The sequence below is a fragment of the Lottia gigantea genome (assembly GCF_000327385.1).
Source record: "Lottia gigantea unplaced genomic scaffold LOTGIsca_9, whole genome shotgun sequence".
Classification (NCBI taxonomy): domain Eukaryota; kingdom Metazoa; phylum Mollusca; class Gastropoda; family Lottiidae; genus Lottia; species Lottia gigantea.
The window spans coordinates 2,806,765-2,878,853 of NW_008710950.1; the positions used below are offsets into that span (position 1 = coordinate 2,806,765).

The following is a 72,089-nucleotide window of genomic DNA, read 5'->3' on the forward strand; positions in this document are numbered from 1 at the left end:
AACAATAGCCAAGATAATGTAATGTATGGTGGTTACAATGAAAATGTAGACAAGTTAATTTGATGTATGGTGGTTACAATCAAAGAATAGACAAGATAATGTAATGTATGATGGTTACATTGAAAGAATAGACAAGATAATATAATGTATGGTGGTTACAATGAAAGAATAGACAAGATAATATAATGTATGGTGGTTACAATCAAAGAATAGACAAGAAAATGTAATGTATGGTCGTTACAATCAAAGAATAGACAATATAATGTAATGTATGGTCGTTACAATGAAAAAGTAAACAAGATAATGTAATGCATGGTGGTTACGATCAAAGAATAGACAAGATAATATAATGTGTGGTGGTTACAATCAGAGAATAGACAAGATAATGCAATTTATGATGGTTACGATCAAAGAATGGACAAGAAAATGTATTGTATGGTCGTTACAATGAAAAAGTAAACAAGATAATGTAATGTGTGGTGGTTACAATCAAAGAATAGACAAGATAATGTAATGTGTGGTGGTTACAATCAGAGAATAGACAAGATAATGTAATGTATGGTGGTTACAATCAGAGAATAGACAAGATAATGCAATTTATGATGGTTACGATCAAAGAATGGACAAGAAAATGTATTGTATTGTATTTAAGATACACTGCCTTATATAGAAAATACATAATTATATAGAAATAGTGAGTACAATTCCTAGTTTGAAGTATTTGTAAAGGAATTATGCGATTTTCGCACATTTCTAGTACTTCTGAAGACTATTTACATATATATATACAGATATAAGATTTCATTTTTGGAGATTCTTTTTGTTTTTTGTCATTTGTCAATCAACGAAGCATTTCTTACTCTTACTTTGGTATATGATGGTTACAATCAGAGAAAAGTCAAGATGCTTATTGTCCTGAATGCGGTTATACCACGATAATGTGACATAGCCATTGACTTGATGCTGACTTTGAAAAGACCAAATTAATCAGATCAGAAATACGTCAGTCTTAACTACTAAATGAAAAAAAAAAAACAATCGATATACACTTACAAAAAGATTAAATATAACAGTAGTTTAGTCCAGTATAGTAATAGTTGTGTGAGCTATTTGAAGCGATAACTGTATAGTCTACAATATGTTGTATAATGAATCTATTGATCAATGACTATGATAAATGTTTTATGTTGATGATTAATTGTTAAGAATTGTTAACACGAGATTGGGAAATTATTTTTCTTAATACTAACTTGATCAATAGGTGAAGTGAATAATTGGAAAATCCCAATCGGGAATGTTTTGCTTGTAATTATTTTAATCTCACTGAAAATATTAATATTTTTCCCATTACTTAAAAGCAGGTTTTTAATACCAAACTTATATAAAATGGTGGACAGACTGACTCGATGGGAGACAAACTATCAAGGCTGAATTCAAAATGCGGATGTGTCATAGTAGCAAGCCTCTAATGGAGCGTCAGGGAGGGTTCTCCCAAGATAATTTTCGAAAACTCAAATTGATTTTGTGCATTCTGACACATAATTTGGTTCAAAACGTATTTGAATCATATTTTTAAATATGTTAAAAATAAAGTGGGGGTACAATTGGGGTCACAAACCATTTTGCTAGAAGGGTAAATGCACCCCAATCCTGTACCCCCACTGGCGCCTCCACCGTTTCTTCCTTATTGTCAGATTTCCCAACCTCGACTGTGCAACCTAAGACCCAATCTTTAACACTAGTGCTGTGTTCCTGTCAGAAGGAGTCTGGTTTAACATTAAATTGATTAAGTTGGGATCTAAAATTGCAATCATTGAATGATAGTTGATCAATATTACAGACGAGTGAGAAATGTGCTTCTATTCAGATTTTATTATTAACAATATTGGAATTCACATTAATATAACGTGCCAATTATGTCTGTTCAATTATATAGAGTACAATGTAATCACGTCTCATCCTATCAGCTTCTAAACAGATTATCATCAACCAATCTTCTTTCAGTTCATTAAAAAGGATTGCCCCTCCACTGTACTATAGCTATTACGAACTTCGTACTTATACCTTGATTGTAATAGCCAATATTCGTAAATCACGGAATGCAACGATTCAATTGTAAGCCAGCGAATACAGCAAATCCGAGCACTCGACAGAAAGGCCGTCAACATTATGGCTTCATGTTCACATACTTTGTGTTGAGATCTCTGATTAGCTGTATTCGATAGAGTACAATCAAATCAAATCGCTTCATATACAAACTTTCATGATGCAAAATAGGTGACTAATGCAGTCAAGGTAAACGTACGAAATTCGTAATAGCCCGATATACGTCGATTTTTTATTCATAAATATTGCAAATTTTAGTTATGAACATATACATAGTTTAGTAATTTTTAATAAAAGCCTTGTCAAGTATGTAGATTTAATCTTATCAATTATTTAATCACAATATTATAATATATAACCATTTATTTTCCTTTGTTATCAAACCTTTGATTTGGTCAGCTTTTGGCTACAATACATTCAAATAAGAGACAAAAATATTAAAAGAAAACCGTTTTTAGAGGGAACAATCCATATTTGGGCCTACTTTCCTGACTAGAACGGGGAAGTATAATTGGCTAATTCCGCCAAATTCTAAAAGAATATTATAATAACGACACTTCATTATAAACAGCAGGAAATTAAAAATTGAATACCACCGGTTTGATATATTGTAGAATATATTCAACTGTAAATGTCAAATATTGAAAATTAAATTCTTTGACATTTCAATATATTATATTCATTTACTAACATCATACACACATACACATACACTTATATATATATATAGGAAGGGGGGGGGGGGTATCATATTTTATCATGTATCGGCTGACAAACATACTTCAAAATACCCCACTATCTCTGTCGATATTGATGTCATAGAAAAGTACCTGGGTGACATATCAATAGATAAAGATAAATATACAGTCTAACTTGGTTAAAACAAGACTAATTACTGTTTAACATATTTAATTAAGTTGCTCTAATAATTTTGCTAGAATGAGTTTTTAAAATTCCGATTACAGTGTTTCCTTAATATGGTACTTTATAGACCTCATCAAACTTCCTTATACATTTTAATGTTTTGAGGTTATATATCCTATATTGATGAAATGCAGTCTACTTACATGTTTGAAGGCATCAAAGTATTCAACAAAATTAATACCCATTTTATAATTCCTTTTAGAATTTTAAAACACGTCTGCGTAGTAACTAGCACATTTATCTACTGTTAGAATTTTCCTCTACTATGACAATACATTCAATATTGTCCATTGATTACCATATACAATCGATATAGTTTAGAGCCAGTATGTTACGTTACTCACATAGAAGTATTGTCGACAAATATAAATCAGTATCATATTGTAGAACTTATACTTCCGCGTTGAAAATAGTTTCGGTGATAATTTACCAATTTCACCCCTCTTCCATAATAATAATTGCACAAAATCCATTCGTGTTTTTAATAATATTAGATACATTAAAATGGTGCTTAAAAACTGAGGTCTGTTAAAGGATGTTTTACTACACCTAGGAAATAACCACACCACGTGAAACGTATGGCTATGGAGTAATGGAGGTGACTCATAATCGATTAATGCAGAGGTTGATGCAGACGTTGACTGTCCTGTGGTGTTTTATCTATAATCAATGAATTGATAAACATTATAAAGTAACAGATAATATGTTTCGAATATTATAAACGATTATGACTAAGCCTGAATCAGTTTTCATTATGAATAATGAAATATGACACCAGCATGGAATTTCAGGAAAAGATACATAAGAGTCATTCAGTGACTACGCCCATGATATTGTGAATAGATAAATAATATTTTATAAGGAAATTTTTCGTCGTCATATGATTACTTCCTTAAAATACACCACTTAAAGTTCTTTTTCTTGTACTGATTAAAGGATACTGTCCTTTTTACTTTACAAGCAGAAGCTCTATTTCAGACATTAGATATTTTATACATAACATTATTAATCACGCCTTTTGAATAATAAAGGAACAGATGCAATATTTATGGGTGTTGCTTTGAGTCTTGAATGTATGTAAATAGTCTTCAGAAGTACTAGAACTGTACGAAAATCGCATAATTCCTTCAAAAATATCTCAGACAAGAAATTTCTTTCCCTGTTTCTAAAGAAATCTTTTCGATATATGGCAACGTTTCAAGAAAAGACAACCCTTCTTTTTACCTTTTAAACTCGGATAATTCTGGACACACATGGATTGAAGACTCAAATTTAGTCGGCAAGCTGTGAACACTATTACAGACTTTCCCACAATATAATAGCTTACAATAATAACGCTATAATGGTTTTGATCGGACATACAATTTTAGGCTATAAATGATTATTCTAACATTCTAGTGAGATTTTTCCCTTAAAGAAAAACTGACTTGAAACCTTTGGCTTGTAGGCTAAAGGTGCGAGTACGGTGTCCGGTGCGGGATATTTTCATTACAATAGAAAATAGTAGAAGCGAATCATGTTCGCACCGTGTCCGTACCTCGTGTGTTCACTTGTTCCATTTTCTACTGTATCGATCATCCCGCACCGTCCAACGAACATCGTCTATTCCCACCTATAGACTTTCAAAATTATTGTCATTAATCAATGAATGAATTCAAATTATTGATTCTATATGTAACCAAAACATAATATATTACAAGCCTTTGTTCGTCTCAAATTATTCAGAAAATGTCGAAAAAGGAGAAAAAAATTGGAACACTTACCGAAAAAAAGAACCATCAAACTTCTATATCTGAAACTGAATGGTGTGATTTTAGGCCTACACATGGTAATTTTAATTGGCTCATGTTGTCCGACAATACTTCACGGTTTTATGAGGTGTTTCTATTCAGGACATTCTCGTATTCGTTGAAAAGCCTTTGTGAGCTTTATCAAACAAAACAATATTCAAACTGACACCACATTGGATCCCTTAATCATCGTCTGCTACTCTTCCAGTCATGTGATCAACTTTTCTTTGTTCATTTCTTTCAACCCTTCAAGACATTTAAGACTCAATTTAGATCTTGATCAGTTACTGCCAATTCATTCCTGCCATATCTGATTTATTTTTCAAATGAGATGGAAAATCGCATTTGTATATCTGCATACTTTACAAATTATAATTATCTTATCGTACGATTAGATAACAATTTTTGGTCATATTTGTTTTATGGTGACAAGTCAGACTTGTTCTAGGTGTGTTTCTTGGTGTTCGTAACATGCTGGCAGAGGTTTCGCCGAGAAAAAAATAAATAAAAAATCAACAAATGATTGCAGACAGTTCCCTTTAATGGTGCATGGCTGGTTGTCATTAATAATGTTGTCGAGTTATAATTTCGATGTTTGATAAGCGCGATATAAGGGACACAACTAAAGTTACAAGGTAGTGGACAGACCAAAGTAAATGTTTCTTTTTTCCTTATAAATAATCGGAAACTAGCTGACCCTGACCCTGTCTTAGAAATGCAACTATCCTGGTTTTTATTATCCTGATTTTGACCATCATGATTGTGAATGACCTTATTTTGATAATCAAGATTGTAAATGACACAGTGTGCAACAAAAAGAATTATGCAATTAAACTATTCTCTTCCCATAAGCCTTACACTTTCTGACAATGTTCAATAGGTCTATGTGACAGGTCTGATATTCAACAGACATTGATTTTATTTGCTGCCACATTGTGATTTTTCTTTTAATACAATAGCCATTGGTATGGGGTAGGCATGAAATGGTATTCAGATTTTAAACATATTTCTTAATATTACATTTTGGCCAAACATAATTATATTAGCTTACCATCCTCATTAGACCGAAACACCTGTTTCTATTCCAGCCTCTGGGAGCTCTGGGGCTCACTGAGTTAGACGCATGCTCGCTAAAGCTGAAGACACATAAATGCGGGTGCGATGCCTGCGTTGTGGTAAACCGGTGCGATTATGCGGTACCGTTGCGGCAGGCATGACACATACGCGCGGTTCTTTTTTGCGTTAAATTTGGAGTTATTGCTGCTGTACGTGGCATGTTGACGGCTTCCACTCTGTAATAATGGGGGTTTTCCCACAATGACGTCTGAAAATAATGGAAATCACCTGGGGCACAGCTGCTTTTCACCGGACAGAATGTCCCGAGACTTTTTGTCAGGTGAAACGCAGCGTGGAAATATAGCAACGCACCGCAACAGCATGTATGTGTCATTTCAAATACATACCCTTGTTTTTTTCGATCCGGTGAAACGCTGTGGTGAAATGAACGCATCGCAACGCCGCACCGGACCACGAACCGCGTGAATGTGTCTTTAGCTTAACCTGAATTAAGGTCAAGGGTTTGATCCCGACATAGGTCGAGATTATACCTTCGGATTTTTCAACACGGTTTCCCCCTGCCAATGATGAAGGTATGTAAGAGAGACTGACATGGAAAAAGCGTCTAGTCGTTCGTATAGGACAATAAACCGAGGCCCCGTGTGCTACAGGCTGTGCGAAAAAGAGCAGGTTAATGCCGCTGTCCTGGTAAACTTTTCCTCGTGGCATTGCCCGTCTTCATTAGCCCACATGGTACAGACCCATTCATTTCATTTCTATTCCAGTGGAATGTTTCTGACATAATTGTGAGTAATCGCATCTCTATTGTCATTCTCATAAAAGTGATAACTGGATTCGGTTATATAGTGAATTAAACACCTGAATTAATAGAAGCTTGCTGTTGTTTTACTGTGCAATTTAACTCATTGGTGCCGTGTACCCTGTAAGCATAGAACAGCATACTGATTATCATTAAAGGGAGTCAAATTCATTTCAACGTGAATACTACAGACAACATCCAATATAGTATCTCGGCTACTCCTCCTGTGTTGTTAAATTCGACTGACGCGTCATGCATATTCATATTTGAAATAAATTGAATTGTCACAAAATAGACAAGCATGTTAGAGAACAGTATGAGTTCAGTTTGGAAATAAAACATATTTTGTAAGCAAGAAAGAAGTTGATTTCGTCAGAAAACAGCTGTAATCAGTACCATGTGATGCATCACGTGATACACACGACACGCCCCCATTGGGCCGACGGTCCAGAAAAATATTTGTCCACCTTTGTACTATGAAGTTTGACCCGAGGAAATACCCAGGAATTCCCTTCGTCTGCTAGCTTATTAAAGACAGTTATCAAAGATGAGTGAAAGTTCAACTGGCGAAGGTAGGTTTGGACTTTGATCCGATATCATAGCTTTAATTCTATAAAGAAAACACTTATGTTATAATCAACTGGGCCAGATTGCTTCTTTCATTCACAGTGCGCAGTCGTATCAGTTTTTGGAGAGAGTTTCTTTATTTAAAGTAAGATGAATTCGCTACTGACAGTGTATTATTTTTGAAGAATTAAATAGTTTAATTTTCATTTGATAAATGGTAGATCAAAACGTTTATCATGACAACAATTTTCTCCTTATTTTCTCACTTTTTTTGGAGAAGGTAAAATTATGGAATGTTTATTTCATGTAAATAAAACGAAACGATGATATAGCATTTTTTTACGTAACATTTATACTTGTCTTGATAAGATTTACATGCTTGACCCAAATTGTATTATTTCCCAATACTTTATATCATAGAATCTAGTTTGTAAACCAATATAATGAAATGAGCTTATACATAATAAATTTGTCTTTTTTTTCACTTCAAAACCATTGAGGTGAGGGACATGCAAATATTGTATTTCTATCTCAGATTGAGTAGTCTGTGGAAAGAGCCCTGTGGAATGAACAATGAAATGTTGTCTCTACCTAACCACTGCCTCTTCTGATTAAAATCTTAATCAACTTAATCAGAAAAAAGGATTGTCATCTGGTTTGTGAATTATTATCCACCTCTGTAAAAATGTTACATTCCTATGGTCCTAAAGATATTCTTTGATGAAAATTTCATTTCCGGTACTTTACAAGTGTCAAAAGCTGCTGGTACTTTTTTTTGTCAAAAATCTTTATCTACCCTAATTCAACTTCCTCACCAATAATATCCAATGCATCGAAGGTTGAGTGATAATAATGAGCAGGCTTTCAATAATACTATAAAACCCCAATATCGGTATCAAATTTGTCTGTTGGCATCCCTTTTTTGGGCAGTGTGTAAATGATCTCCTTTGTAAATATTAAAAAATTTGTAAAAATTAAATTTTGAAGACATCCAGAATGTGTCAGGAAAGCCTCTGAGAACAAGTTTAACCTCATTTCCACCATAGTTTTAATAGGTATAGCCAGAAATTATTTATTATTTTAAAATATTCATATCATGAAAATTAAACTTGTATGAGTTGAATTAGCAAATATATCCAATTTGATATCCAAAATGTAAATTTCAAAACCATCATTTTGAGTAACAAAGGAAAAGCATTGCCAATAACAAAAATATGAAACATAAAATTATACAATCTAAAAATGCTTACAAAATTGATATGTTTATGTGGAGAAACAAAACTGAAGTAAAACTGAAGGTATGATAACATCTGAGAAATTTCATGAGGTTGCATTAGAAACCTAAATAAAATGATATGATAAAGATCATGGTGCTAATCCTATCTTGATGAGTGTGTCAGTATGTCCTATCTTATAAGTATTATTTCCTATATAACAGTCATTATCAGCTGGAGGAAGGTGATTGGGTATACATTGTATGTCCCATGATATTATTTTATATAACCTACTCTCTCATAACCTATAACTTACTTTTTATCTAAAAACTAACCCAAATTTAATTTGAAATAAATGGTTCAGACCTGACTATTTATAAACTAAAGTAATTAGTGTGCTAGAAATGATATACTTGCTTTTCTGCTTCTGATAGATGAAGTCAGTCATTGCAGTGTCTAATAAGGAGCAGTTTGCCATGAGAGCAGATAGAATAAAATGAAGATTGTAATGAAGAGACGCAGGTCATTTCAGTTTGAATAAAGATTTAATGAAATTGTGTCAAGATTGAACAAAGCTCATTTCTTCAAGAATTAGGTTAATGTAAGAATGTCATTTAAAGGATGTAGGATGGGGTCTTTATGTTATCTTAAATACTGTCATCTCATTAATTATCTTAATTGTTGAGTTTTTACAATTTTCTATTTTTATCAGAATATATTCTTTGCAAGCATTTAAATTTCGAAACATATGAAGCCCTATAGTATATTATAGTACTGATTAAGATGTAATTTGTAGGTGCACCTTTTGGGAAAAGAATAAATGCATGAAGATGATACTTTGGTAATACTTGTTGGATTTATTTCCCAGTAATGATGTTAGTTTTGGTGATTATGTTAAGCTTCCCAGACTGCATGTTCTTGAAATGATCTTAATGCTTAGATGTCCTAGGAAATGAAATGAATGGAGTTTTACGTCCTACTCTTCTGCACCTTGTGGGCTAATGAAGACGGGCAACGCCATGCAGGGTGCCATGAGGGAAATTTTGCCAGGACAGCGGCATTAGCCTGCTCTTTTTCGATTTCCAACTGTCGAGGGATCTTTAACGTGCACAGCTTGTAGCACACGAGGCCTCGGTTTATTGTCCCATCCAAACGACTAGACGCTTTTTCCATGTCAGCCCCTCTTACCTGCATCACTGACAGGGGGAAACCGGGTTGAAAAATCCGAAGGTATTATCTCGACCTATGCCGGGATTGAACCCTGGACCTTCAGGTTAGCGAGCAAGCGTCTAACTCACTGAGCCACCGCGGCTCCCTAGATGTCCTAGGAGGGTCTAAACTTCTTTCTCTACTTCTAGGATAAGATCGTTTTGAGATTATGTAGCCAGGTCTATATTTACAGAATCAAAAAAATGCCATTGCTTGTAATAAAATCAGGAAGAGGAAAGGGTCCAGAAATCAGCTTAGTGGTGTAAGATTCTTATTTGTACCTGCTATTGGGTACAGAGGATAAGAATTTTTGAAGGCCAGAATGGAAAGGGAAGTTCAATGATGAATCAAAATCCTAATATTACATAAATGAAGGTTAATGCGTATATAGTAGTCTAGTTGATTTCAATTGACATTATTTCTAAAAGAAGTAGGTTTGAATAATAAGTGCAATGCTTTGTGAGTCACATTTAGTCTGTCATCAGTTTATCACATGTAGTGTTCTTTCCTGTTAAACTCATTCAGTACTTAACTCTACAAATCATCACTAATACAGATTTACATTTTAAAGACAAACACCAATTGATCATTTTAATTTTTGATATATAGTTGATTGAAATGGGAGTTGATTTTCGTTATTTTGATACAAGTAAGTTAAATATTTATATTAACTATACGTTAAAATTGTACATTTCAATTTCAAATTAAGCCTTATCAAACCCTTTACAGTTTTGTTTTCTGGTAAATGATCAATCTGATATCTCTATATGTATTTAGCAAGATAACGCTACGTCTATCAATGCTATGGTTTATTATGATCATTTGATCCATAGTAGGTATGGTGAAACTTGATTTCAACTTATCTTAATAACTATATTGATATATAATATATATACTAAAATAGAGCATGATACTCTTCAATATAAAGTGAATAAAAGTTAATCAGTGACTACTTGAATTGATTAGGTTTATGTCACCAACTCTTCCATCCCCTGATGTTTATTTAAACATCATATGAGGACATTTGATCCCTATCTCCAATATTTTCAGTTTGTTTTTACGATTAGTTTCTTGAATATTAAAATAACCACTTGTAATGTAGCAATAAATGGATCCCTATTGCTTCCTAATGTCATATGATCTAAAGATGAATAGTAACTAATGGTGTTATACCTTAAAAAGTTGATGTGAGGCATGTGGTTCTGAATTTACTGTTTCTTTCTGAAGGAATCTGACGGATTTAAATATATTGCTGTGTTGGATTTCATTTTATGTTGATAGAAAAAACTGAGAAAGCTTATCAATAAGAAGTGTAATGTGTTAATTTGGGGTCATTAATGTATTAGTCACCATCAATATATAGTTTCTGCTGTCCATCATCAATTGTTTCCTTCCTGTCAACTATACAGCAATATCCAGAAATAATTAACCCCATCTCCTGTCTTACCAGTCTTCACCAATCTTAATGATGCATGATAAGATCAACTATCATTGCTCAACACCATCGGCTGTTACACACAATCCTAGAGTCAGACGCAGTTTCCACTCAGAAATGATGAATGATGGGAATAATTGGAATTCACATGGACACAGTAATTCCAGAGGCTGGTACCATCAACCTAGAGAGGTGCCACACTCAGTTCTTCATGCTACTTCTCAAGATCAGTACCAGCTTGGTTTTACAGAGCAGATACCAATGCCTCCACCATCATATTATAAAGGAGTTGTTGGAGCTGCTCAAGGTCATCAACAGTTCCGACCTGCACCAGTCAAACGACAACAGTTTTCATCTTGTAGATTTTATAAATCCAATATTCATGATGCTCAAACTTACCATGATTTTAAAGTTATTCAAAATTTATTGATTAAACAAGGTAATATATATTTCTTATTTCAACTATCTCTTTTCACATTCCCATCTATAAAATAAAAGTGCAGGTTTTCAGGCATTTCTGATTAGTTAAAGACATTGATTTATTAAGCAAATAGTAATGAACTTACTTAGTGATAGCCTATTTAGTTGAAATGAAGTGTTTTTCACTTGAAGTATTCTTTATGTCACTTGGTAAGAAAATCTTATTTTTCACTGAAAAAGAAATGGTCATTAACCTGTGTTTACTGAGTTAAATCAAGCTAACCATTAAGTACATGTACAGGTATATTTGTTTTGGATACTGATACTAATTCTCTTTTCATTTGACTAGAGATATGAAATATGAATTGAGAAAGCTGGTTTGAAATAGGGGTTGAATTTCAAAATGTTTGGACCAGGACATAGGGTATCTGAATTGAACTGGAGCTAAAGAATATTCTACAATTCAAAGACGTGACTTGTATCCATTAGACCAGAACTCATTATGTGCTGTTAGATGTATGTTGTTGGCGCCCATTCATATTACTTTATAAACGCTCTGAAATCGTAGTTTATAACCAGTTTTATTAAAAATGTGAATCTGACTCTTCATCTATGATATAATAAAAAAAAACCCTTTTCATATTGACAAAAGAGCAACAGGTTGCTGAAATCAGGTGATAAAACACATATTGAGATGCCATATACTCTATTCAATTGATTAATTGTTATAGAATGGGAGCCAGGTGTATTTTGATTATTAAATTTATATTTTTTGATTAAAGATGGATGAATGAATAAATTAAGTTTATCATGAATAATAATTTAGTTCCTAAAATTGAAAATATTAACCGCTTATGCTTATGGTTTTTAATTTATATTTGTAGATTTTTTCATTTGTTTGTTCTTTATATGCTTCATTAAATGTGTTATATCCTGTATTTAGACTTCCAGAATTAGTTAATTGGGGTATTTGAGTCAAACTGACACTAATGCCTTCAGCCAACAGCAGTTAAGGGTTAGGATATTGTTTGGTATTTTTAGAAACAACAGTAACATTTTGTAAATACATTATACATATTGATCATTTTTTAATAATGACAGAATAAATTTGAATTGAAAGAAGATTGTTACAGCTTCTGTTGTGAACCCAGAAATACTGACTGTCCGAATTTGGACATGATTTTTACCTTTACCTTTTACATTACAAAAATCATCTGTTCTCAAAAAGGTATGTGTAATGCAAACAAGCAAGCTTTCTGAGAACGGTTCTAATATTGGTCCACTTTGGGAAGGTGGTCTTTGAACAGACTTAATAAATTAGGATGATGTACATGGTAACAGTTTATTGTGCATGTCTTCTAAGAATTTGTCAATTTCAACTCTTTAAGAAGAGTTTGAGAGATAAGTTTCCAAGAACAGTTTTCATTTATACTACAATTGAAGAATCTTTTAGTTTATAGGGCCTGGTGTAAAAGTCTATTGTCCCTTGTAAAACTTGTATGACTGTATGTCAAACAAACACAGTCTTGATTTGGTAAGAACAGGGTGCAGTAAGCCAGTATCTAATTTAAGATTAAGAGCAACTCCTACTTAATATGGAATTTTATATTTATGTTTTCTCGTGACGAGTTTAAACTTTTGTCTTAGTGATTTTGAAATGACAAATAAAAGGTACAATAAACTACAATCTTACCAATGTCATATCAGGTCAAGAATATCATTTAGATTCATTATATATAAACTGTATATTTACATATCATAAAACATTGGCAATATTAGTCTCAATCACCAGCAACTTTTTGGTGAAAAATATATAGGGTGAGATTTAGCACAAGTTGAGCTCTTACTTCAAACTACTTGAGAAAGAGGCTTATTTGCTGGCATTTCTGTTTGGAAGAAAGAAATTGAAATGGCAAAGATTTTTATGAAAAAGAAGTCTTTAAGAAGATCAATTGTTGGAATTGTTCTATATTAAGATCAATGATAACAGGATAATCAGGATCATACAAAACAATATTGTAATAATGAGATGGATTAGTGGGGATTAGCCATGTTCAGAAATAGATGGTATATATATATATATATATATATATATCATTTGGTAACATCCAATGGTCAAAATGAGTGTTATACTGAAATATGCAGTGTGATGAAGATGTAGAATTTAGAAACCAGAACAAGCTTCCATGATGTAAACATTTAACTCAACACCTTTAACCAACACAAGTGAGGCTGCAGAGATACAGGGACACTGAAAAACAGTTCCTGTTTATCAAGAATGTTGATGAAAAACCAATATAGTATTTAAGTCATACTAGTTTATGTGAGATGGTTTTATTAGCTGCTTTATTCATGGCATCATTGAAAGCGCAATATACAGAGAGTTGATCAATTGCATTGAAATATTATATACTACATGTACTCTTAATTTGTTTTGAATAAGTTTTATTCCCTAATTTGGTGTATTGTTTTCGAAAAGCCAAAGATTTAAACTGAAACTTACTAGATTTGTGCTATTTAATCCATAGCAAGGAAGAATAACTTTTTGGAGGACTAACTTGATCTATTGTGTAAGGCCCAACCAGTTTTGCTTGAATAGACCTCTTTAGGAGAAAGATATTACTCTGGAGCAAAATTTGGGGGCTGATTGTTTCATTAAGCATGATCTACCTTACAGTATTTGGTTTTTGGTAGAGAAAATACAGATCAGTTTATGAATGATTAGGACGTGGTAAAAGAAAAATTGGTGATTGAAACTGAAAAAGTAAATCGTTGTTATCACTCTAACCCCACTTTAAGACAAATAGAAAGTAGAACATTTAGAGAGTAGTGACCCATATTTTGACCTAACATGACTGGGTAAAACTATGTATAAATTAAGATTAAGCAATTTCGGGATCTAAGGTTTGGGTCATTTTTTTAGAGAATGATAATTTAAGATGCCTACATAAGGATCGGTGATTCTATATTTAGTTATTGCATTCCTTATGGGAAATCAAAAGGTTTTAATTGATATTTAAAAAGGAATAGTGTATTTGGCAATAAGTTTTCAGGGAGACAGATATATTAATGCAGTAATTGTAATTGATAAGAATTATTCTATATATGGTGACAAGAAGTAGAATAATAGGTATCTAAAATATTCGTCTGATAATTTCTTAGTGATAAACATTTTGATTATATTTGACACTGGTTTGAACTTGTTAAAAAATGTGTGATACATCTATTATGATGTTGGAAGGTCTATTAAAAGATGAAAAAAAGATGGAATATTGTTTGGATTGGGAGGATATTGAAATAGAGAGTACACTAAAAGGTAGGAATGAATGGATGGCATTTTGTACCCCATGTATTTAATCTTGTGTACCATGAAAAATAGTTTGATAGTTTAATATTTTCTAAGTATATTTATGATTGTACGTTTATCATTTTGGATTTAACCACAATACAATGATAATGATATTTTAATAGAGATATTTGTAAATTAATTTTTAAACTGAAGTACAGTTTAGATTGATTTTTTGTTAGAAGACCTGATTATAATGACTCATAAGATAATGCATGCTTTTTAGAAATACATCGCAAAGCAAAATTTTTGTCCTTCTGAATATTCATTCTTCATTGAAATCTTTGCTTTATCTTTGACATAAACCACCAAGATCATTTCACCATCTGAACCCAACAACTACCATTGCTGTTGAACCATCAACTTTGTCTTAATCTACAATGAACATTGTTTTGAACCATCAACATCATCTTAATTTACCATCAAATTCATCTTAATTTACCATCAACATCATCTTAATTTACCATCAAATTCATCTTAATTTACCATCAACATCATCTTAATTTACCATCAAATTCATCTTAATTTATCATCAGCGTCATTGTCATTTACAATCATCATTGTCCTCATCTACCATCATCATTGTCTTCATCTACCATCATCATTGTCTACAACATCATTTCTGCATGCAATCAATAATAAACACTATTTGACATAACCTTAATTAAACATGTTCTGTGAAATAGAGTATTTACAGGCAGATCTAGGTCACTTTTCAAGGACACCTATTAGTAATTCAAAAAATAAATAACATTTTAGTTGAAAATTTCTTCACTTGTTGAAAGAAGTTTGTATTTATATCGTTCAATCTAAGTCTATTAATAAATAATGTTATTCAATCATAGCACATGAATAAGTTCTTTGCCTGTGCCTTGTACAAGTTGTCATGCTAATATGTATTTGTATAAGAGACCATTTTTACTCTCAATGTGGTAATCTAAATATATTTTTTTCTCTCACATATAAAGTCAATATTACAATGATGACACAGCTAAAATACTTTATATTTCAAATATTATGTTTGAAGTTGTGTGCAGTAGATTTTATTATGAATAGATGATATAAATGTTGTGTAAAAAGCACATGTTATATTAATTATGATCTCATTAAAATGATATGAGGTAACCTTGAAGTTGTTGATAAATAAAGAATTAAAATAGACTTTCTATGTTATAGAAACCTTGGTGTTAGTTTAATGCATCAAACTAATACACTACTCAACTTGTTGCTTATATTTCTAAAAGTTATTGTGCAAGTTCATTTTTATCTTTTTTTCCCTTTTAGTAAACATTTAACCAACCACCAGGTTATTTAGCCAATAACGGCCTATAAGCAGCTTATGAAAAAAGAAGCTGCATACTTTTGGAAAACTCCTAGTGGTGTCATTGTAGTAAAACATCCCTTTTACTATAGAGAAATTATATTGTATTATTGTATTCAGTTTAAACTTTTAAACTTAAAGTATTATGTTAGGATTTTTATGTTAATCATATTAAAGTTGGTTTACAATCCACCCAACACAATACAATAACAAATTACTTTTTCTTTATATTTCTAGTAAATATTTAAATTATTTCTATTTATAGACTCAGATGGAGGTGGCGGTGGTGAAAATGGCAGCCCTAATTTTACAGGTGAGAGGTTAACTTTTTCAATGTGCTTTCAGAATAGTAACAATTACAATATATGTGGAACCAAAAGTTAAGGAATACTATTCTTGGTTATTAAAGGAATACTATGTCTTAGAATGAACATAAAATTTAATAATTTTAAACTTGGCCAATACATATATTCATCAGTAGATATATCTGGTGTCATAAATAACATAACAGGATCCTTATATAATCCGATAAATCCAAAAAACTTAGTAATTATCCATAAATTTGCAATTATCTAATTTGAAGACGCTTAATATTAAGATTGAGCGTTTTTCAATTATTACTTAGTTTTATGAGTTTTCCAATTTTCCAAATTTTACAGGGATTCTGTTGTAACTTTATGACACTAGGTAAGTTCACTTGAAATTTTATGTTCATTCTAAGATGTAGTATCACTTAACGAAAAAAATGTCTTATAATGATGATAAATACATTTCCTATAGGTTCTTCTGTCTTTTGTTAATCCCTTTGAAAAAAACTTAAAAAACCTGAACACATTCTTTCACTTGTACTTTTGCTTTAGTTAAATGATTGATTGAGCTCATATCTATCATTGAGGTAAATATACAGCTTTGTGTAGTCAAAGTGCTGATGTAGGCAACAGTGAGAGAGTCTTACGTCTTTATATTAAGTTTGTATTGTTGGAATGATTCCATTGATTTTGTATTTTGGTCAGGTGTATATATTTGTATATATATAACTGTGATAGCAAGGCACCTGTTCATCTCAAACCTTTCTCAGATTTTTTTCTGATAAAATGAGTTAGCTATAAAATAAATGTATCAATCAATCAAATAGGCTGGGATTTTAGGTTTTCAATCCTATCCAATAGCAAATTGATGGCATGGACATACGTCTCTCATATTACACAATCCTGGTTTATAAATGCTATTTACAATCATATATATCTTCTATCTAATGGAAGAAGTTTAGTTTCACCTGTTTATCTTTCAATTATTATTCTGACATCTATTATCCTACCTTTTAATCTAATCTTAAACTCTTGATAAGTTAGGTACATTGTGGTAGTGTTAATATCAGTTTTAACTTTAGTATGACTTGCAATAAAAACTATCAAAATAATATTTAGAATATAGACCCGGCTTCAACAAATCCGCAGGCACATTTTGTAAAAAAAGATTTTGTATAGCCCTGATATAGACCATCATTCTGATGACTGTGGATGCATCATGAACATGTCACATAACTTTCTCTACTTAATGGTGTCTCCCTCTGAATCTGATACTTACAATCAACCTCAATCAACAGATCATGCTAGTATTCTAGATTTTTCAAATCCCATATCAAGTTCGTTCACATGGTAACCTCTCTACATGCTATTGCTAGTTCACCTCATCAGTATGTTTATTATACAATTTACTTTCTGTAATGTATAACTTTCAATATGTGAGCGGTTGAAAAGTGGGTAGTAAGTTGCCAAAATTCTTGTCTTTCAAGAGTTAAGTGCTTGCTTGCAAAACTTTGCTATAAAAGGATCAATCTTAGCACAGGTAGAATTTTTCTCTTAGTATTTGATACTTAAATAAAAAAACTGCCAAATATTGGCAAGGATCAGTGTGTTTTTTTTAACCAACCATGATATTTCAAGAAGTGCAAGACAATGAGCAAAAAATTTATGAATGGATGGAGTCTTACTGAACTTCTTCCGCTTTTTATGCTTCTAGTTTGCAAACAAAATACAGTACTGGTAAGTGCAATATCAACGGTGGAGCTTCTTCCTATGATACTCTTACAATTGGCAACAAGAAATACAGTTTGAAAAAAAAGGTCAAATAATTTGATGTTAATACTTTTGATTAAAAAGCTTGCGTGTTTATTGGCTGCTTTAAATTTGAAACACAAAACTTATTTATTTGTATGACCTGTGAATAACAAGATTGTCATATGTCCTTGAAATAGATAGATATAAGACCTTACAACTTAAAAATTTAGAGATCAGAATTCAACTTTTATATACGTCCTCATGAAAATGTATATTCCCTGTCCATGCATCAACATTTCTTGACACAATAGAGGCTCCAGATTTTATCTGATGAAATTTGCAATGGATGTATACTTCTGGGTCAAGTTGGATATAATGGTAGTAATTAGAACAAAGGTTTCAGACTTATAGTCCTTGACTTAGTAATACAGCGTCGATTTTGGCTTGTAGACATGGTAGGGGCTATAGTTTTTTATCTGATCTTGATGAAACTTGGAATGCATGTATGTATTGATGAGATCTCGGTCAAGCTTGAATTTGAGTAATAATCTTATAAATGGTTTCTCATTTATACCCCTTGACATGGAAATCTGTCAAATTTGGCTTGTAGACATGATAAAGGCTACAGTTTTTACCCAATCTTGATGAAAGTTCAAATTTGGTAGTAAAATTGATTTTGAGTTATTGACCCTTGAATTATTTTAGTTTACATCTGAATTGGATTAAACCTGGTGTGTAAGTATATATTGATGAGATCTCGATCAATTTTGATTTTAGTAGTTTAGTTATTGCCCTTGACATTTCTGACAGTTGCCAGTGGGCATACATTACTTTGCCTGGCAAGCTATCTTTCAATATAAGTATTTTACATCATTGCACCAATTCATTGAATAAGAAGGTTATCTCTCTATATTGTAGATATTTTTTATAGTCTGATAATTTGAGGCCACTTAATCATAGCTGTTTTATAAATTCTTAAATAGAATTGTATTCCATTTATAAACTGACTAACATACCTTGATCACTATCTGTCAGACATCAAATACCTTACTCTGCAATGTTTTTTTTTTTATAAAAATGTTTGAAATTATATTGATTTGAAATCTGATGAGTGAAAATTGTAATCAATGATATAAATAATAATAATCAGTGATATTAATACTAGTTGTACTATAACCTACATGTTTAATACTGATTACTCTGTCCAATGTTCAGGGGACAGTGTCCAAATAGAAACCTTTAAACTTCCAATACAATATATATATCATTGTCTTAATTAATATCTTATTACCAACGTTTTAATTGATACATTCATTGGTCACTTTCATTGTAGCTTAGTTAACATTAGAGTCTTGTCTTGGAATTTATAACTCTATGCCAAGTGTTCTCTCTGGAATATTTAACTCTGTTTCAATAAATATGGAGTAAGTGATATTTATTTTTTTTAGTCGTACAATATTTTGGGTTTAATTCAATTGGACTAGATTCAACACGGTGAAATCATAGAGCCAAATCTGAAATTTGAGTAGAAAAATATTGTTTGTTATCAATTAATGAATTAGAAATACATGATATAAACATGAATATCTAAGACAATTAGAAATTCATTCTAGTTGTTCTATATTTTTCTTTTAAACATAGATATAGACATGTATAGAATTAATTATATCTCTTTAAAATACACATGATTGTGAATATTTTACTGACAAGGCTGTTTTGTGTAGGTTGTTGGTGGCATAATGGTAATAATAATTTTATAGAGTTTACTGTTGGTTGAAAGTCAACTGTTGAATATCTGTCCTCACAGTATACTAAATGCTACACTCCCTCAAGGTACAAACAAATTTTTGGTCAGTATTGCATTGGAATTGTTATAAATATATAAGAGTAGTCTCCCATGTATTACAAATTTACTAAGCAGAAACAACAGTGATAGATAATTCAGTATTATCATTCTCCTTCAGATCTATTGATAATAATCCTCTGCTCTTTGTTTGGTTTTTGTATTCTTAAAGATTGTTTAATATTTAACAACTAAATGAATTTTCTGATCACTTGAACCTAAACTCAAGGTTTACAGATGGTCACAGATTTTCAAGGCAGTTGTTTTTACATGGTAAGGTTTTTGTTTTTAGCAGATTTTGAATCTGAATTTGAATCATTTGGAAATAGAAAGACTTATTATTGTTGATAAATGTCGCTTTTCCAATCAATACAAATTGCACCTATTTCTGCTAATTTTGAAATAAATTTGAATTATGTAACATTATATTCTCATGTGATGTTATTGATACTTGTAAGCCAATGGAAAACAATGAGATAGATAAGTATGTTGAAACTTGTTATTTTTCTGACTGTAGATAAAGAATCCTCCCCTCGTTTGATGTTTGATATGATTAGATGATATTGATGTAAATATAAAGTGATTTGAACTCTTATCACATTCTTAACTTATAACAAGTTAAACCATGTTCTAGTAGATATATATTATCTTATCTCTTGAGTATTTAAAATTATTGATATTGATAGTTTGATTCCTGGAAGATCCAGTTTTTTGATTGTATCAGACATTTTAAAATGATCTGTTGAAATTGATAAAATAACCCTTGACTTTTCCCCATTATTATTTAAACCACAACTAGTTCTAGGATGAAAAATTGTGCTGCGATATGTGTATTATTATATTACATGTATCAATACTTTATTAAACCGAGCACACCAAACATTTGGAAATATTTTTATGAAACTTTGGGCAAAAAAAGTTTGAAAATTAGAACAAGTACAATTTACTTGTTTTTTGACCAAGGAAATTCATTATGTGCTCGTAAACAGTCTAGAAGGCACAATTCTTGATGGATTTTGACGAAACTAGACACGAGTGTTTGTTTTCGACCAAGGATAAACCCTATTGAAAATCAGAAGAATCGAAAAATATTTAGTATGAGTTATTGCCCTTGTTCTTGAAAACACTTTCAAATTTATCTCTTAAACACTAAAAGGCATGATTCTTGCTGAATTTTGACAAAACTTGTTTTATTATTCAGTCCCGCGCTGAGGATGGAATATTTGCCTTCTAGAGGTTTCACGTGCTAGAAATTGAACACGTTTTCAAGAACAAGGGCAATAACTCATACTCAATATTATTCAGTATTGCCCTAAAGAGTTCAAAAGAAGTGTATGACTGAAGGTTGAATATTTCATACTGGTGATTGTTACTGTACTACTAAATATTTGTATTCAAAATCAAAGCTGCCAATGGGCGTATATTACCTTGCCTGGCAAGCTATCTTATGTTATTCATATAACTGTATATACTACTAGAATTATTCTATTTCTGATGCCCTTCACCCATTGAGAAAAGGTTTTGTGACGGACAAAAATAAATTGGACCACATGATTGTAGAGAGAATGGTTGGTCGGTTGATAGATGTCATTATAACATCCTATTCTAGTGATTTGTGTAGAACCTTCGTCAGTATGGAGGAACCTAGCTTTTAAAAGAGAAATATTATCTTATCAGAGAATGGGTACAGAGATCAAATCAACATCAATTCTAATCAGATTATATACCTGAAGTCTATATAAATATACACTGAGTTTATCTTGAACTAGAGTTCATTATATAGCATTATATCAATAATACATGTAGTAGCCACAGTATTTCTGGACCAAAAAATCAGCTCTTGTGTCCTTCTGAAAAAAGTGACATCGCAGATTTCTCATGCACACTGCAGGGTAATTACCTTCATTTGAAGAGATTTAGACAGTCCACTTTATTTAGTTGTGCTGAATGAAAATTTTAAAGTAATCTCTAGACTTTTTTTTCTAATGCATATAAGCATTATGAAGATAAAATTTTATTTGAATATTTTTGGTTGATCATTAGCAGAGCAGAGAAAATTTCCCTGTGTTAATCATAAGAACAAATTTCTTGTTTAACCAAATGAATTATATTTGACATGTTGGTTAAGACACAGAATTTTGATTGATACAATAGTTCTGTATTTTTGGTTTATTGAATAAAAAGTGTTATGCAAATGAAGTTAACAAGATAGAACTTGATATATTGATGTTATCATTCCTACCAGGTACAGTTATTATTATCATCTCTAGGATACTTGACTGATAATAACAGTTTATTTATTACCTAACTTAATCTAATAAACTTACAAACAGTCTCATCAATTTGCCGTCAGAGCCCCAATTTTAAAAAGAACTTTCTCTATTTAAAAAGACGAAGCAACAGAACATAATAATATGTGTACATTAAGAGCTGATAAGAATGGGAAAGTTTTTCTGTGAAAGAGAATGAATGTTTATTCAATACAAAGTTATATTATAACTCCAGACTCACATAATCATTCTAAGATATTTTGAAAAGTAATTGGAAATTGCTCATACTGCTCAACATTTCATACAGAACCTCTATTGTTTATTAAAGTAATAACTAAGATGTATTTCCATTGCAGCCATGAAAGTTTTATTACTTTCTGCTTTCACAATTTAAATTTTAGATTTAAAGATTTTATCTATTCTGTCTACAGAAATAATATCTAGTGACATTAATCATCATAATGAAGAGATGTTCTGTTTGGTAAGAAATATTTTGTAAAATTCCGAGAAATAGAAAAGAGTTATTTTGTTCAATTTTGAGGAATGTGTTATCTCTTCTAAATGAAATTTTACAGGGTCATGGCATAGTGCAGCATGTAAGCAGTAAAGAAATATGAGTTGTTTTTATACGCCCACATAGAAATGTGGACGTATATAGCTGACGCCCCTGTCCGTCGGGCAGTCCGTTCACATTTCTTGTAGGCGCGATAGAGGCTACAGTTTTTATCTGATCTTGATGAAACTTGGTATGCATGTATATATTGATGAAATCTCAATTAAAATGCTTAATTAAATGCCTTAAGTTTTGTGTGTTTATTAGGGTGAATACTGGCCAGTATTTATCTTTAATAGATATAGAATATATATAATATAGATCTAACTTACACTAGAAATCTTATCATATCATACCAGATTCCTCTACAGATTTAAATATTTTTATTGAAATTATATCTCTTACTAAAGGTTATTTGTAGCAATAATTTCTAGTGCTTAATCAACACAACACTTACCTAGATTATTCTCAAATTTTATCATCAAAAGTTTCTTTTTACTTTATGAATAATAAAATCACTGGGAGTTCAAAAAGTATATTTATATCAATTACTGATATTGATAGTATTCAGAGTAAATTCTTACTAAGTAGATTACCACAGATACTGTTCAAGGAGACAATGTAGATTTTTTGAAGTTTATGTTTGAAGATAATCCTTCAAGTACTCACTATGTAAATTCTATCTAAGAAATACTAGATATTGCTCAATGCTGATTTCTATGTACCTAAAATTGTTGAGCTTTTTTTAACATTCTTTAACATTCTTTAAATCTAGGGAAAAAACCCTTCAGATCAGGTTTATTCCAATACATTGTGAGTACCAGTTTTAGATTTTTGACTATTTGCATTATATATGTGTACTGGTATTTGATGATTTTATCAAGTTCTTCAGATTGTTCTAAACATCTTCACCTATCAAATTGTTCTTACTATAAAAAGTACTAAGTTGTGGTAATAGTCTATGATTGAATATTTAAGATAAGATCATGAAATAAAAACATGATTTATATTAAACAGCTGATTAAAAAGTTTAGAGCAATGACCCAAACTGACCCATGTAAACTTAATGAAGGTGACATTGCCTGCCACCCACTGAAATTTCACATGTCTTGTCCACACTTTCTGTTAATCTTTATTAATTATTATAAAAGAATAACCAATATATATAATAAAATTAAAATCATGTGTAGATAATCTATACACAAGTAATTTAATGATATTTCATTTTTTATGGAGACTTAGTAATGCAAAGGTACAGGTTTCGATTCTGGCACAGGATGTGACATCCCCTTAGATTTTTCAACCTTTTTTCCCCTTTCAGTTTTACAGTTTAAAGGGATCTGTCATGGATAAACAATGTGTGCATGTTCATGGTTTAATGATAGTTAGAAATAAAAAAATGAGTTGGTTAAAGCTGTGAATAGATGAGGTGTAGTGTACTGTGTGATTTAATCCATACCAGCTAAAATAGATGAAGTAAACACATGAGGTACAGGTCCAGCCACAGTGCAGACATGATTCGTTTCTTCTATTTTCTACTGTATTGATAATCCCTCACAGTACACTGCACCGAAAAACACTGTATTTCGTCAATTTGAACCTCTATGCCTACAATTTTATTATGTTCATTGAAAATACAATGCATCAATTATGCAATTATGAGGAATTCCATTAGAATTCATAAATAAAAAAAAGAAGAAAAATTTGAAAATTTCTCAGAAATTCTAAATATAAAAGTTTTATCAGTTTATTGTTTATTTTATTAATCAGGAGTAGTGATGAGATTTAGGTAGATGATAATAATTATATACCTATATAGATAATATCTAGTCAAGTATTCACATATCAAACTGATGCAGAATCTATTGACAGTCCAAAGTTTACTTTGTTTCATTTGACATCATGGAGAACATGAGAGTTCCTGTAACTTTTTCCAGGTTTCATGTTAGTCCTGCAGGTGAAGTTACATTTGAAGAAATAGGTAATTTATCTTGTTTTGTTTGATAGGACTACTTTAGAATTATTGCTTCAATTTATGTTTTTTCATATCTCAATATCTCATGGATGTAAGATTGTATCAATTCAAGAAAAGTTGTTAAAAAACACAATACAGAGTACATCAGTCAAATCTAAATTGCTTTCTTAATACAGGAAAGATTGAAATAAGATTTCAGATGGTTCAGATTATTTCCATTTTTGCATTGTTGTTTTCAGGGACAAATTTGGTAAAGTGACTATATCTTGCAAACCTTGCTGATGTATCTCTCTGTAGTTTCTGGACATATCATTGACATACTGTGTATTTTAAATCTCTCAAATACCAAGTGATACTGAAATATCTATGATGCCCAGGCGAGCATAAACATATGGCATTGTAACGCTTTTAATTTTGAAGCTATTTATGGAACTTTTTGATTTTTTTTGTACCTGTTTTTCAGTCTGTTAATAATCATAACTTGCTTCTAGGAGCTGGTCAGTTTGAGATGATATTACTAATATCAGATATTCAGATTACTTGTAATATAATCAGACAATTTTAAGATTGTTTTCACCTTGTCTATAAAATATGTCAAGATTATCTTTAGATCTTGGTTACATCTTGTCTTAATCTTATTGATATACTACTGGACATCTACTTCAACTTTAATAGTTTATATTAATATTGATACCCTTGTACTAGTCACCTTCTTACATCTTATTAATCAGTTGACTTCTTGTTCAGAACAGGACCAAAGAGGGTCCATACTTCCCACAGATCATCCTCTTTTAGCGAAGATTTGTTATGAGAAATGTTGTCACAAGAAATTATAACCAAAAGTTTAATGGGTAATCAAGCACACACTGTTGAGATTTCTCATAAAAATTTCAAACTAATTGGAACAAAATTAAATATCTGAGTTACTGGTTATGTGAAAATTCTCGCAATGTACATGAAATGATATGTTGAATATCTAATAGTTTTGTCCAAGGTCTAATCATTGTCTGTCTGATATTGTCACTAAATACTTTAACCCCCTGTCAGGTAAGAGGGACTGACATGGAAAAAGCATCTAGTCCTTAGGATGGGACAATAAACCGAGGCCTATGTGCTACAGGCTGTACAGATCCCTAAACATTTGGAAATCAAAAAAGAGAAGGCTAATTTCCCTCATCGCACCCTGCATGGCGTTGCATGTCTTCATTAGCCCACGTAGTTCAGAAAAATACGATGTAAAAATCATTTCATTCACTCATTCATTCACTAAATACTTTATGTGTGGATCAAACACTGGACATGAGTGGACTTTCGAATACCACATTTACTGAAAATGTTAATGTGATAAAATATATAAATGCCTAATAACTTCCTTGAGTGGCATTTAGTAATTGATGATATTAACACGAACACAATTATATGGATAACAATTACTTTAATAAATAACTTGCGACGTTTCGACGATGATTCTTTCGTCTTTATCAAGCAATGATGCAAAATAACAAGGCATTCAGGATATATAGTGTGGGGCAACAATAACAAGGATTAAAACAATAGGAATACATTAATCAATTATGTAGGGGTAATCACAAGGGTGTGTGATTAGAGAAACCATTAAAGGGATGTAGTACAAATCTGTAACTATTGGAAAACCTTAGATAATATCACCTAAATGGTGTACCTTTCTTTTCAAAGAATAAGAGGGAACTACACTAATACTTGCTTGTTAGTATATTTTATTTAACATTTTTCAGCTAAATATAAATATACCAGGATTTTTCAAGTTTTGTCCAGTTTTTTTAAGCCTGATTAGTTATCTTTGCATATTACTAAGAAGCCTTCTCAGTGATCAAGTGAAATGATGATAACATTGAAGTTTTGATCTGACTAATTATTGTTAAAACCCTGTTAAATATCACTGGATATATTAGAAACCCTTTCCTTAATTTATCATCAGGATTCAGCTTTAATCTGTGTTTATTTAACACTTGTAAATGTTGTGAAGGTTATCTCTATTACACTGTATGAAACAATAGCAAGCCTTATCTTGTAGAGTTTGATAATCTAGTGAATGAGGGGTGAGAGATGATAGGGAAGGGGGTGTTTAAATCTGTAACCAGATGTAGAGTCAATATATTCCTTAATACTACTTCAACTTATCTTCCTATCAAATTCTTCTTTAAACAAACAATGTACTAATCACTTGTATATAAAACACCATAATATTAAACAGTAGTCAGAATTGGGATTTCAGTGGAACTGTCAACAGTGGTCAACAAGTTTGAGAAATTTAAATTTGAACTTAACTAAGTTGTGTTATGTCTGCAAGAGTGTGAGTTTGAAATAAGAAGACTAGTTAATCAAGAAGATGTTGATACCAACATTAGAAGCGTTAAATGATACCTGGAGTTATTATCAATATCCCGATATTAATACTGAATACCAATATACACAATGTCAATATGAATGTAAGATACATTTTTTATGAATATTTATTATTAAGAATTCTTGAAATGCTTTGACAACAAAACAGTTGATAAATTTTTTCTTTCAATAAGAGCTGGGGAATCTCATAGATGATAATTTTTATGGAGCAAAAGAAAAATGTCTTATTAATATCATACCTCTATCGAACCTGCACAAATAGGAAACATGTAAGAAATTAATGAAACAGATGACATTCATATAGTGTAATATAACATTGTCAAAATAATTGCCTAAATAATAAGTTGTTTACAGATGAGAGAAAAATATTAAAGTATAAAAATGTTAGTTATATTTGTATTTATCAAATATATTCAAATTTTCTAAACAAAAAAATCACAGGTGGCCATTTTGAAGCAATAAACATTCAATACCGATCAGTTCACCCAAATCACAACAAGGGAATTACAGAGCTAACATAAGGAATGTAACCTTAGTTAAGGTGAATTATGTATTAAAGTTATCAATGTTAAAGAGTAGAAGTTGTGAATATTATGATCATATCTTGTTTTATCTTAGTTAAGAAGTTTTGGTCAATAATCTTTAATCTTAATCCTCTCTGATTATCTTTATTTTATGATATATCTGGTACACATACTGTGCTGTACGTACTTCAACTTAAAGTACGGAATAAACTCAACAGAAGTTGGTGTGGGAATTAGCTCTAGGAGAACTTTGAAATCATTTCTTCTCATGATACTTTGTTAAATAAAGGGTGATAGTATACTATACATTTGAAACAACAATTTATAATTAATTTTTCAAGAATTTGTGGGATGTATATAGCCATTTTTGTTTGACTGTCAGTATCAGCTCACAGATATCATAATGAAAAATATTGTAATATTTAAAATGTTTTTTTTTCTATACTTTCAGATTCACCTGATCTAGGCGTACCATGTTTAACAACTGTACAGAATTTATCATCAACAAGTCCTACAAACTCTGCCCAAGGTGTCAGTCAGTACTGTGCTATATGTGGTGATAGAGCTACAGGAAAACATTATGGTGCCTCAAGCTGTGATGGGTGTAAAGGATTCTTCAGAAGATCAGTTCGAAAGAGTCATGTATATACTTGTAGATTTAATAGAAACTGTATTGTAGATAAAGATAAGAGAAATCAATGTAGATATTGTAGATTAAGAAAATGTTTCCGTGCTGGCATGAAAAAAGAAGGTTTGTATATTTACACACAACTTTACAATCATAAAGCTCAAGAAATAACAAGATTTATAAATTTCGAAGTTGATGCTCCGTGTTGAGTAATGTAGTAAAAAAAAATGTATCATATCTAAATTTTTAAATAGCACTGAATGAAATCTCATATAAATTTTTTGTATTGTTTTAGCTGTACAGAATGAACGAGATCGAATAAGTGTTCGAAGACCAAGCTATGAAGATATGAGCCAGAGTGGTGCTCTAGCATGTAGTACCTTACTTAATGCTGAAATGCTTTCGAGACAACAGGTAAATATGTAAGGGATTTATATGGGAGGGAGATTTGACTGAGCATAGGTTTCAGGCCTATGCTTGATGTATATTTCTGTCATAAGCATATGGCTACTACTATAATTAAGGAAATTTCTATTGGTTATTGGATATTGTTATTTATGATTGAATATGCTAAATAATTGATTGTTAAAACTGTTATAATCTAAGATAGAATTTAATTAAACTTATGATATATTTGCAGATGGCAGGTATAGCTTTTCGAGATATATCCCAAAGAAAGATAGCCCTTGCTAATGATGTTTGTGAATCTATGAAACAACAACTATTGATATTGGTAGAATGGGCTAAATATATACCATGTTTCTGTGAATTACCTTTAGATGATCAGGTATAGTATTTGATTCTAGCTATATCTTTAAAAACATAAGTCTAGAAAATGGCATTAAATATTCGAACAATCAGTCTCTGTGAGAAATTATATCTAAAAATCCAACAATTTACTATACTTAATATTATGTACACTCAAAGAACAATTTGAAAAAATTGCAAATAGTAAATTATTGTTTTTAGCTATTTACATAAGTAAAAATCTTCTCAAATTTAATTATGGTTTGAATTCTTATTTTCAGGTAGCCTTATTACGAGCCCATGCCGGTGAACATCTTGTACTAGGTGTAGCTAAAAGATCTTTAGAAGTAAATAATGATGTTTTACTATTAGGTAATGATGCTGTAATACCAAGAACAGCTAGTGATGGTATTGGTATTATAGCTGGTCGAGTCCTAGATGAATTAGTTCAACCGTTAAGAGAAATACAAATTGATGATACAGAATTCGCCTGTATTAAAGCTATTGTTTTCTTTGATCCATGTAAGTAAATTTTATCTACTGATAGAAAATGATTATCTGTGAAATATAGGTTTATTGTCAAAAGTGATATATTCTGATTGCAATGAGATATTCTGATCACAATGAGATATTCTGATCACAGTGAGATATTCTGATCACAGTGAGATATTCTGATCACAGTGAGATATTCTGATCACATTGAGATATTCTGATCTCAATGATATATTCTGATCACAATGAGATATTCTGATCACAATGAGATATTCTGATCACAGTGAGATATTCTGATCACAATGTAATTTTATTTTGTTTTATATATCTGTAGATGCTAGAGGATTGAATGATAAACAGAGAATAAAGATGTTTAGATATCAAGTACATGTTAATTTAGAGGACTATATCAATGATAGACAATATGATTCACGTGGACGCTTTGGTGAAATATTGTTACTCTTACCAGCTTTACAAAGTATAGCATTTGAAATGATTGAACAAATACAGTATGCTAAAATATTTGGTACAGCTAAGATAGATAATTTACTACAAGAAATGTTATTAGGTGGTAAGTATTGTTAATTATAATTTCTGAAGTTATGATGCAAACTGATTGATAATGAAAGTGGAGTGAAAAGCACCTTATGTGAAGTGCATTTGAATTGCTCAATGAATCTCCAGTGCTTTTCTTTCTGAATTTTCTTAGAACATGTAGTAAACCATGTGTATATATATTTATAGGAGCCAATAATGGTGGAGATAATAATGCCAATATCCAGTCCCAAGATGCCATATCTAATCCTATGTTATCAACTAGTGCCTTCCCTGATGCCTTTTCACCACAAGCAGACTTATTACAAGGTCCAGAAACATTACATTTAAATGCTAGTTCCAGTCCAATAGGAGCTAGCTCTTCTGTTGATCCCCATATACACTCTGGAATGGTTCAAGCTCACACCAATACACCACCACCTGGGATACTGAATGAACCAATAGCTCTCAATATGACAGATACACATCACATTCCAAATGGTCACCATGGAGCTTCATCATCTTCTCCTCCCAGACTAACATCTTTAACACCAGAGTCTTACAAACATAATCAATGTACTCCTTCACAAATACAACAATTTAAACAGGAAGTTTCCTCTTAAACCTATTTTAAACTGACAGGAAATTGGTATAAAATATATAAACATCTGAGATCACATGTTGCAGAACTGAGTGGTCATCAAATAATTGTTAAAATAAATTATACAAAAATCACAGATACTGTTAGTTGACTCTCTTTTGTTAGTTGTAAATGTTTAAGTTGTTCAAATATCATGTGATATCAGATTCTTTCTGTCCAAGTCTGTCCATCTGTTTATTTGCATTTAATTAACAACAAGAATCTTTGCCAGCAATATTTTGTTATTGAAGGGAATGTATGCCACACAGTGTGTGGTTTTATGGCTTGCTTTGTTGAACTTTTGTTGCTACTCTTCATAGTAAAATGCTAAAATTAAAAATAGCTAGAATCATAATATTATCCAATGAGGAGAAATACTGTCAAATTTAGAATATAAAAGTATTATAAATTTAGTGGTAGATTTGGCGTAAAACGCTCTCCACAATCTATATGTATATATGCCAAAGATTGTTGAACTTGATACAGTTTTATGATGTAAATAGAAGTTTTATACTAGAAATTATATTGTTATATGTGATTTTAGTTGGCATTATTCTTTTATCTGTCTTTATATATTGTCTATATTGCAAGGTGAAGAAAACATACAATATTCTGTACATTATCCTATAATTTATATTTAAAAAGAAATTTGTTATTAGTGCTAAAACTCTGATTTATAAGGTAGGTTCCCATGTGTACACTTTTCATCAATGAGCCATGTATATCTCGGACACTCTTGTAACCAGATGAGAATTTGTTTTATGGCTGTATTGTTTTTCAAAGTAAATTCACTGTAATTACCAAATTCAACTGTGTTCATTCTGTATATTTCTACAGAATCTGATAAAAACGCAAATCCTAATTTCTTTTTCTATTGGTTAATATCTTTGCCAATGGAGTCGGCCAGAGATGTGAGAAAAATTATCTGGATCTGCATTGTAATCAATTGTTTTAATTGTTGCAGTTCATTCTTATTATTATTTTATATGAATATACTGGCTTATAGTTTATTTTAAACTTATTTCTGCTCAAATTGTACAATATATCTCCAGAAATTATTACTTATATTAAATTGTTATTGTTTGTGCAATTTTTAACTCTTCAATAGAATTAATCTTTAATTTCTCTTAATGAAAGAGGATGATTTAACTTTAATACTACTTATCAAACTTTTTCAAGAGAGACTGTGATCTTTAAGACTCTTCAAAAAGGTTAGTTGTTTGTTGAAATTAATATTTTACTAAGTTCAAGTGAGTGAAATGCAGTACATGTACAATTTTATTGATTGTTAGATTTTATCTCATAATTACTTCATCAGTTAACATTAATCCAGTTTTAAGGTGAAATTGAGTTATTTTGAATAGAATAACATGTATATTAATGAGTAGTATGTATATGAAATATTTTATGAAATATGATATAATACATGTATAACTGTGCTGCACCTGGTTTGAGTATAGTGAGCACTCTAAACTTCAATAATTCAATAATAAATTACAGATAATTAGACACAAGTTTTCCTGTTTTATTCTGGGAATCTATCTCATTGAATCCCATTTTTCTGTGATTCTGTGACATATTACTATTGTGGTGGTCATGTATGTAGCGAAACGAATAGTACATGTATATCGAACAAGTAGATGGTCTCTTGAAATGAAATGAAAATGAAAATGAAATGAATGGAGTTTTACGTCCTACTCTTCTGCACCTTAGATGGACTCACTCCACTAAAACATTTTATGCAAATGATTGTATAGGAATGTAGTCCAGGCTATTTTTAGAAATCTTCTTTCTCTCTCCCTTTTGGGGTTTTTGCAGTCCAGGCTATTTTTAGAAATCTTCTTTCTCTCTCCCTTTTGGGGTTTTTGCCTGCCTATTTTTGGGTAAAATTTGGTCTAGATTTGGAATTTGATGTCTGAAATTGCATTATCTTTCAGATTTGGTGAGATGATGAGAGACTTAAAGGCGGAAGGCTAATTCTAAAAATAGTCGTTTTGTGAAGTGCCAAACTCTAGCGGATGAGTATAACCGGTAGTAGTCTACTTTCAATTTTAGTAGCTCAAAATTTTCATGGTCATCATATAATGAATTTTTTAGGAGACATTGAGAATTGGTCAGGCTTTCATTCGACATATTGGAAAGCTTTCAACGAGATTTCTGGAAAAAGTTATAGAAGGTTGAATTTCGTGTTTTAACATGGAAAGAGATGGCAAATGAATTAGTGGAGTGAGTCCAGATGGTCTCTTGAAGGAGTGACTAATATAATTGAACGTGGTTATCTACCCTTAATAGTCTTAGAAATCCAGGATCTAACAGAGAAAAACACTGACTTTAAACCTATTTTCATCAAGTTTCAATTGCAAATGAATTGCTATAGTTCATGTGAAAATGGATTAGGTCTTGGTCCTGTCTTTTCTATTCTAAGATTAATTAAGAAAGGAAAATCATTTCACAAAGAGGATATTTGCGTTACTTGCTGTTGTTTCATCAATCCTGTTCTACTCACAGTTGCTAATCATTTAGTGCAAAAAAGTTACTGGATGTGGAAAATACTGCGCATGTATTTAAATCTTCAATCTTTTATGTAAACATAGTTAATTCAACAGGTCTTTTGTGCAATAGAAATTTATATGGCATCAATTACTGTAGATTCTAATACAACGCTTCTGATTGTCAGAAAATGGCATATATATTTATAACACTTAGTGATCATAGAAACCGTCGTTACCTACAGAAAACCTGATCTCGCTAGTCAATACCCTTCGTCATTTAACGTTAACGGAAGTTTGAAGGTTATAAGATTCTCTAAGCAATGAATTTTGCTTTAAGTCTATTCCTGTTAATTAAAGAGTAATGATCTATGTGTACGGTGAAAAATGTCAGAAAGAGGAGAGAGGATAAGCCAAGGGCAGTTTTTAAGGCCTTTCTTGACGAAGTACAATCATTAAAATGCCCGGAATACACAGGTCTCTGACCATCGCATCAATTCCGATTCAAACTAATTCACTGTCTTCTTTTCTTGATAATGTTCACGGTCTAATTATATTCACACATAATTTCAACTATTTAAAGGAATACTACCTCTAAAATTTAGTCTCAATAATCAACAAGAATAAAATCTCTATATAAGACGATATATCGATATATAATCAAAAGCATGTTTAAAAACTACTAAGTTAAAAAAGTTGGATTCTTAAAGAGACTTGGGTCGCTTAATTTCTGTGTGCTTCGTATCGCGTTCTCTCCTTTGAGTTGTTAAAGGGACAGATGCACCATTTTCGGGGGATTGATTTTAGTCTTGAGTATATGTAAATAGTCTTCAGAATACTAGAAATATACGAAAATTGTATTACTGCTTAAGAAATACATGTACTTCAAACTAGGAATTTTACTTAAAATGATGAGTAAAACGCGGATAATTCTGGACAGACATGGATTTGAGGCTCAAATTTCGACGATGAACTGTGAACGCTATCACTATTAGCTTAGTTAAAAAAAATTCCCGTTTCTGAGTCTAAGGTGTGATTGTAAAAAATGGCCCTTTAAGTCGGGTGTCTAACTGACTTAATACCACTGACCATTAATACAAAATGAGAAGAAAACGCTGAGAATTACTGGTAACATATTTAGAATAAGGTTCTGCGAGCAACTGGTAACACATTTGAAATAAATCTCTCGGAGTTACTGGTTACACATTAGGAATAAGGCTCGGAAAGTTACTGGTAACACATTGGGAATAAAGCTTTAGGAACCCTAAGTTACAATTTGAAAACTCCGAGAGTTTCTGGTTGAACATTAGTAATAAGGCTCTGAGAGTTTCGGGTAAATCATTTGAAATAAAAGTCCGAGAGTTTCGGGTAAAACATTTGAAATAAAGGTCTGAGAGGTAAGAGCTAAGAGGGATACTGTATTCGGAGCAATGGCTGAATTTTAAATTGTGTAGGTGTTGATGATTTAAGACAATGCCGGAAAGAAAGCCCCGGGGGAAAAACACAAATATGGTTGAACAACAGTAGTTATAAATTCTATTAAAACACCTTCCTGTAGTTATTTATTATTATAAAGAACACAATAGACTACAGGCAGTTGATATTTCTAGAGTTCTGATGATTAACATGAATATCAAAAGTCTTATTGGTTGTTGTTCTCTTTTCCTTTATAGAAAAAATTAAATGCCAAGATGTTTTCTGTTTATATTGAAGTAGAGAATAAAAAATATTCTGTTTATACTGTGACCAAATTCTATCATTCAATTCTTATTTCAAATCGAAATTAATATTAACCAATCGTTACCTTACCATGGTATACTAAAAGATAGCTTGCCAGCAAAGTATATATACTTCTACACAGCCACTGTATTTTTAGACTCTATCAAGAGCAAAATGAGCCTTAATGATTAATCTGCCAAGCTTCTATTCAATACTCAGAAAGGAAATCAACTCCTTACTCATGACCTTACCTATTCCAATGATCCCTATGACTCTATTGAACAATTTGTGTATGTTTTAATTCAAGGGCAATAACTCAAAAACTTTTAATCAAATGCGAACTTTTCCAATATGTCAAATATATATATGATCACACAAATTTTTATGTGTTTTTTGATGCGTTTGACTTAGTCAAGGGCAACAAAAAAAATCCTCAAATTCTTATCAATTCCAATGCTCACACCAAGTTTCATCAAAATCCAATGAAAATTGTGGTTTCTATTGTGCACACAAATATATTTTTAAGCGATTTTACTAAGTCAAGGGCAATAACTCAAAATCAGTTTATCGAAAAGTCGTCAAATTCGAACTTGACCGAGATCTTATCAATTCAAATGCTCACACCAAGTTTCATAAAAATCCATTGAAAATTGCGGTTTCTAGAGTGCCCACAAACAAATTTTTAAGCGATTTTACTAAGTCAAGGGCCATAACTCAAAATCTGTTCATCCAAAAATTCAAACTTGAACGAGGTCTAATGCTCACACCAAGTTTCATCAAAGTCAGATGAAAACTGTAGTCTCTATTGTACCCACAACAAATGGTGACGGACGGGGCGACGGCAATATACAACCACATTTTCATGTATAAAAAGGCAGAATAAATATGAGTCAGCTGTACTGAACGATTAAAAACAGATCAAGTCAACCTTGTCAATTTAGTTCAGATAGTAGAAACCTGGATTATTTACTGGGTGAATTATCATCAATAATTAGCCACTTAGCCATATAAACATTGTCAGATTCCTCAACAGTTTTTAACTCCAATAATAGAATCTTTATCCACTAATGATTGTGATCTCTCATACAAACAAATCTTCAACATATTCTCTGAATACTGAGTTACAGCATCTATACGGATACCAGTTCTAAATGCAGCTTAGCATTTAGAAAATTACATACTACTCAAGTAATCAGCTTCTATATAGGTTTGACCTTTTTAGATATTTGAGACAGAAATCATATAACAGCAAAAGGTTTTACAGTTTAGGTTTACGTCGCAGATAACATTAAATTATAACCGAGAATACTATGACATATATTTTCCCACAATTATAATTACAATGAACTAATCAATACGATACTCTGCACTTAAAATCCTTGAAACACCGTTCCATTTCAAATTTACTGTTAATTTCATTGACATTTATTTTCAAAGTTTTCACAGAATGAAATGATTGTGCCTGATTGCATTTCATTTTCTCTCAAAAACTTTTAATATTGGCTGGTTACATTTCAACAAAGACACAATTTTCGAAATATTTCCACCTAATGAACATCTTAATTATAAAGATTTTAACAGTTATTTTCTCTTTGTATGTCGATGTAGAGAATTATTCAACTTCACGAGGACAATTTTCAAGTACCAATGCAATTTCAATAGAAAGTTTTAGAATTATTAAACTGCAATAATTCAATCTATTTATACCAATGAAGCGAATTAATCATTTCGAAACCTAACTCTATTGAACGAGGGAAGTCTAAATGCACAATAGTAAAGGAGATTTGTATGAGCTTTTAAAAACTGTAGCTGAACCACTTCCAACACAGTATGTGATAATATAACATTGTGAACTACCCTGATCCATGAAATAATCATTTGAAATTTTCAACAATGTCTTGATGGAATTAACTCAAATTTTAGACGGAACGAAAATGTCAATAGCTTCATGTGTCAGAGACGGTATTCAAAGTAGGACAAAGTTTTCCAATAAATAGAACATTTTTAAATTGCACTTGAAGATTTCCATTGAATAAGATGTCTGGAATCTTAACCAAATCAACGTATTAGCTTTCCAGACGTTATCAACAGGTTCGGTTTGGGGAAGGAAGCGGAGAGGTGTCAGAGAGAAATTGCAGTCAACAAAATTTCGAGTTGACCTTGAAGTTATGCGCACAAGGCATAAAAATGACAGAAACCTAGATGCAGTTAAACCTCAAAAGTTGAAAAAATTCCAACTCCAAAGCCCCAAGAACAATATTGGCGCGAGAGGTTCTGAATCTTGAAAGACTTGCTGTCTGATACCAATATGATGTCTTTCTCTGTGATCCACAGGCGACTATCCATTAAAATCATCTGAAGGCGACTGTGGTTACAGTAAGAGAAACCACGGGAGAGTTTGAAAATCGATTATACTAAAAATCATAATGAATCTCCGTGTCAGGTTATTCAAAGGGTTTGATTAAACAATGAAGGAATTTCATAACAGTCGGAACTAGATCCATTTGGTACTTTCTGAAGTTTCTGTTAGGCTAAATCTAATGGAAAGAATATAAGAAAGTAAATAAAAAAGAAATAATATATTGAAAAATCTTTATATTTCTTAAAAGCTCCTCCTCTTACTAAAGTAAAATAGATTTCCAATTGAATATTTTTTTCACCCTATTAATGAAAATTCACAACTAATTTGGATTTTCTTTTTGTGCATAGACATTAGATCAAACCTGATAACAAACAAGGAATGTATAGATATTTTCACTCTCCAATTTTAAAAGACATTTACAACTCCAAGTAGTTTTTGATGTTTTCCAAATTCCCTTAACCTGCAATTTGGAAATAAACCTAAAAAACCCAAAAAACATTCTTGCAAGGACATTGACATAGTGTTCTTCTAAGCAGCAAAGTTCAACAATAAAGGACCAGTGTTATTGTTTAAAGGGACAGATGCCCCATAGTGGGGCATTGATTTGAGCCTTCATAATTACTAGAAATGTACAAAAATCGCACAATTCCTTCAAAAATATCTCAAACTAGGAATTTCTTTTTCTAAAGATGTCTTTCTAACTTTCAAAAACAGTTTTTTCTGGACACACATGGATTTGAAGGCTCTAATTTTGACATTGAGCTGTGATCACTATTACTGATTGGCTGAGCTAAAAAAAATTACTGTTTCTGAGACTAAGGTACAATTAGCTAAAAAAAAAATGGCGCACCTGTCCCTTTGACAAAAAAAAGAATACATTGGAAAAAAACTAAAATAATATCTATAATTAAATTCATTATCCAATTAACGGAACAGACATCATCTTAAACTGAATTGTAGTCCTTCCATATCATTTGAGGTCTATTGGCATATTGAAATATTGTCTTTTGCAACTGAATCTGAAATATTGTCAATCAATTGGCATCTGAAATATTGTCAATTGGCATCTGAAATATTGTCATTGGCATCTGAAATAGTGTCTGTACGCAGTGGAAAAGCTTTCTATTCAGTAAGAAAACCTTTTCACAATTCTAACTCTCAGACATATCAATCAAATCTAACCACATATAAACTTAAAATACAAAATGTACATGAACAAAACTTATTGTGTAATTTAGATCAATCTAAAATCTCATTGATATGGCTGTGACCCCTCATATGCAACTTGCAAATATTGTAAACCATTTGCTATTGGTATTAAAACCAATTTTGACATCTTATAAAAGTTAATATAATATAGCAATAAAATCAATAATACAATCAAAAATCCAAGATGATCAAAACAATTTCCCGACAAAACTGTGAACATATTGCACTATAATGTCTAACATTGGGACATAGAATAATTCATCTTATTTACATACATATCAATCAGATAAGAAACTTCTGTTAATACCATGAACATAAATAAATAAATCAAACATAACCACTATAATAGATTTCATTATTTTTACATTCACACATTCTTCAAGTCACATACCACACATAAAATAAATACTGGCTTTAACCACCATCAGATCATAATAAATAAACCCTGAATCATTTATGCCAAGAAGTGTTTAAACCTTCACCTGGGACAATAACTGAGGTAGGATATATATGATGGGTTAAATAATTCTTGATAAATGTCACAAATTGATAGCTTATGTTCAATGCTCAATATCAAATCAATATATTTCTAATTACACAGCCATTTTTAAGCAGCAGACATCCACTAAGAAGCAGACGTACATTTCATATTAGAATAATGATATAACAGTACTAGTTGTTTCTTCTGGACTATTAGCTAGTTCATCACCTTCTCTTAAACCTTCACTATGTGGTGTTTTACCAATTAATGTTAACATTGCTTTAGCACCAGGGTCTTTATCTAATATACTCCTTCTAGATTTAATCTCCTTCAAAAAAAAAAACAAAAAAAACTTCAACTAAAAGCATATTATTTGACCATGACTTCATAGCATAATTAAAAGTTATCTTGTTGAAAATAAAGAGAAATTAATTTCAGGTAATAAAAAGATCATTATCTTTGTAAAATATGAGTAATTATTGAATATAAATTGTATTTTGTTTTTTATTTACTACAGGTGTGACAATCTATACATCATTGTTTTAAATAATCATCATTTTATTTTTTTATCTCACAATAAATGAAATAACTTAATAGTATTTTATAAAAGCAATAATACTGTATATTTTTGTAAAAGTTGTAGCTTATAATAGGATTATATAAGTACTGTATTTAATATTACAATATATCGAAAAATTCTCCAATATAATTCTATTCATATAAGAGTATTAAGGTGTTAATTTTATTTTTTAAACTTCTTATATCAGCAAATCTGAACACTTGGGAATAAGAAAGTTTTCTCTACTATATTTCTCAGTAGGGCAATATGAACCAATATAAAATGATAATTGGCAATATTCTGAATGAACATAAACAGCTAAAAAGAATTTATTGCAACTATTCTGGCTGCCTGATAATGATACCATAGAAACCACATTTATATAGAACTATTACAGGCATAACTGTGATCTTGTGATTTTAAGGCCAATACACGAAAATCAACATGCAACTGAATTGAGACCATATCATTTCCAGTTGGTGATTTGACCATTTCTTAAAGGAAATGAATATGCTTCAATTTTAAGGAAAAAAAGAAAACCAACCTCTTCAGTCATTCCTTCAAAATCTTCATCATCAATATTAGGTTCAGGTCCCACACCCCATACTTCTATAGTATCTACTTCAAATTCTGCTGCTTTAGATAGCTGTGGACTGCCATAAGTTGTACATCTTGGTCCTGCTTTACTATGACCATTAGAAAAACTCTGATCTATCCACAAACCGAAATATTCTAACTGACCTCCAAATCCCTGTTTTAAATATAACAGTAAAAGATGAGATTGACTAAAAACAAAAAATCTATTGTATATAGGAATTTTCCATACGATATACTAGACTTAATAGCTGTGATCTTTGCATGCAAAACATTTTGAAAATCAAGACCAATATCTAATATATATGTCTGACTTCTACCAACAATATTTAATTCTACAACCAGTTGGAACATAGTGCATAATTTTTAATACTCTCTTAATTTATCTGTATCATATACTCTTCAATTGTTCATAAAAAATACAAAAAAATAGAATCTGTACAAAAATTACTTGCTGCAGGTATAAGACCTACAATGTTTAACAAATGTATATATTGTCTTACCAGTCCATTAGGTAAAGTATGTACATGTTGATTAAAATATTGAAAATGATTATTATAACCAGTTGGTGTATATGTTGATAAGAATGGTTTTAATTGAAATAAAAAACATTTACCATCTCCTACAATTACAGAACAATATATAATATGATGGGCATTTTATGTTTAAATACAAATACTGATTATGATTTTTATTAAAATCATACAAAGGTAATTTTGATATGTTGAAAATTGAGACGTTACAAAGTAAATTTTTGTGAAATAAAATATTGTCTCAATTTTCTGCACAAATAGAAATTTTTATTGCTGTATTCACACTTGATCAAACTAGTCCACAGACAATGAATTGAGACTTGAAGTTCTATAATCTTGACTTGAGATAATCAACTGTAAGATAGAAGCAATCTGACAATAAAACTATTAAAATACCAGACAAGACTGCTTACCATAAAAATTAGAATTTTTCTTCCAATTTTCACTGGCAAAACCCCCAAATACATGACCATTTTTATCTTTTACCATAACAACAGTTGGACCTTGTGAGAGAATACGACCTACTAACTGGACAAAACTATCCCCATATAAATAATTACTGAATAATAATCTCCATTCTCTTTGTAAATCTGCTGGTAAATTTGAGTTGAGATAGATCAATGTAGGATAATCTAATAGAGATTTGAGTTTAGTCCAGTTAATATTTTTAATCAGTGGTATTCTTGGTTTTACATTCCTTGATCTCATTTCTTCCTCCTAAAATTCAAATAAAGTAACAGATAAAAAGGGAATAAAATAAGATTATTTTCCAGGACAGGTTATTTTTTGTGATATATAGGAACTTTGTGTGAATTAAAATTTTCCAAATATACTTTGTGATGCAATAAATATAACAAAAAAAACATAAAGCACAGAATAAACCCACATGGCAACTATCATCTTGCAAGCGAATACACCCACAACCAGCTTGATAAAGAGCTAAATGTGAACTGTAAAACAAACTCTATATCGTAGCCTGTAGAGTGGACACGAGCCAAAATAGTGAAAAAACGCGTTATCAGAGTTTCATGCGATATCTCTCAAGAAAATCAGAGGATCATCACCAAATTGAATAGTGCACATTTTCATAATGATATTGACACACATACAAAAGATCAAAAGAATCAATAGAGAATTGTAGTCTGTAGAGTGAGCACAAGCCAAAAAAGTGAAGAAAAATAAACGAATGCGATATCAGAGTTTTAAACGACATCTCTAAAGAAAATCATCGGATCATCAACAAATTCAATAGTGCACATTTTCATAATGATATTGACACACATACAAAAGATCGAAAGAATTCATGGAGAATTGTAGCCTGTAGAGTGAGCACGAGATAAATGTGAATGGACGGACGGACGGACCGACCGATAATTCTGTGAATTAGTGTAAATTCTACAATGATCATCAAATCAAATATCACTATTCAATTGGCACTTTCAGGTATCTGATAGACATTGCCAATGAATATACAATTCAATTTAAAAATAATCCTACAAAAATTATAGTCTGACATTTTGTGAATAGACCAGCAATCCACTTTGAAATTAGTACATATAGAACCTAGTTAAACATATCAATTTCAAATGAAATGTGATAAAAATAGCAACCTTTTTTGTGTAAATATCCAATTAGAAATATTAAAACAGAACTTATAAAAACTGAGTTTCACGCTATGCGATCTTATTTAACAGTGAGAATTTTTTGTTATTGTAAATATCCAATTACATTAAAAAGCAAATAGAGAAAAAATAAATTGGATTTTGTGAAGTAATGCCTCTGAATAATGAAGGGCAAAGTTTACTCTTCAGTTGAAATGAAGTTGCCAGTTTTCCTGTAAAATATTAAAAAAACTTACAGAATAGATAGTAAAACAATGATTTAATACACGATCTATAACATGTAAAAACAAATAAGATTTTGATAACCATTGATCTATATCTTCTTCTGTATAACTAATAGTTGGTATAACAGGTACTGTCATTCCTCTATCTTTCTCTTTACCTGAAATATAATTGATATATTTTGGTCATCACATATCATGCATATTTTTAAAATCAGTAAAAAGTCATTTTACAGCCAAGCATGCAAGTATCTTATTTATGTACATTTCTGATTGGAATTTTATGTCAGATTAACTACATTCTATTGATCAAATGTAGTGAACTGTTAGATTCTATATGTCTGAAGGGTGACTAAAATTTGGCCATGGTAAATCTGGGAGGTGACAAATGTCTTCATACAATGATCATCAGTCCTTCTCACCAGACCAATAAAGTAATTAATATCACCAAAAAAAAAGTCTTGATAAACCACCTTACTGGACTTATTTGATAAATACTGTTATTAACTTACTTGTGTCACATCTTGTATTCGATCATCAGTCATTTCAAAGGTGATGTATTAGACTACATCAAAATAGTTACAGTCAGCCAAAAAATTAATTTCACATAAATATGATAAATTGATTTAAGATGGGATTTTAAAATCTGACAAATCTTACCCGTAAAAAATAAATCATCTAACATGTAGACAGCCAATCTATAAATAGATTCTTCAGTCGACTCTAGATTCCAGGACTTTACTTCTATACTTTGAGTTATTGTTTTTAAAAAAGATTTGATTACATCTTTCACAAACTAGAAATAAATTATCAATCAATTCATATCAAGTGAAAGAATGATATTAATTTCAGATTAAAAGTATGTGAAATTGAATTAAGTAATTGTTGGCTGATCTTAGAACCAACATAGCAATATGAATATTGAATTTATTATATCATTCTTGAGAGTAAAACATTTTATCATTAAAAGATTATTAATCTACAAAATTATCGTTAGTTATTTTAGTTTTTGTAAGTGTCCAGTGTAAACACACAGAACAATGATAGACTTTTTCAAACAGATCAATCTTGTAACAAGAGATAGTAAGTGCTAGGATGTCTATGCTCAATCCAGTCTGACAAACATAATAAAATATGCTAAAGTTTTGATCATCGTGACATCCTGATTCAAACCAATATTCAGATATGACGAGGTATTGATTTATCTCAATTATTTTTCTTGCTATTGTAGCATATCATTGAAGCAAATTATGCATAAAATACTAATACACATGGTTATTTATACTGTGTTATTTGATTGCATACACTTATTCAACTCCTTTTTTTGAGGAAATAAAAAATCAAAGCCTTTATTCATGCTCATTTCAATCTAAAACTTCAGCATGATTTGAATATTTGAATGCTAACAAAGATCTGTCCTATGATGTGAATAGAATAATCGTTTGACACAGATGATAGTCTCTTCTAAGTGATTCTCTAAATGGCACGTTTGTTTATAATGGCCATTAAACATTTGATGTAAATCATTAAAGTATAGACAATATTGCCTACAGTAAAATATCTTTTTTTGTCTTAGATTGGCTAAATGAGCTTAATAATCATACGGATAAATAGTAGACTAATAAGTAATAGTTATACATGGTGTTCGAGGTGTAGAGCTGATACAACCACTCTTTTTAGAGTGAGGATCCCAGGAAAAGCCGAGAAGATTGTATATAACTGACTAATACCACATACCTTTGAGAATCAAATAGGGATTAATAAATGTAAAAGAAAATAATTTGAAAGTTTGTGACCCATACAACTTGAATGAACAATTATCAATTGATATGTATTAACGCTCATTTCTCATAATCTGAAAGGCATGTGCTGATTTCTGTTGATGTTTTGATTGGCAACTAATAATGGGTGAACCAATGAGTTCAAAGGACATTTCATAAACAGATCTCAACACCATTTGAAACGAATCTGATCTTATTTTATCTCTTATCTATTTATCATAAACAGAAAATATTATTTTACCATGTGATATGGAAATCAGAAGATCGGACAAGTGTTTTTGCTTCTTGTTTCTCCACGAATATACACATTGGATTAATAGCATTTGGTGAACCAAGTAATGTGCTTTTTTTTTGCAAGGATTATCATGGGGATTATAGTGAATTTTGTGGAAAATATCTCGAGATGGAGGATTGAAGCAAACCAGAAGATTGAATTTAGGTAAGGTAATGGTATAATTGTCTAAAGAATCGCAATTTGGCAAAAAAATTTTTGTATGAATTGAAATAACAAGTACAAGGTATTGCTGGCCTTAAAAGTTTTTGGGTGTGAATCAATGAAAAAATTTTAATTTAGAAAGGTATTTTACAGATTTTTCAGTCTTAGAGAGAAGAAGTGTGTTTATTTCAAATGTAAAAATCCACAAACCTTAAATGTCTATCAAAAAAGATATTCAAATGCAAATGACATGCGATCGAAAATTTAAAATATCATTCTGACTCAAATCACATCATTCTAAGTTTTAAAATTGTTAATCTCAAAAAAGATAAACAAAGTTGTGGTAATAATACATTGTGTTTACAAGGCAATTTTTGTTTTTCAGAAAAAAGAACACTATGTTTAAAGACAGGCAATGAAAAACTTTTCCAAGATAAACATTAATAAAGATTATGAAGTAACTGTTGTTTTAATTGCATCCCACCAATTTTGGGGCAAACCTAGTTAAACAAAAGTGTAGGTGTATCAGAAAAGTGTAGGTGTATAGCAATAAGCAGAGGTGTATCAAAAAAAGGGAAGGTGTATTAAAAAAAAAAGCAGAGGTTTATAGCAATAAGCAGAGGTGTATCAAAAAAGGGAAGGTGTATAAAAAAGCAGAGGTGTGTATCATGAAAAGTGTAGGTGTATCGGATAATAACATACTCTATAGATCAAAGGATTGAGAAAAAGTATTTGTATACAACTTGCTGATAAGAATAACTCAGGATGGTAGGCTATAATTCATGACATAGAAATAATGTATTTCATTACTGTAAAAAGAAATATTATACCTGCACAATTTCTTCTCCAGTTGTACATTTTCTACCTTTTGAAGAAATAAAAACAATCAGTTGACTTTTCTCTGTCACATTCCCTCTCAAAGCTATAGACATGCATCTTAGAAACTGAGCATATGTTAACGTATGGTTCTTATTATTGGTCAATGATTGCATCCAATCATAGAAATATTCTATCAATTCTCCCTCGAATGAATGTTCACAAAATACCTGAAAATGATTGAAAATACCTTAGACATGTATTGGTTTTCATTCCCACACTCAGATAAAAAAAAAAGTGATACATTTGGATCTTAATTTTAAAGATGTACAGAAAACATCATTTATCCTTTAGGTAAATAATAGAAAAATCCCTGAAAAAAAACTTTTTCTTCCTGAAGTTTTCTTAGAACCTGTTTTTTTAATTTAAATGTTGAAACCATCGGGGTGAATTTGATCAGAGCTTGGGTTTTATTTGAGTTTCTTGAGAGACAATTTTCATAGCTGACAGTCACATGACATTCAATTTCACTATTAAGAGAGTGACGTAAACCCGGCTCAGCCACTGATCACTCAACATTTCCATTTCTCCATTTACTCAGTTCGATTACAGAGGTTCAATTGAAGTTTCCCTCACCCTTAGTCCGAAACATCTGCCTTTATTCCAGCCTCTGATGAATATTTTGACAGTTATCAGCTGGAGTAGAGTCAGAAGAAAAAAGACCCTGTTAAATGGGGATTTTCCACACCTCCAAAGATGCGTTTTCTCTAACATAATATTGAATTACCTTTAAGATGATTGTAAATTAGTATTGGGCATCACCGTAACTTTTGTTTTGTTAATAACACATGACTCTGTGACCTTTGAACTTTTGATTTTAAATGGTCAATGCTAGATCAGTTTTGCCAAAAAAATGGTACTGGTATGACTGAACTACAAAAATATTTATCTTTCCAAATATACCTGGGTTTTGCAGATCCGAGGTATCTTAATAGGTTTAAAACTCCCCACAGTGCGGAGATGCGGAAGGTCACAATTTAATAGGCCTTATTATTTCTGTCTCTACACCAACTGACATCTGTCCAAATAGCTATAAGAGGCTGGAATAGAGACAGATGTTTCGGTCCAGCTAGCACTTACTTATCATAGCCATAGCATACTGCATTTAAAGGGATACTACGTCTTAGGATGGACATAAAATTTTAACATTGCTCAAATTTGGTCAATAACAGTATATATCCATCAGTGGACTTACCTGGTGTCCTAACTATACATCAAAATCCCTCTATAATCCGATATATCCACAAAATCAAGTAATTAATTATAAAACGCTTAATACATCCAATAAGCGATTTTCAAATCGTGAGTCTAGGAAATCCGGTGTAATTTTAAAGGGGGAGTAACTCTCAAATGGGGTTTCCCTCTTCCTTGACCTCTACTCTTGAATTGAAGACGGAATAATGATGCCTCGTAGGAGATTAAGCGACTCCGCGAAAAAGCAATTCATATAATTTAGAATGAATACTCCACCACTGACACAATTTTCAACGAATATTAATCATTGGCAAAGTTGTTTGTATACACCGGAAGATGACTGTTTCCTGTTTTAGCGTTGATTACCCAGACTCTTTTTTTCAAACTGAACGGATTCATGGCTTGCTCACTTTTTTTTAAAATTAGGATTATAGTTTTATTGTCGATTTTTCAAACTTGATAAAGTGTGGGATGCATACTTATTTAACCAATGGTCACTATTAAACACAAATATTAGCCACAGGGCGAGTGTATTCTAAGACGTAGTATCACTTTAAACATTCAAATCAAGGAAGGACGACTGAATTGGAGCCAGGAGAGCACCTAAAGTTGACTGTATTTGTACTAAATTCTAGACTTTGTAATTTGTTCGTCAATGTATGTCTTATCTTATAGGCCCTATGACATAAGAACAAAAAAACAAAATGAAAGTAGACTAACCTGCAGTAGGTTTTTATCGATTTTATGGTCGTGCGAGGATATATTAGCAAATATCCCATGTATTCTATCTTTTTCTTCATCTGTAAAGCAGGTTATATCATTCACATAATCATTTTTACTTTCAGAACCTCCCATTATTCAAATATCGCAATAAACTTCTCACTTTGACATTTTACGAAATAAAAACAAATCACACGTGACAGTGAGCGTTTCCGGTTTAACAAGTCTTGCAACAACCGAAAAATCCAAAACTGCCGAATACTTCTAACTTTCTCAAACGATGGATGTTCTGCATCGTTTGTGAAAAGACAGCCAGTCTTAGCTACGGAAAAGAATAGAAATATCAAATTTTTAACTTGACAGGAGTCACAGGCAGCAGTCTTTTCACTGCCGATAATCACCAAAAATTTTTCAGAGAATTTGAGAATTTATGGAATTGTGGCTAAATTTGTTCTTACTAGATTTCTTCTACTTCGTAACCAATGTTAAACTTAAGCGACCCCCCCACCCCCCCGGCCCCCTCTAGCTGTATTTTCAGCTCAATTCGAATTCATAGGAACATATTTGTTTAAACCTATCATCGTGGTGCAAGTGACCATGGATTGCTATCTGTAGGATTAGATGGCGGATTCATTTCAACGACAGGTGAAGATGTCTGATGTCAAGGATATTGATTCAAGAAAGCCAAATCATGCAAGTCGAGTGTCAGTGCCCAAATTGATCGCGTCCCAAGAGACAAAAAACAGTATATGCACGTGCATATCGTCTTCATTTTGACCTACATTTAAAACCAATAGCAATAGAATTCGACAGATTTAACAGACATTGTTATAAATAATTGGTGATTCTTCTGGAATAATATCAATTAAGATACATAAGACAGTAAAGATAATATCGGATAATTGCACGTGTTTTTCATCAACTGGGAAGGTTATTCAGAATAGTATCCCCTTCAAACAAAACAATGCCATTCTATGTTAAGAATCGTCTTTGCATTGATTTGGTTTTATTTGATTGAATGTCAAATGTTATTCTGAACACTAAGAGGGTTAACTCTAATCAGGTTCCATGAGCTGGCATAGCTTAAAGAAAGACAACCAAATCATTTTAAAGTAGGTCTTGTAGTTTTATTATCAATTAGTTTGTTTTTTAACGCCTTAAAAGTGAAAGTAGGTCAAATAATGATTGTCTGAGAATGGATTACGTTGAATGGTTGAAAGCATGATTTCATTTTAATGGTCTTCTTCAGACTTGTTAGAATGTATCCATCTGGAAAATGTTCCTAAATAACATACGTCATAAACTCCATTATCAGAGATTCCAGAAACCACAAAATCTTTAAAATAATTACTACAATATTATAGTGATTCCGTTTAATTATGCTCAAATTTTATTGTTATATAAGAAACTGTCTACTACAGTATAAAACTTAATGTACTTCTGGAAAATGAATTACCGCCGCATGGCTGATATTGAGTCCTAGATTTGGAATTTGTTCGTCGAGCTGGATGAAGTACCAGTACATGATTAGGCCTACATTTGAGTTATAGTCCATTTACCATTCCATTTTTTAGAAGTCGGTTTATGATAAGGATCATAATCTTCTAATTTCCACACGAGCTTTGGTCAGTTATGTTGAAAGGATATTAACTTTAATAGCTTGGTTGGATTCATTCTGTTCTTTGCCTGTTTCAAAGGCCATCCAATTGATCATAAACCTTTTGGAATGTTTTTTAGATGACATCGATGTACTGCCTTCTTACTTCCCACGGGCGTGGTTATCATTGTCTCAACTTTTGGTTTAAAGAGCTAAAAAGAAATTTACCAACTATTTCGAAACTAAATTAAGAGTGAATGTGACTTCAAGGCTAATGCCATAATCAAACGAACCAAGATTAACTACTATAAAATATCTACTTGATAACCTATATATTAACTACCCTTAAATCATATTCAAGTCCAATCAGCCAATAGCATGATTGACACTTATTTATGGTAAAATGAAGCCTATTTGATTCTAGAACATTTAATGAATTTCTAATCAACTATTCCCTTTTGTTCACAACTCAAAGTTGCGACGAATTCGTTCCAATTTTTCAGTAATCACAATGCCGAGGACAGAGTGACTACACGAATGACAAGAAGTAAAACGTAATATTGTAAGACACGGTTTTGATCTAGATCCGATGCAAATCTAGTTATAGTTGGGCTGTAATAAGGTCACATAATAGAATATAAAGTATGAACACATAATAACCAGAAAACAGTATTTAAACCTATCACATTTAGAAGACACATCAGATTACAGATAACAATAATTATAACACATACAGATACAGAATTAGCAAGCTTGTAGATCGACACATCTGATTCTATTCCAGCCTTTGATTAATATTTTGACAGTTCTGTTGTCGAATGGAGATGACTCAGAGGAAAAAGGCCCTATTAGATGGGGATTTTCCCACACCTCCAGAGATTTCTTTTTTATAACATAATATTAAATTTCCTTTACTAAAAATGTGTTGGGCATTACCCATGTTCCTTTAGCAACTATCAGGAATCTTGAAATATTTGGAGTAAAAGCACGGTGATTGAAAATAGCAGCCTTCATTCAATCATCAGAAACTGTTGCAGATTAGCACCAACCCACTTGTCTATCAGTGATCGATGTGAAACTTAACAGAAAGGTACTTAAACGTGTCCTTAATATTCATTCATCATTTCAGAAAATTCTAACGCTTCCTTCCATTATAAATCAATTTTCAAAATACATGTGGTCAGGTGGAATTTTTCTTGGTAACGATTTTGTCTGTCTCTACACTAGCCGACATCTGTCCAAATAGCTATCCGAGAAAGATGTTTCGGTCTACCAAACTTGCTGCCTTTTGCTAGGATACACAAAATGTAAGCTGTTTCGATACTTATATCGAGGTCAGCTGGGTGTTGACTGAAAATGGAGTAGCTGACAGGCTTCGTTCATTGATCGAACTGGTTTTCTATTGATAGATCATTAACGACATAATGAAAGAAATTTTCATGTCCTTTCCGACTGGGTGAACGCATGAGGGCGCAGGGTCTGATTTTAGTACTTAAAATAGAAAAGAGCCAAGAAATAGCTTGAAAAGAGCCTCTATTTTAGAAAAAATTAAAAATTATTCTTAGTCCATCAATAGATCATTGGCAGCTTGCCTAAAAAATTATCTTGTCCTTTCCAACTTGAGTTAATCTTCTGACACTGCAATACGCCGGGCAGTTTTCGGATATATACGGAAGATTGAAATTGAACTATGATTTGAAAATAATACCGCGTTAAGCGTTTGATAAGCGTAGGACCCCCGCAGGACTTGATTGGGCTGAATGGCGATCGACAGTAAGCTTACGAGATTATTGATAGGCCTATACCGTAGAAAGTAGAGACGAATACTGGAGGAACGTGATCGGATACGATGCGGACACGACTGGCTTCTACAATTTTATAAAATAATAATAATAATTTATTATTTACGTGTCACCGTCCGTATATACAGAATATAAAAACATCAAAATAATTACAATATTATAACAAGAACGCCTGCCAGCAGTGCCAATTCCATGTTTAAAAATCCTATAGAGCCTAAGCTTGTTGCCACTAAGCCATTTACTCGTAAGCCGTGTTCCCTAATTCCATAACCTATCTAAGGTAACAGGGTCATATTTATTGTAAATTAAACATAACTTCACTCGAAGTTGATAGACGCAATTGTCCCCAAATGATTTTCGACGAAAACCCCAATTTATATAGTAACGACTATTCCGCATCTGAACCAGTGCCTCACCTATTCCAAACTTTATGCGAGTCTAGATTAGAAAGCCTTTACTAAGATAGGAGTATGACCCACCTAACCGTAGAACAAGATTTGATTCAATGGCGATCTATGGAGTAAAATTTTATATAGTAACCGCATCAAAACCAATGCCTGGTCTATTTGCAGCTTTATGCGAGACTAAATTGTAGTTTTACTTCCTTTCGTGGGTTGCATTTGTATTCAATGAAGTTCATAGTCTATATTATTACAAATATTTATGTACAAACTACATTTTCATCATACATACGTGTATATAAAATAGTTATAGGAATTATTGAAATTATAACTAAGAAATCCTTATAAAAGATTTCATTTTCATTATGGTATTAATTACAGAAAGAAATATGAATTCACGTGAATGTACTATCACTATGTGAGTTGCCTAGTGAATAAGTTTAAATCGAAACCGGACTATGTTTTCTGATTACCACCGATAGATGTAAACTTTTTGGCAAAATGGAATTTTATGACTTCACGAAGTGTTGGTATATCACACCAACTGTGACTCTTCAAATGATTCAAATTCTACTGCATAAAACTTTATAAATTATCGCAAAATAGAAAGGTGATAAGTGTTTCGATTTTTATGTTATTTCTTAAAAGCTAACTTCCGATTTTCTTTTTTCTTTTGTCTTCTAAATTTTACTAAATTTCAATATTAGTTCAAATTTCTTCTTCTTTGGCGCTTGTGGGGGGCCTCCATCGCCTGTACTCACTTTCGCTGTCCAGTGATTTTTCTTTGATATTAAATATTTCTTTAATCCTTGTAATTTTTGTTTGAAGCTTTTTTTCTCCTCTTTTATCTCCTCGGATATCTCTCTATATACTTCCATCTTATCCCAAGCTCCCCTCTTCTTCTCGGGATGCTTCTGAACAGTTGAACAAGCTGAATCAGCTAAGAATACAGAGTAGTCTGTGTATTCAACATTTGATCTTTTATTGAGAAATTCCTTCTTAAACCCTTTTACGGCATTGCTATTTCTACTTTGATCATGTTTTCTGCTCTTGCTTTTAGACTTTTCTGTTTCGTCTTTCGTAATGTTTTCTATTTTTTCAACGTCCATTGTACCGCTGTTAACTGTTCCTTGACTTGGTTTTTTGTCTTCATCTGTATTTGGATCCACTCTAATGCTATGAATGCTCGCCCTCTGCTCATTAACCTCCACAGTCGTTCCCCTGACTGAAAGAGGATCTAACATAGTACTTGTCGAGTGGCAAGTCTCTTTTCTTGCAGTGTCATTCACTATCTCGCTATTGACAATTGAAGGATTTTCTTCCACCATGGTATTCTGCTGACTTCCTTCTCTCTCTAAGGCCCTTTGCTTCATTCGTTTTCTCCTCGCACTGTAAATACGACTTCGGATACTCCTTCTCTTTTCTTTTGGTTCTTCAGGACTCTTTGTAACTACATCAATCGGCTTATCCTCATCCAGCCATGAAAGATCTAGCTTTGGGATATACACACCATTTACAATTGTGCACTCAACGCCATTTTCACCAAATCTACGAAGTACATTTCTTTCTGCATTATTGGTGTATTCTGTGTCGGATCTTGCACAATCAGGATGTAACCTTTCTCTTATTGGAGCTCGACACATTGATCCCCTTTCTTGGGACTGTCTGTCTTTTGTAGGCGATGTATTTGTTTGCTGAATTTGTTCTTTTGGTCTCTGCCGTTTCTTCTTCTTCTTTGCTCCTTTTGGGAGACTGCTTGGACTTTGCGACCCTCGAAGTAGACATGTTGTTTTTTGACGACCTTGATTCTGACTCTCAGGATTATCTTTTCTGTTCTCTCCCTCCTTTGGATTACGAACATAACTAGCTGAGGTACCTTGCTGACGAATTGGTGAAAGGGGTCTACGTGGAATAGGAAGTGGGCGAGTAACCGTTTCTTTGCCTTTAAAATGTCTGTCATAAGTCCCTGTTTTTCTGTTCGCAGTAGTCGTTCTTTGATTGATGGATCAGTGGTTCAACCCTGATAAAGAAGTAGTCGGTATGAGACTCTTTGGCATGGGAAGTGGACGAGTAGACCTGTGGTTGATGTTTTTTGGTAGAGGAAGTGAACGCGCTTTGTTTCTTTTCCCCCTTCTAATTTCAGATTGGCCTACTGTTTGCGTTTTTGTGGGTGTTATCACGGACTGCTCTTTTGATGGAATCCTTGATTGATTGGTTGTCGGGTTCCGTGTAAGTGGTGTTGGTATTCCTGTTGTGCTACTACTAGATTTGCTACACCCTACTATGTTGACCTGTCTAACATCAGTTGACGTTTGGCTAACTGTATTAATTGGTCGATTGTGGCTTGTAACGATGGTATCCACACTCTCGTAACAGCAACACCAACATCCGATTGCCATGGCATTTACGTTAGGTTTTATAAATAAGTTAAAAATCACCGAAATCGTTCACCTAGATCATAAACACTTGATCTATGAATTCCTCACAAGCTTTCTTCAGTGAACGTAAAAATCCCCTGAAATTTGTTGAAATTGTGGAGCGCTACATCTGTTTTGCCTTGCGACGTTGTCCAGAATAGTAGACATCGTTTATGACGTCATAAAGCATATACGATTTTTAATTATCATAAACAGAGCTAGTTTTTTGTACGCAAATTCCTTAAAATATTAGACTTTTTTCTTTTGTTTGGTAAATAGATTTAAAGTGAACTAAAAAAAAAAAACTAACTGAATTGTAAAATGTTGACATAAATAAAGAATAAATGAGAAAGAAACACTGCACAGACACAAGCTGCTATTACCTATGTCAACTCAAACTAAAAAACGGTCAAGAGCAAGTTACTAAAATGTTATTTAATGTATAAATAATGTTAGTTGGTAGCATTCAGCATTTAGAATTGATGTCGCGCAAGCGTTCCATAGATAGGTAAGGTAAAAACAATTAGTGTTGGATGTACACTGAATTCGCACCTGGCACGGGATAGGTAGGAGTGGTTGTAACAATTCAGCTACATCCATAATATTGATAGATTAATGACATTAAATTATATAGTAATACTAATTACAAATGAAACAATTCTAAAATAATAGAGTATATACATTAATATTGAGGTATAGAGTATTGGAAATATTCAGGTTTTACAATAAAACTTGAATGTAAACGTTTTTGTATTTAACAAGGTTACTAAGATTATTTGTAAAATTTCAGTAGTAAACATGTAATTAGCAATTTAATTGAAAGTAAAGAAGTTATAAACAAGAGGTTTAAGGAACTAAATCAATAGCCTATATCTGTTGATTTCTTAAAGCCACAATATGTCACAAAAACCTAGTTACGAATACAACTTTGCCTACAAAATGGTTATTTTATAGTTTCCAATATCAGAATTAGAAGACAACTATAATCACAAGTGAATTGTACTTTAAGAGTTAAATTTGTTTCTCAGCAAATATTAGGCTAGTATCTATATCAGTTTATTTTGGTAATCTCAACTACACTTGATTTGATGTAATTATTAGATAGTATGATATGGTGTCTTCCCCCATCGCCCCTTCCCAATTCGCACCTAAACTATTTCCTTTCCGCCCCTTCTCCGTTTGGCCTCTTTCCAACATCGCCCTTTCCCATAACGTCCCCTTCCCAATTCGTCCCTTTCCCAGTTCGCCCTTTCCCACTTCGCCACTTCCTTTTCTATAATTTGACCACATGATAAATTATGCTTGTTCCGATTTGAATTCCGGTCCCGTGTGCATGTTAGAACAGGAGCAGTAGGAATTTAATAAAGAGTAGGCTGGAATGTCGCTGCCACGGCAAAATTTTCAAACCACAAACAAAATTAAGATTTTTATTCAATGACTTCAATTGGTGGAAATTATTTTAAAATGTTTGACGTCCTTTTCTGTCTTAAATTTAAAGCAATTCTTTGTCTGTATTCAACTTCCTTTGTAAGTGCAATGAAAAATGGGAAAGAGGCGAAATGGGAAAGGGGCGAACTCGGAAAGAGTTAGGGGGCAGAACGGGAAGGGGCGAAATGAAAAAAGGGTCTTTATGGGAAAGGAGAAATAAAAAAGGGACAAATCGGGAAGGGACATAATGGGAAGGGGCAAAATGGGAATAAATTAGGGGCGAATTGGGAAAGGGCGAAATGGTAAGGGACGATATGGGAAGAAACTCCTGATAAGGATAACGATGAAGCAACTTTTCTTGGAGATTTGCTTTCTATATTCGTCTGAAGTTGAATCATACTAATTTCATACAATTAAAAACTATCCAGAATACCTACCAGAAATAATGACGTTGTAATCTCTAGTCGAACAATTGTATAAAATATATTCACCAGAGTTGAAGATAAACAAATATTAGATCTTCTGCTGAAAGTTAAACTTACCATATTCTAATTTATTGCTTGCTAATATTGGCCCTTAATTTGATAGTTGGATGGTGATTATTCAGAATATTGCCAGAATTCTTAAAGACTGTACAGCCAGATAAGAAATACCTCATCAAGTAAGCGACCATAAAAAGGAGAAGCGCCCATCTATGGAAGCGTTTGAAAGGAGAATTTAAGTCTATCAAGCTATCTAGCTATTCTGGATGTCCGAAGGTAAAATTTGGCGGCATTGAAAGAAAAATGTTTACGCTTTAAAATGTTAGAATCTGGCCTTTTATATCTCCCAAAAGAATTTCTAATTATATTTAAACCCTGGTGGTTGTCAATAATTGTACACGTGCTATTGACATCAAGAGATTTATCAGCATTCTGAAGAATTTCAAGTTTCTTATTTTGTCATTTGTTTCTTTTTAGATAATGGATGTTGACAAGGCAAGATTTCTAATATGACTCGATTGATAGTCTGAGATGATTGGCCGCCTATTAGGTATTTTTTTGGCAAGAAACCATTCTGTTTATGGACTTTTATGCGCATGAATATGTCAATGGGAAATTATCTATTATCTATTGTTATTTAATTTATTATTGCTTATCTGTTTCCACAATAATTTGACCATGTAGAATTTGACCTTGGGTATAAAATAATTTGAGACCAAACTAATTAATTTCGACAGTAGAGAGTGTTCTGTAGGTCAGGTTTACTATACTGTCTTTTCCAAAATCGATCCACCTACACCCTTATAAGGTATTGTATGCATTCTCGTATTTCTCATTGTTTGTTTGCATTTCTCAATATTCATGTTTGCATTTCTCAATATTTCCAGATAAATAGGTTTATTCTAATACTGGAGTACTGTGAGTTGAAGGTTTCGTCCAGAAAAAAGAATATTGTCATTTGTCTTGATTAGTTTGCACAGAATGTCATGTAGTCCAAACATTAATTTCTCCTGTAAGAAAATGTTGAACTTTACAAGAACACAGTAATAATTTTATTAATATTTTGACAACATATTAAGCTGCTAATGTCAAACACATTGTATAGGACATCTCAGTGAAAATGTCACACAGGTTGAACTCTAATTTTCAAAATTTTTATTTGAATGTTCAATGAAATATAGACATTTTATGATACAGATATTGCGAAATAATTTCGTTTGAGTACTTTATTGAATATAAAAAAATCTCTGCCGATTTCTATGTAACGGAAATTACTGTCATGGAAATCTTCAGCGAGAAATTTAAATGTACAAATGAGATCGGGTACATAGTCGGGGCTTACAAATACTTATGTCTTCAGTTTTGCCGCATTGCCCAACTGCACAAAACGACTTGTAAAACGAAACTAAAGGTTTCTGATAAAATCCGGAATGGCCATTTCTTTCACACGACGTATGTGGACGTATATTGTCGGCACCCCCGTCCGTCCGGACGGACAACATTTACTTGTAAACGCTCTAAAAACTAGAGTGTTTGAAGGAATCAAATGAAATTCGGTATGTGCATACATATTCATGAAACGAAGGTCCGTCGGTCCTTCCGTTCGTCCGTCCGCCCGTCAACATTTGCTTGTAAACGCTCTAAAAACTAGATTTTTTGATGGAATCAAATGAAATTCGGTATGTGTATACATATTCATAAAACGAAGATCAAGTTGAGCTATTTTCGACCGTTAGAAGCAGAGTTATTGCCCTTGCCCCAAAAAATGAATATTTACCATCCGCATGCCGTGGTGAGCGTATATGGCTGTGGTCCACTATCTAATTTTTCTTTTTTCTAACGCAGGTTCGTCGATTTATAGAGCACATCGAATACGAGAATTTTAAACTTCTCATCGCTTGATAATTCTGATTTACTATTCAGAAGATTTTCACTTTCCGACATTTCAGTTGCCATTTTTTCTAGCACCAGGGTGACGTTATTGGCACGCAGTAGAGGGACATAACTCTTGCAAGTTATTACCAAATTTATTTATTGCACTTGTCTTGTTTCGTTTTATGGATTTATGTATTTTGTATTACGGTTCTGATCGTTTTGCTTTGTATTATTTTATTCCAGATTTTACCATAAAACTATAGTTTCGGTTGCCCTAACAGGTCCAAATTATACATAATAAAAAAAAAGATGAGGGACAACAGATTAAAATATTTCGTTTCATGTAAAAAAATGACCATTTCGGATTTATCAGAAACCTTTAGTTTCGTTTTACATGTCGTTTTTGTGCAGTTGGGCAATGCGGCAAAATGAACCCACCGATAGACAACCCTGCAATACTGGCCAAGCACAGAAGGGCTATTTGTGATCCACACATTTCGTTCCACACACACTCTTCTATAATAGGTGAACTATTTTCAGTTATATTGTATTGTAAACATTGTTACATTTTCACAAGTAATGTTCATACTTTAAGTTATTTTGATCGCAAAATCAGTTTCATTTCTCTACACTCGAGATCAATGGTTGTTCATTGCTATCTTATTCTGCTAGTTTGGTACGGTATTTTGTATGACTGGATGCCTTTTACGGAAAACACCCTGTGTATTCACACCCCAGAATGACGATGTTCCAAACGCTCATATGCAGGTACATGGGTTACAAGTTTGGTTCATCTTTTTAACCGAGTGCTATCTAATTCGACATTATAGTATGAAAAATTACACCAACATGTATGATAAGTCATAGGTTATTCACGAGATAATACAGATTTCTTTAGTTTTCTATGCCAAATTGAAATATAGTTGTGGAATCAGCATGTAGGGTTGTTTTTATGAACTTCTCCATGGAAGATAATCTGAAATTTTTAAAATGAGAGTTATTTCTTTGGGTTGTAGATTGGAATGCAGTTTATATATTACGTAATATTAAAGTGGTAGGCGGTGGGTGTAAAATTCCGAACTGTCCGAATTGGGTCAGCAAAGACATCGAAACTAAATTTGCGCCAAAGGTGTTGCACAAATTCGGGAATCAAAACATTTTGCATCAAAAAAACGATTATTGCAGAAAAGATAAGACTAAAATACAGATGTCTAGGTAAACTTTATTGGCAGTGATATGGCACAGCTGATTAAAATATATATATAAAATTCATTTTTGATTTTGGCTGCCGACATGAAAAATGGCCAGCCAACCAGTTACCAATATAATATAGATAATGATATACACCAAAATTATTGATTGATCATAATATAGTATTAAAGTCAGTTCTTTTACTGAATCCATATTTTAATTTAAAACCATGAAACCATCCAAATATTTTTTAAAACCATAAAACCATCCAAATATTTTTAAATCATCCAAATATTTAAAACCATAAACGTATATACATGCTTGACCCTGAGTGTACAGGGGTCAACAAGCATTGGACTTGAGCTCCAGCAGCACTCCAAATCCGATTTTATAATCAACTGAGATTAGAAGTGTTGTTATAAATGCCATATGATGGCAAAAGCTGCAAACTTGCAGTATTGTCATCACCGCCACAACAAAAGCCCGTCTGTGAGCGGTAGTTACAACACTTCTCATCAGCTGGCCATATCACCCAGTTCAAAATGAGAGAAAGTTAAATAGAAAATTATGGGGGATAAACCTTCCCTTGACCTAAATGAAAGAACTCTAGGGCCCCCTGTATTGTGTTGAGGAATATATTGTTTCCTATCTCTGAGAGGTGTAATTGATCATGTCTGTACAAGTTCTTGTTACCAAATTTTATGTCTGGATATCTTATCAAAGCACCCCCCATTTCCAAAATGCGTGCAGTAGCATAATTATTTAAACGTGAACGTTTCCTTGCAAAAGCCTTCCCATCCGTTCAGTGTATTCTGGGTAATATTTGAGACCATACCAATAATGTATTAGAGTACTTGTTATATAAGAATTTTAGTGTGGTTTTAATAAAGTCTCTAAACTGATCAAGTTTAATGTGTTCAATGTCATTACCGCCACAATGAAGTATTAAAATATTTGGTGGTTCCTCTTCAATGTGGGATAAGAAACATAGCTTACGTTTTAGGTCCAGGAATCTAAGACCTCCATACCCTTGTCACCAAATGGATATATTATGCCTATTATGTAAACCCAGGTCTAGTCCTCCTGGACGAGTGTGGGCATGAGTAGCGGCCCATTTAACTATAGAGGACCCAACACACCACACTCTGATAGGAGCCTTACCTGAAATGTATGTAATAAGAAAAAGATTAGTAACTTATATTAGGGATGCGTACATATGATTTGTAAGCTAGAGATTTCCATCTGCCTGCAGTTTGAATGCCATTCTGATTATGTCCTGTCATAGAGGCTGTTGTTGCAGCTCCAATTCGGAAGGAATGTGATTTATAGTTGTGACTTGGTATGCCTAATAATTGTAGGCATTTGTTCAGAATTGAACTAAACTGATATCTTGTTAGAGGCTGACCATTAAAATGGCATAATAATGGCCCTTTAATGTTAGGTCGTGACTTAATAAATTTCCCAACAAAATTTAAAGGGCAAATTGGTCCATTACATTTAGGAATAGATATTATAGAACCTTTGTTAAATTGATCAGTCTTGAAATGCCGTAACTGGATTTCCAAAGTATTCTGTGATAACAGGACATCATCTACAGAAACAATGAATTCCAAAACATTACCCCTTGACAACACCAATTCACCTACCCTAAAAAACCCAAAGAATGCTAGTATATATGCAGCCTGGAAAAGTTCTGTTTCATATTTGTTTGCACAAGTAATAGGCAGGATATTTATGATTCTGTTTAATAATGGCAAAGTTATTGGAAGTCTACTATCTCTTCCATTCTTGACTCGTCTCATTCCTGTCAGTAGCTTTGCAACAAGAAAATTGTCAGTCGTATTTTCAACATTTATAATTTTGCATTTAAAAGCAATGCTGGAAATGTAGGACTTTACAGTTGAATATTTAAGTTGTTTAATTGACAGATGACCAATAAAATTTATGATATGATCTAAACTTGGTGGCCAAATTTGAGGCAAATTGAATTGTGAACGAAAATTCTCAAACTCTCCTGTATTGTATGTTGTTTTTGTATTTTGTGCAAGACTTAAACTCAATAGTCTTGTAACTTCAGATTGGACATCATTTGTAACATAGGTTCTGGTATTGGTTGTGGTTTGTTGTCCGCAGTTGGAGCTACTTCTCGAAATTTGGACCATTCCTTTCGGTAAATATAATCAGCAATTTTATTATCAGTACCTTCAATATGAACACTTTTAAATGTGATGTTATATTCTAACATGTGAAGGACCAATGGACGGACTAGTTTCATAACTCGTTTAGATTTGGATGTTTGTGTATTAATGATTGATACAAGTGCTAAGTTATCTGTGTGAAACTTTATTTGTTTGTTAGCTAATTGGTCACCCCAAATTGCAACAGCCAAAACAATGGGCACTAATACTAAAACTTGAGGTCTTGAGAACCTGCACTGTCTGTATATAGATGAAGAATATTTGATGATACCCACTCTCTTTCTGGAAAATATCTCACCCCATTAAAGTTCGATAAAAATAATGCTCACATATTTAAATCTTCTCTCATTTCGTTACTGATTCTAATAAAATGATAAGATTTTTTTACCCCAGACATAGCGTCATAGAATCTTCTATTGAATGCTCTGGCAGATCTTATTGCCTTGCCAAAAAAATTTAACATTCCCACAAGTGATTGGAGCTCATTTAGTTTTACTTTTTTTCGTGTTAGGAAATAGAAAATTTTAAATTTCAGCTGAATAATTTTTTCTTCAGGAATGCAAACTTGCAATTTGGATGTGTCGATACCCAATCCCAAGAAAACTAACTTTTTTGTTGGCCCTTCAGTCTTCAGATAAAGGTATTCCTATTTCATTACACATAGATTGGAAGACATCCATCAATGCCTTACATTTATACTGACACTTGCAGAAAAATAATCATCCAAATAGTGGTCGACTCCAGTTTGTTTTGATTTTGAAATTATAAGCCAATTTAGAAATGTTAGGAAAGTTTCGAAAATAGAACATGAAATTGAACAGCCCATTGGAAGACATTTATCTACATAGTATTTGTCCATGAATTTGAAACCCAAAAGATCAAAATCTCCAGGGAATACCCTTAAAAGCCGAAAAGCTGACTTAATATCCATTTTTCCTAAATAGGCATCTTGGCCTAACAGCGAAACTCTTTCAATTACATCATCAAAGGACGTATATGACACTGAACACAAGTTTGGGTCAATAAAATGATTTATACCATTATTTTCCGGGTAAGATAAGTGAGTGATCATCCTCCACTCCCCATCTGATTTTTTGACAAGCCCTACAGGGGAAATGTGCAAATTGGAAATGGGTGGGTTATCAAAAGGTCCAATTATCCTGCCCAATTTAATTTCTTTTTCCAATTTAACCCTCATTTCAGTTTGATTCTGTATTTCAGATAATAAATTAGGACATTCAGATTTTAGCCTTGGACCAGAATATTGTAGTTTAAACCCATGTGAAAACCCATATTTTAATTCAATTGCTGACTTTATATTAGGATATGAATCTAGGTATTTTAATAATATATCAGTTTTAACGGGGGAAGCGCCCAGGTGCCATATGTCGCTGATTAGTGTGCTTGTAGTTATGTGATCCTGAATTTGCTTGATTTCTGTATTGGGAGTTGTGTTGTCTGTTGTTAGGGGATGAATATCTGAAATTGGAATTCATTTTCTTGAGGTTGCTATTTATTGAACCATTGTTATTACAATATGTTTTTGGATGATCAGAGTTGCATTGTATGCAGGTATGTGTGTATTGACAGTTTGTGATAAAACATGATCCTTTATTATTATATTCAAAACATTTTCCAGTTGTAGAAAAACCTGAATGAAATTTATTTGCAGTTTGAATTTTTGGATTATTGGTATTATTAGCCATATATATTAGCCAAAGCTCATAATCAACATTACCCCATGAGCTAGTAGGGTCAGCGGCTTTTCTTAATCTAAATTGTTCGTCATATGATTTCCATCCCATACCCTTGGATCTAGAGGCCCCTAAGCGCACAGATCTCATATATTTGAGAAGATCTTGAGATTTACAAGGATGTGCAGAAATGTATATACTCATAAATATGATAATCCGTCCACTTTTCTATATCTAATATCTTAGATGATATCTTCTCTTTAGAAATGAGCTCCCCAGTGTGACTTATGGATAGGAGTCTTTCAGGCTCCTTAGTTGTGGTCCTTAGCATAAGAGCTAAATCCACATATTCACCCTGACATATCTTTTGCCTTGTTGATAGGGGTACATTGTATCCAAGAATACTATGTGTACTCTCAACAGGATCTGGTGTGTTAATAACAGTGGAAATGACAGTTCCACTATTCTGCTGACTATCGTCAGCAGCAATTAAAGGAGTAAGCCCACAATCAAAGTTTACAGGCCCCTCAATATTAGAAGCAATAAACACATTACCTGGAGCCCCCAAGGGTAAAATTGGTGTTTCATTATTGACATTATTTGCTGTGTCTGTATCTACATAACTAACATTATCATTTCCATTAACAACAGTACTTGTAGTAGGCCTTGTCACCTCGGCACCATTATCATCTTGAATATTATTTGTGGCATTTCTGGGTCTAGGTCTAGCATATGGACTAGAACTGGTACGAGTAGATGATCTGGTACTCTTAGCATTTGATACTTTCTTGGACCTTCCTTTTCCCATGATCAGTAGTGACAGTTAGGAAAATAGAAAATTAAATACATATTTTTTTTTTATCTTAGACTATATTTGACTCTCAAAATCGACTTAGATTTTAAGTTTCAAAATAATTTATTTAGTTTTGAAGTTTTTAACAGTATTGAAAAAACTAGACTTAGGCTTAAAGTGACAAACTTTTGAATTTTAAAGCCGTGAGACCCCAATTCTTTGAAAGAGCATGGGTCCTAATCAATAATTAAATTCTGATAAAATCTATGCCATCCACTTCTTATTTCCTTATCTATCCAAATTACTTTGAAAATAAATGCTGAAGGAAGCTTAAACAAATTTTATTTTGGTTGGATTGACAATTAAAGTGTTGAATTTTTCAAATTTCTGATGGCTGATTTATCAAAGAGGAAGTTATAGGCTCTAAGCTGCCCCCTGTTAGAGATTTAACTAGGCTTAAAAGGAGAAACTAACTGACTAGGACTGTGCATCTTTAATCTGGATAATCTAGTCTAATCTAATCTAATCTATTTAAAGTGATGAATCAGATGTATTGTATTATGATTTGCTTAAAGTAGCTGTGTTAGAATGTAATATAATCTAGTTAATGATGAGTATGTTTTTTGCAGTAAATAAAGCAAGGTATCTCTCAGCAATAAATTCATCTATTGAATATACAATAGATGTGAATATTTTTATAAGCTTTCATTTGGTCAAATCACAATTTGTTTCTTTATTTTCGTGTACACCGTGTTAGTTTATAATAATGCCGTTTATGAATTGATATTTTTGATTTTTGATAAATATAATCGCTATTATTCAATGGACACTTTTTGTGGTCAAACGCGTCTTCCCATTATCTCCCTTGAATCGCAACCATGACATGTAAGGTGACAACACAGTGGGAGATTTAAATCTAAATAGCTACCAAAAGTTTGAACTCTTGGTTCTTGCTGTTTCCCACAACCAGGCAACATCTTCCCCACCCTTGTCTCCTTAACATTCAGAAAATGTGTTGGTCGATAAAGGGGCTGCGGGAGAAGATTGGAAACACAACTCTACAGCTACGTGGAAACCTGTTACAGACGTTTTAGGGAATTACACTCACAGTCGGATTCAACTACTAGTACTACTCCTCCATGCTATATCCTCAGAGATATGTCTAAAAAAGGAGCTGCTAAGCCTAACTGGTAAAGGTTACGTCATGACAACAGTATACTATAATAATAGTAAAAATACTAATGTGAAAAGGAAAGTGACTGAAGTCACAAAGTTTGATGCCAATGTGAATGATGGGAACAGGCTAACATGCAGTGAGTAAGACGGCACCATTATAAATTAGCAGTGTGTACACGAAAAATAAAGAAAAACTTTGTGATTTGACCAAATGAAAGTTTTTAAAAATATTCGTTTTTAGATGTAAAATGTTTTGCTTCTCGAATTTGTGCACGACCTTTGGCGCAAATTTAGTCTCGATTTGTTTGTCTTTTCTGACCCAATTCGGACAGTTCGGGAATTCGGAATTTTACACCCACCGAGTGGTAGGCTAGTATGTACCATCATTTAGGATATTTTTGATAATCAATAGATGAGTTGGATAAAGCTCTATCTTGCAGTTACCCATATTCCTCTTACATTTTTTGTAAGCACGATAGAAGCCACAAATTTCATCAGGATTCAGGATATCTCAGGACTTAAAATTTGACATTATTTCGATGAAGAGTTACTGCCCTTAGTAAAAATCTGTCCATATCGACTTGTTAACAGGGCAGAAGCTACAGATTTCATATAATTTGATTGAAACTAAGTTTGCTTATATGGATTGTCGAGATCTCGATTAATAAAAAAAGATGTTTTGATTAACGGTTTAAGAGTTATGGCCTTTGATACTCAAAACATGTCAATTTCAATTGTTAGCTTGCTATAGTGGGTTGAAACTTGGTTTTGAGTTGAAGACGTATCGTTGATATTTTTGTTAGTATTAATATAGGTTTGTCAAAATCATATTGTTAAAACCATGCAAAATTTAATTTATAAAATTTCAAACGAACTAGGTCTTCATTGTTATTTAGATCTCTAAAATAAGGCTACAATGTTCAGTTTGGATCACACAATACATAATTGTTTTACTGATGCCGTGGACGTATGTTAACTTGCCTGACAAGATATCTTTTAAAAATTGTAACCAGTGAAGTTTTTAACAGTAGGGTTTTCTGACATTAACAGGAAACAATTTACTTCACAGAAAGAAGACAAGATTTATTTTTAATTCATCTCCATTAAACTTAATTTTAATCTGAATAAGTGAAGAAATTTACTGATATGAATGTTATTTTAGAAGAAATATATTAACTTCAGAACTGGGTGACCATGACATGTATATTAACCCCATAAAAATCTGTTGAACAAATTAAAATCTTGTTTTGACAAATACATGTATTTAAATAAGCTTGTAACCACAAGAATTGAACGAATAAAGTGAATTTTATTTAAACATTCGAATGTTACCAGAGAAGTGAAATAATAATAATAATAATAAAACATAGACAATGTCTTTTTACATCATAGAAACCTTCCCAGGAACATTTTTGGTGGCTCAAAATACGAAATGCTGTAGACTTCCCTCTGAGGCATGTCATCTCAGATGAAAAGTTTCAAGGTGCATTTTTACATCCGATTTCTCGACAGTTTCTGTTCAGTTGTTTTAACGAAATATTTTTAGATTGGATATATATATATATAATACAAATTTACTTTCTTTAAATATGAAATATATCATGGCATCAAATTAAGTGAAGGTTCAATTGACAGCAATGACATCATCTGTTAAATTCATTTATATACTATGCTATGGGTGCGTGTGAATATACAGCTACTGATGCTGGTGAGATAAGGAATTTAAATAAAAGCAGTTGGATTGTGAATAATTCTGAAAATCCGCCCTTGATGAGTTGCTTTTTTTGTTTTCCTACCTTCTTTGACTCAAACAGAAGAAGCACTGAATTACAGATACTCTTACGAACGTGTTGCTTTAAGTATTGCTCCATTTTATAGTCACAAATGTTACTTCACCAGTATACAATGATTTAATTAACCGTTTGAAGTTACGATTATGATATCTTGAGTCATAAAACAAACTGCTATTGAAGACAATTTCACAACTTGAACCGACTATTTCCGGATAGACAAAGATTTTCGTTATCGATTGTGTCTGGTGTTCAATTCCACTATTTGTTTTATGTATAGGAGAGCCAGTTTCAAAAACTAGATGAACGATCAACCCATGTCCAATAATTTACTTACTCAATAATTGTGATACGTTAGTTGTTAAATCTGAGGAGATCAAGAAGTGTTGATAAAATCAATTAGATACACACACCAAGAATCAATAACACATATAAATTTCATTTACTTACAATAAATTTACTGTAAAAATAAATACCACTGTTCTGGGCTAATTTCATTCTGAAGATTGACTCAAGACACAAGAAAGTCGTATTGATTTCATGGACATAAAACAAAACAACTATAATCGCGATAAGTATATTGTCATTGAAAAGTGATTTGAATGGTTCAACTTATGATACTGTAATTTGGAAAAAGATTTCTACATTTCATGTAAATATGAGGCTAAAATATTATAGTTTATCATTAACACATAAATACGTCTAATCCTGGAATGAAAACGAATTTCGTTTTTAGGGCCCATCCAACGTATTCAAAATCACAAGAATTTTGATTGAATAACGACTCGTCTTTTCTTAAGACTCTGTCATATATAGAAAATACCTTTTAAAGATAAAAGAATGAGAAAGTAAGCTTTTTTGTCCAGATCTTCTGACGGTGTATTTCTACTAAAGAAATGAGATTTTCTAGCTCAACATGTAAATTAGTGTAATATGAACATAAAGAAAATGACACCTGAGCCAGACATTATACCGTCAGCACATGATTGTAATTTCAGTAGAATAGAATATAGAATCTATTTGATATTTAGAACGTTGATATAGAATAATTAATTTATTTCATTCGAAGTTTATGTATATATTTTTCTACCTTAATTGTGAAAAAACGTAATTTTCTATGCCTTGTGGTTTACGATGAATATACATCTGTTATACCGTTCTTCTGTTAAAATAATCAACATTTACAATTGGTCATTTGTAGACATTATTTCAAAGATTAACCATCCGTGTTGATCGAAAAATACCAGATTTTAAGAAATGTTAATCGATGAAACATTTGAAATCAAGTTGTTTTATGTGTACAGTTAAACCATGTAATGTTGTATCTAAACCTAAATCCTAGACACATCGTTAACAGTATGAATTATACTTATAATTATACTGATTGTATTGTAATTTAATTTACAAGCTTAACGAATTTTGTCTACAAATTGAATTACACGTACTTTAAAATACATTTCAGACACCCTCATCAATTACTTCCAGGAAGATTCCATGGTAAATGAGGATCTAATTGTTATTTTAAAGAGCCAATTGGAATCGGAATATTATTGTCACAGTGAATTTTCAACGACATGTTGCAACATTCAGAGCGTTCTTTGTCTTCAATTCTTACAAATTATAAACCTTTACCGCCTACTAATCGATGTTCGAAATGTTATGAATGGCATCTTGTTGACAAGCGGTTTTTCGAGATGATTTTATTATTGTGGGTTGTAATGACAAAAAATATAGCTGAATCTGATATTGATTTCTCTGTTTACAGTGTTTAGTTAAGACATATCTTGAATTAATAGGATACGTGCAAGAAAAGCACCATGAAAGTATGATCTATTTGTGATGTCATCTTCGTGGCCCTGTTACACTAATCCTATTCGAGCTCTACTTTGTGTGTCCTCTGACAGTGAAATTCAAGGTATACTGATAAATACACGTATGACCTTCAACATCGTCTTTCTACTGCTACAGCAAAAAGAAAAATATATATCACGTACATAGATCTGTTCAGAAAATCCATTCCTGCAACGAAGTTTCTGAGAGATCAATCTTCGCCAAAGACAATTTAAGTAAAATGCAATTACTTACAAGTCTCCGACAAAGCCATTAGATGTTATATTTGAAGTTGTATGTTGATATTATTCCTATTCGAATAATACTTTCACTTTATCAATTCTCTTTCAGTCGAGATAGTAAAATTAAGTTTAACAAGACCACAACTGAATCTTGACTTTAAATAGACTGAGATGACTGACGATAAAGGGTATATGACCTAGTAAGATAAAATGTAATTATCTAACTAGGAGGTGGCTATGATTGGAAATGACCAGATTATACAGTGTAAGATAAAGCGGGATTAGGAAAGAAAATGAAAGTAGCACACATTGTTAGATTATTTGGAGCTAAAACATAGGAGGTTGAAATAATTCCTAATCTTCTTATAATGATATTTTATAACCCAGAAACTGTTGGTGGTCTAATATAATCTGTTGATTTAATGTAATAATATAAGAAGATTTCAAAAGATTATATTGTAATATACAACATAAAATAACATTATGATATATAGCACAAGATTTGTGTCAGGTCACAAGTATATCTGAGATAACAATAGGGGTTGTGTTTTCATGTTAAGTTTTATAGTTTGCTTTTTGAACATTTGGGCCGTTCTATATATAATATATAATCTTTATTTGCAACATTTTGCACAATTTCTGGCCAAAGGCTATACATAGAGTAACAAGTACAATCACATGATACATATTAACATCATCAAGTACAAATTGACAATACGATAATACAACCCCAAAGGACGACTAGATGATAAACTGACAATAACAAAATACAAAAAATAGTAATGTAGTATAATGATTCAACATTATAAATGTTTTGGAACAGCTATGGTTTAGAAAAAAATACATAGCCCAGAAATATGTTTAATATAATCAATTATATCATTGACTAACAGACATGTAAAAGTATAGTAAGATTTATGGATGGGAAATGTTATAACTCAGAGCATTTACAAGAAGAATGGCAAAATGTTTCATAATATCTATATTTATTGACTTATATAAATACAAATAAAAACTTTTCTATATAATTCTTTGTAAAATGTTTATAAAAATTTAGTCCAAAAACTCAGCTACATCCTTTGATATTGTGTCTGATTTTGACTCGGCAAAATATAGGCTTATATAAAATAATTTAATAGTTCAATGGTACCATACTTAACACCGTTATATAATTCAAATTAGATTTGAACTGAAAATGGAAAACACTAGGTAAGACTGAAAATGGAAAACACTAGGTAAGAAAACTATTCTCTTTCCACTATAGTACAGATTCTTATGAACAGATATTTTGATTAATTGAAAAAGTTTAAGGATTACTGACAAAGACTGCAAAGCAAACGTTTGCGTTATGATAATAGTGTAGGTGGAATTTATTAAGTACATTTATTAAGAACTAAGAACATGTTAACTTAAATATTTATGAATTGATTTCCCTGTTAAGAAGTATTCACTTTACCACCTGACTCGTGTAATACTTGAATGATTAGAACTAATTTAGTTTTATATTTAACAAATGTTCCGAATTAATTCTTCTCTCTTGTTATTCACAAATACCACCAACTTAAAAACATACTAAATTGATTGAAACACTTCGTCAGGGAATTTTTACAGGCTTTGTGTTAAATAGAAACCCATGTTTCTATCAAACGTTGCCAAGGGGCCAAAAAAAGAATTCAACTTCAATTAGAACGTATTGAGTACGTAAAGTATTGTATTATTGTATCAAGTAATTGAAATGTTGAAACATTCGCCTGGATGTTATCTCAATCGAATCTTGATGTAATTTGAACAGGTTGTTTATAGCATCTCGAGATTTCATCATTCCACCGCTACGTTGTAATAGCAATTGATCAAATAAGTAAATATTTTGAGTGACGCTGAAAATATACTTGAACAAGAACATTCACCTTTTCCACAAATAATGCCATTGTAAGCATTTTCGTAATCGATTCAGTTTCTTGAATGGAAGTTTCAACCCACTTATCATACCAGTTTGCCTATTATCCCTGCTGTTTCCAGCTATCATATACACCTGCAGGATGAACTATTGAAATACATGTAGTGTATTTCGTTAATACACTTCAACACTAAATCTGAAGTCTCATAACAAGTCACCGTTGAAATTGTGAATTTATTTATTTGCTTCATGTATCAAGAATCCAAGGCTGATTTCAAACAAGCTGCCTCTCCCATCTTAAACTTATGAATGATCATTATGAATTTGAACTACAAACTATTTGCTATATCCTTAATGTTTCATTATTCAATATGTTTATTGAAAGGGTTAGACCGGTTTTTTGTGGTCCTGATCTTAAAATACATAATTCTTAATGCCACAACGTAGAGGAAGATGCCCCTTACCTTTCATGAAAGTTTTTTTTTTTCTTTTTTTTTTATCCCACATCCCATCCACACTCCGATCAAGTGTATGGCGAGCACTCTAAGGGACCATGATTTTAAGTGCCCACCGCTTACACATACCTATAGTCAAAGAAAATAAAAATATGATGTTAAAATAGAGGCATATGTAAGCTGATCATCATCGTGTAATCCATATTGTAACGTTCCTGTTTAATGAAATTGTAGGTATAAGTCAACAAGAACGTTATACTGTATCCGTGACGGAACAAGGACAGTATTATTACAGAAAAATAAATAATGAGTATATAAATAAGGTAGGTATATATACATTTCTCTATATAGATAAATGTGAATATATTTTAGTTCTATATTGCAGTACATAGAAGTAGTATGACAGTCGTGTAAGTATCACAGATAAATAATGTAGATATAAAGAGGTAAGTAAAGATATAAAATTATCACAATATTACAGTACATTATATAAGTTATTGTAATATTATCACAGGTAAGTATTAAAGGTAGGTATCACGGATATGAATATATAGTAAAATTATCACAATATGTATACTACATTATATATATATATATATATATATATATATATATACATGTACAAATATAGAGATATAGTAAATATAGAGATATAGTAAATATAGAGATATAGTAAATATAGAGATATAGTAAATATAGAGATATAGTAAATATAGAGATATAGTAAATATAGAGATATAGTAAATATAGAGATATAGTAAATATAGAGATATAGTAAATATAGATATAAATATGAATTTCAATAAAACTGTATGAAGTAAAGATGAAATGAAGATGAGGAAAGACACTCATCATCTCTTCATAAGATGAATTGACAGATGTCAGGCTGCCTTAAATTGGGGGTGCAATCTCTTGCAGTTTGTACAGCAAGGCATCTATCATTTCATGGACGGGCTTTTTGTTGTTCCTATTTTCCCAGATGGTTTGCAGATAAACGGCCATATGTGGAAACAGATCCCTGGGTATCTTCGCCAGAAGCCTGGTACTAGCTTCTATGGTGATACTCTCCCCGAGGGTCACGAGTTTTTTAATTTAGATGTGTACATTGCCAAAGGTTCGAAAAGATGCCGTTAAATTTGATATGGAGATTTCTTGAAGCTACTTTA

General features: G+C 32.0%; 6 protein-coding genes across 6 annotated transcripts; 3 read left to right on the top strand and 3 right to left on the bottom strand.

The window, feature by feature from the left end:
* Positions 1-11,154: 11,154 nt before the first annotated feature.
* On the top strand, positions 11,155-12,484 carry LOTGIDRAFT_155819 (hypothetical protein; the record flags this gene model as incomplete). The annotated part of the gene is made up of 2 exons (XM_009068336.1): positions 11,155-11,560; positions 12,426-12,484. The coding sequence occupies 2 exons, from the start codon at positions 11,155-11,157 to the stop codon at positions 12,482-12,484; spliced, it is 465 nt and encodes a 154-aa protein (XP_009066584.1).
* Positions 12,485-14,751: 2,267 nt separating this feature from the next.
* On the top strand, positions 14,752-24,354 carry LOTGIDRAFT_155820 (hypothetical protein; the record flags this gene model as incomplete). The annotated part of the gene is made up of 4 exons (XM_009068337.1): positions 14,752-14,857; positions 16,474-16,521; positions 22,783-22,862; positions 24,256-24,354. The coding sequence occupies 4 exons, from the start codon at positions 14,752-14,754 to the stop codon at positions 24,352-24,354; spliced, it is 333 nt and encodes a 110-aa protein (XP_009066585.1).
* Positions 24,355-28,295: 3,941 nt separating this feature from the next.
* On the top strand, positions 28,296-30,270 carry LOTGIDRAFT_108689 (hypothetical protein; the record flags this gene model as incomplete). Its single annotated transcript, XM_009068338.1, has 5 exons — positions 28,296-28,569; positions 28,742-28,860; positions 29,087-29,233; positions 29,475-29,715; positions 30,020-30,270. Coding segments are annotated over 5 exons (1,032 nt in total), but the record flags the coding sequence as incomplete, so codon positions are not given.
* A 9,018-nt stretch (positions 30,271-39,288) lies between these two features.
* On the bottom strand, positions 39,289-47,790 carry LOTGIDRAFT_229816 (hypothetical protein; the record flags this gene model as incomplete). Its single annotated transcript, XM_009068339.1, has 8 exons — positions 39,289-39,447; positions 40,223-40,429; positions 40,776-40,894; positions 41,219-41,522; positions 42,664-42,809; positions 43,309-43,444; positions 45,696-45,911; positions 47,656-47,790. The coding sequence occupies 8 exons, from the start codon at positions 47,788-47,790 to the stop codon at positions 39,289-39,291; spliced, it is 1,422 nt and encodes a 473-aa protein (XP_009066587.1).
* A 4,345-nt stretch (positions 47,791-52,135) lies between these two features.
* Positions 52,136-53,859, bottom strand: LOTGIDRAFT_155825 (hypothetical protein; the record flags this gene model as incomplete). The annotated part of the gene is made up of 2 exons (XM_009068340.1): positions 52,136-53,357; positions 53,747-53,859. The coding sequence occupies 2 exons, from the start codon at positions 53,857-53,859 to the stop codon at positions 52,136-52,138; spliced, it is 1,335 nt and encodes a 444-aa protein (XP_009066588.1).
* Positions 53,860-62,912: 9,053 nt separating this feature from the next.
* Positions 62,913-63,548, bottom strand: LOTGIDRAFT_155826 (hypothetical protein; the record flags this gene model as incomplete). Its single annotated transcript, XM_009068341.1, has 1 exon — positions 62,913-63,548. One exon carries the CDS (start codon positions 63,546-63,548, stop codon positions 62,913-62,915), a length of 636 nt encoding a protein of 211 aa, XP_009066589.1.
* Positions 63,549-72,089: the final 8,541 nt, after the last annotated feature.